Consider the following 72089-nt stretch of genomic DNA (forward strand, 5'->3'; position numbering starts at 1 on the left):
GGTGGGGGAGCCTTCGGGGAGAAATTGGAGAATGATGAAAGGTTTTCCCTGATGGCGTCCCCCACGCAAAGTAATGAAACCCCCTGCAAAAGGGGAGTAAAGGCATTGGCTGCTAAAAGTGCAGAGGCAGTGGAGGCCGCAAAAGTGGAAGCCGCAGAAGTGGAGGCCGCAAAAGTGGAGGCCGCAAAAGTGGAGGCCGCAAAAGTGGAGGCCGCAAAAGTGGAGGCCGCAGAAGTGGGGGCCACAGAAATGGAGGAAAGCGTGGATGTGGAGAGGACGCCAACCCGGGAGGAGACGGGCTCGGAGGACCCCTGGGAAGGCAGTAACGGAGGGGCAAGTGGGGAACTTTCCTGCAGCCAAGTTGTGCAAAACTTTGAATCGGGCAGTGGGCACCCCCCGGGGTTGCTCACGCAAATACGGCTGCAGGAGTCCCCAGTGTCCCTCCAGAACTTTACTTTTGGAGATGAGTTGCCACCGGAGGAGGAGAAAAAAAAAAAAGAAAAAATTATGGAAGTTGAGGCGGAAAAATGCAAAGGGGAAGACAGGTGGAGTATCTTACAAATATTCCTACCTGTCTTCCTTGCGTTCCGGACCGGGTGAGAGCTCGGTTCGGGACGCAAACCCCGCAAATCCCCCAGCTCCGGCCTCTGCAGTGGGGTCGTGGCGGGTAAGTGGGCAGAAAGATATGGTGCTGGTTTTGAGCAATGTGGCCAAGATGGCACCAGACGCCGTCTCCTGTAAAGGAGGTGGTGTCGATGGCCACGTGGCGCTAGGGGGCGTGTCCCCGTGTCCGGCGGATGGGGAACCTCAGAAGCTGGCCTCTGGCGCAAGCCGGAGACCGGGGGACGGGGGGAACCGGAAACCGGATGTGGCGCCGGAAAACCGGAAGTCTGCTGGTCATGTGACTCGGCCGGCGGACGCACCAGAAAGTGTTGCGGAAGCGAGTGGTGGCGGTAGGAGAGGCTCCGGCACTGCTGGCCAACCCCCGACGGGAGGGGGGGTTGGTTTGGTGCCGGGAGCGGCTCTAGCGGTGCCTGCGGCCCCTCCATCTGCATCGCCGCAAGGCGGTGGGAGGGGTTTAGCGGGCACGGGGGGTGACGGCACCCCTCCTCCCGAACATTGTATTGGTGGCGCAGCAGATATGGAGGTCGGTGAAGCGGAGGGTGCTGAGGGATTGCCGCCTGAGATATCCGGCGGCACCCCAGAAGTAGCGGCACCTGATGATGTGGAGACCCCAAAAACAACATATAAAAAGCCAGTGGACAAAAGGAAGAACTCCGTAACCAGCCTGGCCGGTATGAAAGTTGTGGAGAGGAATGTAAGTGGAAATGTAAATATTGATGGTAATGTTAGTAGTGTTGGTAATATTGTTGGTGGTGGTAATGTTGTGGATATTAATGTGGGTTGTAATATTGTGGGGGGAGTGTCAACCAGTGGCGGGCCGGTTGCTCCTTCTGCCAGAGCGCCCGGCAGGTCGTATGCGGGCGTTGTGGTGGGGGGACCGTCGGCCCACCCATCCTCATCTTCTGGGCCCGGGGACGGCAGTTTGCAACAGCGCCTCCTAGAAGCCTTAAGGGAGGGGAAGCAGACGATAACAGTAGGGGGAGTGCAGAAGGACCTATCCTTTTGGATAAATAGGTATGGTCTGGATGCCTTCCGAGAGAGACGGGGAGATCAGTGGTCGCTCCCAACAACCGGGCCGGCCGTGGCCAGGAGGAATGTGGTCCGTCTCCAGTGGCGTGGCAATGATGCGTGCCCTCCTCGTAAGAGGGTGGTGGAGCTGCTGCTGGAGATGGGCTTCAAGGCGAGTGACATCTACGCCTTGATACATCCTCATGGTACGGCTGAGTTTGACATCAGCTTTGTTCAGCCGGGGGGCCTTGAGGTCTTCTGGGGGAACTATGAGCTGGTGAAAAGCGAGCCCGGCTGGCGAGGGTTTGCTGCGCAAGCAATCTCTCGCCAGAATGGTCTCAGGAAAGTGACCGTTCTTACCCGTAACGAGTCGCTTTCCTGTGTGGACATCATGACCTGGTTGGGAAGATACGGTGAGGTAGCAGAGATGCCACGGAAGAACTGCGATGAGTTTGGCATCTGGTCGGGAGCCTGGACGTTTATGGTCAAACTTAAGCGTCTGGGGCAGACGGTGTCCCACATACCATCATCTGCTTTCTTGGGAAGAGATCGAATCCTTGTCTTCTACCAGGGGCAGCCGAAGCTGTGTCACCGGTGTGGCGACCCCTCACACTTGAGCGCAAGCTGCACTGTGCAGAAGTGCGCTCATTGTGGGGGGGTAGGCCATCTGGCCGCATCGTGTGAGCAGATTAGGTGTAACCTGTGTGGTGACCTAGGTCACCCTTTCAGTCGGTGTCCGCGCTCAGTCGTCAATGTCTGTTCCAACCCTACGGAGAATGTAAGGAGGGAGGTCTCCGTGGGCGAGGGGGTGGACAGAGACGATAGAGCCCAAGAGCAAAGGACGAACGCCAGGAGGGGACCCCCTTCTCGTCAGAGAAGGGCGGAAAAACGCAGAAGGGAACGAGAGCTGAGGAGGACCCAGGAAACTGGGGACTCCTCTGGCTCGGACCTGGATGCCCCCCAGGATACTGATGCTCTTGGGGGGGCCGTACTGGACGAGGAGATAAGGAGGATAGAGAGAGAGCAGAGGGCTGAGGACTCCCAGTCCTCCCACTATGAAAGTGTGGAAGAGGAAGGGAGGTCACAGCCTAAAACAAAACAGGGGACACCGGGTAACATCAAAACAGGGCTAAAAACATCTGGCCCTGCCCCGGCCAAGGAAGGCAAAACCTGCACCCCCCTGGTGTGCTCCCCCAACCGATACCGTGTTCTCATGGATATTCCAGACCCCCAGGCCGGGGGGGAGAGCACGGTAGGGAGTCTAGGAGTCGTTGAGCCTCCTCTTCTGCGGGGGCCACTGTCCCCGGGGGAGGGGGTCGGCCCGGACCCAGGAGATGAGAATGGGAGGGGGGTGGTGGAGGTTATGGACTCCTCAACAACAAAAAAAAGAGGTAAAGAGGGTGAGGGGTCCTCCTCAGAGGAGAAAGCAAGGGGTGGGAAGAAGAAAACCGTCTAACTCAATCATTTATGATGGCGGCACCCACTCCGTTGACGCTAGCATCGATTAACGTTGCCAGCATTAAGTCGAATATGGCTAGATTTGCAGCCTTTGATTTTCTCGGCCGGGTTGAAGCTGACATTTTGTTTTTGCAGGAGACCAGACTGTCACTTTTGGCAGAGGTCGTGAAAGCTAGGAGGGAGTGGCGACGTGGGCCCTCCTACTGGTCTCTTGCGGCTGAGCCATATAGCGGGGTGGCGGTACTTTTTACCGCACCGGTCACATGCCGGCGGATGATCGAGTTAGAAATGGGGCGGTGCTTGATCTTAGATGTTCTCATGAGGGGACAAGAACTAAGACTTATCAACATCTACGGTCCCCAGACAAAGTGGGACCGGAAAAGTCTCTTCATGAGGATTAAGCCCTTCCTTTTTACAGGCCGACAAGTCATTTTTGGAGGGGACTTTAACACTGTCGTTAGGCCCCAAGACAGAGGAGGTTCCAGAAAGGTACTGGCCTATGATAGTGTCGAGTTGAATAGAATAGCTAGTGATGCTCGCCTGGAGGACATCCACATTCGGTATACCCCAGGCCACTCGGGGTTCACCTATCATAGTGGTAGTCGTAGGTCCAGGATAGACAGGTTTTTTTTAAAGGAGGACGCCATCTCTTCGGCAGTGTCCGTCGTTGAGGTGGAGTTCTCCGATCACTGTATGATTATTTTTTCTTTGAATGTTGCAGAGTCCCTCCAGATGGGAAGAGGTATATGGAGGCTGAATTCTACTCTCCTGGAAGAAGCAGAGATAAGACAGGCCTTCGAGGATTTTCTTCAGAGCCAGGTACCTTTATTGGATCTAGGTGGTACTAAGTCTGAGTGGTGGGAGGTGTTCAAAGAACGGGTGGCTGAGTTTTTCCGTCAGATCTCGTGCCTCAGGTCTATGAGCAGGTATCGCCTGTATCAAGACATGAGGAGGAAACTCGAACATCTAGTCTCAACCGGAGGTAGCCGTGAGGAAATCTCCGTGGTGAAAGCTCTGCTCAAAAGATGCCAATATGATAGGCACACGTCTTTGGTTCTTGAACGGGATTTCGGGAGGTACCGCTCGCCCGACCCTTACAAGAACTGCAAGATGTCAGTGAGTCGTAAGGTGGTGACAGGACTGGTAGATAGTACAGGCTCCCTGATGAGATCCAAATCAGGGATCCTGGAGGTCATCAGATCCTTTTATTCGCAGCTTTTGGGTGAGCAGGATCTAAACCGAGACGAAATGTCGGCTTTCCTGGCTGAAACCATCCCTGAGCCAGGAGCAGACCCCTCGCTTGGTGTTTTGACAGAGTCGATCAAGGAAGAGGAAGTGATGCTGGCGATTGATGGGTTGGCCATCAAAAAGTCGCCAGGCCCAGATGGCTTAACATCTGAGTTTTATAAGGCTTTTAAGGGAACCTTAGTTCCCCTCTTGACTGCGGTTTTTAATGAGTGCCTCTCCTCGGGCGCTCTGCCAAAGTCAATGGGCAAGTCGGCCTTGATCATTCTGTCAAAGGGTAAGGATTCGACCCGTATTGAGAACTGGCGTCCCATAGCGCTCCTCAATACGGACAGAAAGGTTCTCGCAAAAGTACTGTTTAATCGGCTGGTGAAGTTTGCACCCCGGCTCCTTTCGTCGGCCCAGCATTGCTCTGTTCCAGGCCGCAGCACCTTTAGTGCTGTCCTCAGTGTCAGAGAGGCAGTGGAGCAGGGACATTCTGGCCGATGGGAGGGGTACATGCTGTCCTTGGATCAGGCCAAAGCTTTTGACCGGGTGAATCACAAGTACCTATGGTCAGTCCTTCTGAGGTATGGCCTACCGGGTGAGTTCGTTAATTGGCTCCAGACCCTATACGCTGGGGCTGAGTCTTTTGCACTGGTGAACGGTTGGACTGGAACCCCCTTTGAGGTTGGGTCTGGTGTCCGCCAGGGTTGTCCCTTAAGCCCCTTGCTGTATGTTTTCGCGATCGACCCCTTTCTTAGGCGGCTCGATCGTGGGCCATTGGCGGGGGTGGGGATGGACTTGGAGGAGCCGGAAGCCACTCAGAGGGTGGTTGCGTACGCGGATGACGTCACTATCTTTGTCTCCTCGAGAGGGGAGGCAGAGTGGGTGATGTCAGAAGTTGAGCGCTACTCACGGGCATCTGGGTCCAGGATCAACCGGGACAAGTGTGAAAGTCTCTGGCTGGGGGGAGGGGATCCTAGTTTTGATCTCCCGGACACCCTCCCAGAGCCCAAAGGGTCTGCTAAAATCTTAGGCATTGAATTTGGCCCGGGTGATTACCCCAAGAAAAACTGGGAAGGTAGGCTATCAATAGCTGCCCAGAAGGTTGGCCAATGGAAGGGATGGTCTTTGTCCCTTAGGGAAAGGGTTCACCTGGCCAAGGCTTACCTGATGCCCATGTTGCTCTACCTTGGCAGCGTGTGCATGTTGCCAGAGCCTCTCTGGACTCGGGTCTATAGCCTGTTCTTCCAACTGTTATGGGGAAACAGGCTTAACCTAATCAAGAGGGAGGTTACTTACCTACAGAGGAAACTAGGTGGGTTAGGTATGGTTAACCCAGTGGTGTTTCTAGTAAACACCTTCATTAAAATTAATTTGGCGAACCTCTTTGAAAGAGAAAGGGCTCCTCTGTGGATATCCTCCTGCAGGGGATGGTTTCGGCCTTTCTTCCAGGAATGGGAGACAGGAGGCCAAGCGAAAGACCTGCGTGTACCCCATGGGCACCTCCCGGCTTATGCCGCCCCGGTTCTGAAGGTTGTTCGTCGGTGGGGTCTGGAGGCGAGGGAGATCAAGACCATGTCGAGAAAATTTCTTGACAGAAAGGTCTTGTTGACCTGCTTCCAGAAGCCCCTGGCGCTCAGGGACTGCCCAAGTAGCGACCTCGGGGTGGGATTAAAACTTTTAAACTCTGTGAGGATTCCCCAGAAGTTTTGGGATCTGGCTTGGCGCTGCTTCCATGGGAGGCTGTATGTAAGGGGCAATCTGAAGTTTAGAAACTCCGATGAAAGAGGTTGTCCTCGGGAGGAGTGCGATGACACGCTGGAAAGCATGGACCATTTCTTGCTTCAGTGTCCCTTCAATGCAGAGGTTTACAAACGGGTGGGTGCCTCCATCGGTTGGCCCGGTCTGACCAACCTCTCCTACGCTGGTTGGGCCTATGGGGCATTCGGAGACCTGGGTGGAAGGGATCATTGCACTTCTTTTTTAGTTAGTTTAGTGATCAGGTATTTCACGTGGAACGCACGGTGCTTAGTATCGACTCAGTGTAAAATCCTCCTGGAGGACGAGGTGTGTAGGAATATCATGGGTGACCTGGTGAAGGTCCGGTCTCTGGAGGTTGAGAAACTGGGTGCATCCAAGGCCTCTCGACTTTGGAGGGGCTTCAATTTTAGGGTGCCCTAGGTGGAACCAACCTTCAGGGGGAGGGGAGGGAGTGCCCCTGGGTATTAGACTGGAGGTGGGGGTCTGCACCTGGCCATGACACCGGGAAATAGCGATAGGGACAGAATGAGAGACAGCAGGAGGGACAGATTTAGTTTATAAAGTAATAAGGGATAGAGATATGGCAAGCAGGATAGGTTTAGCGATAGGGACCGGGGTGGTGGTTGGGGGTTGGCTTTGGCCTCTGGGCTGGTGCTCTAGGGGGGCTTTCCTCTCTCTCTCCTCTGGTGATGGGCTGAGTAAGCACAAGTAGGTTTTTGTTTTGAGTTTTTTTGGAGACAGAAAAAGGGCTTACAAGCAGCCAAACTTAGGTTTTCGGGTTTATGTATATAGTATGGTATTTGGTTATAGTTATGTGTCGATATGGTGTATAGGTCTATGCATGGGTTTGTGTGAATGTTTAGGTAAGATGGGCAGTAGATAGGTGGGGTGGGGGGCCTGGGGGTGTGCCCAGCCTGATTCTGGACTACGTGGACGTGAGGAGGACATGAGACGTGGCATCGGGCTGGTTGGGTGATGTGTTGGGTGGTGGGGGCCAGCATCTGAACTATGCGGACATGGAAGGACATGAGGCGTGATGCTGGTTGGGGGAGGTGATGGGTGGTGATGGATAAGGTAGTATGTACAGGGTTAGGTATGAATGTGGATAAGTTAATAAAAAGGAAAAAAAAATAAAAAATTTAAAAAAAAAAAAAAAAAAAAATTTAAAAAAAATTATTTGTTTTTGGGGATTTGTTTTGTTGTTTTTTATATTTTGTTCTTTTCTTTTCATTTACATGGTGCACTGAAGTAAGTGCACCATGAGATGGTAACTTTTATTTTTAGAGTTTATTATTATTATTATTTTGTTTATTTTTATTATGATTATTATTTATTTTGTTTTATATATGTGGTGTTTTTTTAGGGGGCCATTGGTTGGCACATGGTTTTTTAAGAGTATGTTGTATATAGTGTTATAGTTATGTTTTCTTGGGGTTGGGGGGTTTAGGTGTGTGTATGAATGAGTATGGGATTATAGTTATGTATGCATGGGGATTTATGTAAGAAGGGCCAGGCTGGGTAAATTGTACAGAAATGTACATAAGTTTTGTTTTGTTGTGTTTGTTTTGTAAAAACCGTTTATTTTGTAATGTTTTATATTTTTCTATTAAAAGAGTACCAGAGAAACACTACTAAATATGTATTTTCCAGACTCTGCCGTTTTTAGAAATGTCCCACATGTGGCTCTAGTGCGCTCGTAGACTAAAACACAAGCCCTAGAAGCAAAGAAGCACCTAGTGCATTTTGAGGCCTCTTTTTTATTACAATATATTTTAGGCAGCATGCCAGGTTTGAAAAGGTGTTGATGTGCCAAAACAGTAGGAATCCCCCAATAGTGACCCCATTTTGGAAACTACACCCCTCAAGGAATTCATTTATGGTTGTTGTTACCATTTTGACTGCACAGTTTTTTCACAGCACCTATTTGAATTGGGCTGTGAAATTAAAAAAATTTCATTTTTTCCAATAAAATGTCATTTGTGATCAAAATTTCTTATTTTCACAGAGAACAAAATACCCAATTTTGTTGCCCAATTTGTCCTTAGTGCGGCAATACCCCATTTGTGGTGATAAACTGCCGTTTGGGCCCATGGGAGGGCTCAGAAGGAAAGGAGCGCTATGTGTTTGTTGGAGTCCAGGATAGCTAGATTCGTTTTCGGGTGCCATGTCGCATTTGCAGAGCCCCAGAGGTATCAAAGCAATGGAAACCAACCAGAAATTACTCCATTTTGGAAACTACACCCCTCAAGGAATTCATTTATGGGTGTAGTGACCATTTTGACCCCATAGTTTTCTCGCAGAACTTATTTGAATTGGGCTGGGAATTAAAACAAAATTAATTTTTTCCAATAATATGTCGTTTTGGCTGAAAATTTCTTATTTTCACAAGAAACAAAATACCTCATTCTGTTGCGCAATTTGTTCTGACTGCCGCAATACCCCATTTGTTGTGATAAACTGCAGTTTGGGCCCATGGGAGTGCTCAGAAGGAAAGGACCACCATTTGGCCTACTGGGGATTTTCTGGCGCGAAGTCATGTATGCAGAAGCCCCTGAGATACCAGTACAGTTGAAACCCGCAAGAAGTGACCCCGTTTTAAAAACTACACCCTTAAGGCATTCATCTAGAGGTGTAGTGAGCATTTTGACCGGAGACATACACCCCATAAACTAATGTGGGTTCTCCTGGGTACGGCAATACCCTACATGTGGCTGTTATCAGCTGCCTGGGCACACAGCAGGGCCCAGAGGGGAAAGACGAGGGGTGATAAGCTGTGCGGAGTGCATCAGGGTAAATTATAAACCAAGGGATGTATGATAAATTTTAAAATACTCTTTCATACAGAGCTCTGGTTTTTCGGGACACGTGTCACATTGATATACTGTGTCCTTCCTTATCCCCCTCTTATAACAGACTTTGCACCTCTTTTGACTTTTTCCCCTCTTGCCAGTTTGGGGAACTTCTCCTGGAAAGTGTTGCCCTGGTACGATGCGTGTGGCCTCGTTTCCAGAAGCACTGGGTGCCCCCCCCCTTCTTGGTCCCTAAAGATTAGGTTCTTGATAATCACCTCTTGAAATTCCAGGAAAGTTCCCTTCTGGCCTGCACATCGACGTAGCACATACACATTGTACAATCTGTATGATGTGCACGGCCAGCTTCTTATACCACACCGCATGGCGCTGTAGGGCTTCAGGACTTGATCTGACAAGTCCACCCCTCCCATGTACCTATTGTAGTCCAGGATGCAGTCTGGTTTGGGGGTCTCTGTACTGGTACCTCGTACTGGTACATGGGTACTGGTGTGGCATCTCTCTTGTCCTTGTACTTGACACACAATATGTTGCTGCTTGTAATGGCAGGGGGTAGGGAGACGGACAAGTGAGCCCTAATCTACCCGCCACTCTGTCCCTGCCTACTTGCAACGACCCGCCCTAGGCGACGGGGTACAACTGGGCGGCGGTCCCTGCGCTCAGTAAGTGCACGACAAACATACAAGGAACACAAGCAAGGAAAAGGGGCCGTTGCCCACGGCAACACCGTGAGCAACCAGAGTGGTGAACGAGCCGAGTCAAGCCAGGAGTGTGCGAGGTACAAAACGAAAAGCAGAAGAGTAGTCGGTAAGCCAGGGTCTGTATGGAGCAGGATCAAAAATAGCAGGAGCTGTAGCTGGGCCAGGAAACCACAAGGAGGGAAACACAAGCAATAACAAGCACCGAGGGACAGGAAGTGCAGGCTTAAATAGACCGAGGGCGGGAGCTAGCTGAGTCTGGCCAGGTTACGATAGGCTCTCCCACTCCTAAGCCTGCCAGCCTGAATGGTGGAAGCAGGAGTCAGTCTCAGGGATGTATTCTCAGGTGCTGACTGATTAGTTCTGGGAGTTAACCCCGCTGTGCCTGGCAGATCCCTTACACTGCTAGATTGTGCCCTGCTCTCACCCCTTCTTGTTTTGCCCAAGCAGAGTCTTAGGGAGGCCTCTCAGATTTCTTCTAGCAGTGCCGCATGCCTGAGGACTTCTGGAAGAGAGGCAGTTGAAGAGTGGGACTCTGGTATAAAAATTATCCAGGTAGAGGTGGTAACCCTGGTCCAGCAGTGGGTGCACCAAATCCCACACAATTTTTGCATTAACTCCCAGTAAGGGGGGGCATTCTGGGGGCTGAATACTGGTGTCCTTCCCTTCATATATCCTAAATCTGTAGGTATACCCTGATGCACTCTCACACAGCTTATACATCTTCACGCCATACCTTGCCCTCTTACCCGGCAAAGGCTCATGGGCCCCGATGCAAAAGTTCTTATTGGCCCCCCCCCCCCGCAAACTTCTCATGGCCGACGGTCCGCAGCTTTCAGCTGCATCGCTGGGTCTCCTAAGTGACCCAACAATGCAGCACTAGCAGCCGGGGCGTCACTAAGGACTTAAAATGTCAGGGGAAATAGCCCCAATACATATGTGTCCCCCCAAAAATTTTTTATGTGTGTATAGGAGATAACCTATCTATAGCACTACAACCCTATAAACTATGGATAGGATTAGATACATTGGCTCAGCAGACAGTATCACACATGATAGGATTAGATACAGTGGCTGAGCAGACAGTATCACACATCATAGGATTAGATACAGTGGCTGAGCAGACAGTATCACACATGATAGGATTAGATACAGTGGCTGATCAGACAGTACCACACATGATAGGATTAGATACAGTGGCTGAGCAGACAGTATCACACATGATAGGATTAGATACAGTGGCTCAGCAGACAGTATCACACATGATAGGATTAGATACATTGGCTCAGCAGACAGTATCACACATGATAGGATTAGATACAGTGGCTCAGCAGACAGTATCACACATGATAGGATTAGATACAGTGGCTGAGCAGACAGTATCACACATGATAGGATTAGATACAGTGGCTGAGCAGACAGTATCACACATGATAGGATTAGATACAGTGGCTGAGAAGACAGTATCACACATGATAGGATTAGATAAAGTGGCTCAGCAGACAGTATCACACATGATAGGATTAGATACAGTGGCTCAGCAGACAGTATCACACATGATAGGATAAAATACACAGCTCAGCAGACAGTATCACACATGATAGGATTAGATACAGTGGCTGAGCAGACAGTATCACACATGATAGGATTAGATGCAGTGGCTTAGCAGACAGTATCACACATTATAGGATTAGATACAGTGTCTCAGAAGGCAGTATCACACATGATAGGATTAGATACAGTGGTCCAGCAGACAGTATCACACATGATTGGATTAGATACAGGGCTCAGCTCGCTGACATTGCGGCTCCAGAGCTGGACCCAGGAAAGGTAAGAATAATAATTTTGCTTCTTTATGTGTTACTGATTATTTTTGAGTGTTTGTGTTTTTTTACAGGTTCGGTTGTTGGACTACGTCGGATTCGAGGACTTCAATGACGGCGTTTTTTTATTCTCAATAAAATGGTTAATGAGGGTTGTGTTTTTTTATTTCAATAAAATATTTTTTCTATGTGCTTGTATCTTTTTAAACTTTATTATCACCGCCTTAGTAATGGCCGCCGGCTGATTGACAACCTCCATTACTAAGGCGGGGCTTAATGTTAGCCGGTGCAGAGGCCAACACTAACCCCCATTATTACCCCGGTACCCACCGCCACCAGGGGTGCTGGGAAGAGCCGGGTACGAACCAGTACCCGTCCATCTGTAGTGACGGGCAGGCACCGGGGTGGCCGCAGGCTGGTAGTATCAGGCTGGGAAAGGCCAAAAACAGTGGCACCTACCACCCTGGTAATGCTGCCTGCTGCTGCTGTGTTGTATCTGGCTGGTTATGAAAATTGGGGGGGACCCCACATCGTTCTTTCCAATTATTATTTATTTTTTTAAATGACGTGGAGTCCCCCCCATTTTTCATAACCAGCCAGATACAATAAAGCAGCAGCAGCCTAGCATCACCAGGGTGGGAAGGGCCACTGTTTTTGGCCTTTCCCCTCCTGATAATACCAGCCTGCGGTCACCCCAGTGACCGACCATCACTACAGATGGTCAAGTACTGGATGGTACCCGGCTCTTCCCAGCACCCCTGGTGGCGGTGGGTACCGGGGTAATAAAGGGGGTTAGTGTTAGCCGCTGCACCGGCTAACACTAAGCCCCGCCTTAGCAATGGACGCTGTCAATCAGCCGGCGGCCATTACTAAGTCGGTAGTAATATAGTTTAAAAAAACACAAAGACATAGAAAAAATATTTTATTGAAATAAAAAAAAAACACACAACCGTCATTAACCATTTTATTGATAATAAAAAAAAAAGCTGTCATCGAAGTAGTCCTGGAATACGATGTAGTCCAACGACCGAACCTGTAAGAAAACACACAAAAAAACGATTAGTAACACATGTGTTAGGCTTAGATACAGGGCCCATGTGTGATACTGTCTGTGGACCCTGTATCTAAGCCTACCACAAGGTAGGCTTAGATACAGGGTCCAGCAGACAGTAATCTTATACAGTATAAGATTACTGTGTGCTGGGGCCCTGTATCTAAACCTACAGTGTGGTAGGCTTAGATACAGGGTCCCACAGACAGTATCACACATGGGCCATGTATCTAAGCCTACCATGTGATTGGCTTAGATACAGGGCCCAGCAGACAGGATCACGCATGGGCCCTGTATCTAAACCTACAGTGTGGTAGGCTTATATACAGGGCCCATCAGACAGGATCACACATGGGCCATGTATCTAAGCCTACCATGTGATTGGCTTAGATACAGGGCCCAGCAGACAGGATCACGCATGGGCCCTGTATCTAAACCTACAGTGTGGTAGGCTTATATACAGGGCCCAGCAGACAGGATCACACAATCTGTGATCCTGTCTCATGGGCCTCCTAAGCCTGCTACATCGTAGGCTTAAAGGGGTTGTGCAGTCCCTAAACATTGATGGCCTATCCACAGGATAGGCCATTAATAGCTCCCGGGACCCTCCAAACAGCTGTTTTGAAGGGGCCGCAGCACTCGTACGACAGCTGCTTCCCCTTCATTTCACTACTCGCTCACACTGTGAATCGCCGACACGGATTCACAGTGTGACCGGAATGAAGGGGAGCAGCTCTCGTACGAGTGCTGCGGCCCCTTCAAAACAGCTGATTGGCGGGTCCCGGGAGACCCCTATAGCTACGCCAGTAGATAGATAGATAGATAGATAGATGGATGGATGGATATACTTTGTCTGTTATGCTAAACAGTCAGCCCTGAAGTGTGACTGCTCAGCATGACAGACTTACACACAATGAAGGGGTTAATAGCTGCATTACTAGTTGCTACTTACATACATCTGGTGTGGGGTCAGAGAGCAGACATGCACACCATCTTCTTCCTGTAGCCATTCCTTTCCCTCTGCACAGGCCAGGAGGAAAAGGGAAACAGCTAGAAGCGAGCTGATTGGCTGGACAGCACAGTGGGCGGGCAAGAGTCTTCCCCCTCCGTGCAATGACTATTTCACTGCCGAGCTGCCACCAATGCTTTAAAATACATTGCTGGGTCTCTTTTGTACCCCAGCAGGGACCCAGCAATGCAGAGTAATCATTGTAGCACTACTGTGCTACTGTGGTGAGGGGGGCCTGCGGGCCCCCCCTAGCTGGGGGCCCGGTCGCAGTTGCGACCGCTGCGACCCCTATAGCTACGCCACTGCCCGGCAGGCACTCGCGGAATGGAACCCTCCCTTTAAAATGTACCAAGGACTCCTCAATAGAAATACACTTCTCAGGGGTCAATGCTTGTGAAAACCGGGCACTGGAACGGTCTAATAGGGGTCTCCGTTTATACAAACGGTGAAAACTGGGGTCATCTCGGGGTGGGCACGGCTCATTATCAGTATAATGTAAGAAGCGAAGTATTGCCTCATTTATTTATTTTTTTAGGTTACAGTTCAGTTCTGAAGTTGCTTTGAGGGGCCCATATATTAGAAACCCCTATGAAACACCCCATTTTAGAAACTAGACCCCTCAAAGTATTCACAACAGCATATAGAAAGTTTATGAACCCTTTAGGTGTTTCACAGGAATTTAGAGCAAAGTAGAGGTGAAATTTACATTTTTTTTTTTTTGTCAGAAAATCCTCTTTTATACCATTTTTTTTATAACACAAAAGGTTTTATCAGAGAAACGCAAATTAATACTTATTGCCCAGATTCTGCAGTTTTGAGAAATATCCCACATGTGGCCCTCGGGCGGTAATGGACTGAAGCATCGGCCTCCGAAGCAAAGGAGCACCTAGTGGATTTTGAGGCCTCTTATTTATTAGGCACCATGTCCGGTTTGAAGAGGTCTTGTGGTGCCAAAACAGTGGAAACCCCCCAAAAGTGACCCCATTTTGGAAACTAGACACCTTGAGGAATTCATTGTAGTTTTCTTGGGGTGCATGCAGCTTTTTGATCAGTTTTTATTCTATTTTTGAGTGGCCTGGTGACTAAAAAACAGCAATTCTACTATTGTTTTTTTATTCTATTTTTTTTACTGCGTGCACCGTGCGCTATAAATGACATATTCACTTTATTCTGCGGGGTGATACGATTAAGGCGATACCATATGTTTATAGGATTTTTTTAAGTCTTATGGCGTTTACACAATAAAATAAGTTTTGTAAAAAATCATTCACTTTTTGTGTTACCTTATTCTAAGAGCCATAACTTTTTTATTTTTCCATCAATAAAGCCGTGCGAGGACTTATTTTTTGGGTAACGAACTGTAGTTTCCATCAATACCATTTTTAGGTACATGCGACTTTTTGATCTCTTTTTATTCAATTTTTTGCGAGGTGAAGTGACCAAACAATTGTGATTCTGGTACGGTTTATTATTATTTTCTTTTACGGCGTTCACCGTGCGGGATAAATAACAAAATAATTTTGTAGTTCAGGCCGTTACGGATGTGGCGATACCAATTATGTATAGTTTATTTGTTTGTTTATATACTTTTATTAATAATAAAGGACTGATAAGGTAAAAAGGGGGATTTTTACTTTTAATACTTTTAAAACTTTTATTTTCTTATTTTTACACATCTTTTTTGTACTTTTTTTTTACTTTATTACTTTGTCCCACTGGGGGACTTGAGGGCAGGAGGCCCTGATCGCAATTCTAATACACTGCACTACATGCGTAGTGCAGTGTATTAGAACTATCAGCTACTCACTGACAGCAAGCATAGTGGGTCCTGACTTTGTCAGGACCCACTAGGCTTCCGTCGATGGCATAGCCGGACGCCATTGTTTGGTGTCCAGTTGCCATAGTCACCATCGCCGGTTGCTATCGTGCAGCAGGCCGGCGATGGCAGCTTAACCCCTAAAAAGCCGCGATCTCTATTGAACGCGGCTTTTAATGTGTTAATCAGCATGGACACAGCGATCGGTCCCCGCTGTAGGAGCTGTGACAGCTGCTGTATGAGACAGCAGCTATCACAGCTCCTGCATGTGTTGGGAAGACGGCCGAAATGGCCGTTACTCCCGAGACGTACTATTAGGTCATGGAGCGCGAACGATACAGCTGCCATGACCTAATAGTACGTCCAGGAGCAGGAAGGGGTTAATGTTTCAGCATGGTTCATTATTATTTTGAATTTCGCTCATGTCACAGATGATACATTTTTCTGTTACAACTGCTGTCGTGTTGCATATATCTGCATTCTGTTTATGCTTCTACCTTCACTTCGGATACATCTTTATACTTCACGTACCTATATGTATATATGTCTTCAACTTTGAAATGTGTTTCATGGAATGTGCGTAGTTTGGGCACTCCTCATAAACGTGCCTCGGTCTTCTCCCACTCCAGGCGATCTAGTCCCCAAATAATTGGTCTGCAGGAAACCCATATCACAGCTAACAGATTGGACTATGTTCGGAATCCGTGGATACAATGGTCCTGTCACTCCTACCATACTTCATACTCCAGAGGAGTCTCTCTTATACACCGGTCTGTACGTTGGAATCCTATCCAGACTCGCAGAGACCCCTATGGCAGATTTGTCTTTGTATATGCTGAAATGAACACTAAGCCATATGTTATCTTCTGCCTATATAATCTCCCACTAGCTAATCTATATGTCATTCAAGAGGCAATCGCGTTCGCTCACCAATTCCCTACCTCTTGAACCCCACCTCAAGTTGCCTGACCGGTTCTCAGGGGACCGGAGGACTTTTCTCTCCTTTCGGAAGAGTTGTAGGCTCTACTTTCGCTTAAAGCCTCACTCCTCAGGTTCTGAGAGCCAGCGGGTGGGTATAATTATGTCCCGGCTCCAGGAAGGGCCCCAAGAGTGGGCCTTCTCCTTGGCTCCTGACGCCCCTGAACTTTCCTCCGTTGATCGTTTCTTTTCTGCTCTTGGACTCATTTATGACGAGACTGACAGGACTGCCTTTGCCGAGAGTCAGCTGGTGACCTTACGTCAGGGTAAGAGACCTGTTGAGGAGTATTGTTCTGACTTTAGGAAGTGGTGCGTAGCTTCTCGGTGGAATGACCCTGCCTTAAGGTGCCAGTTTAGGTTGGGTCTGTCGAACGCCCTGAAAGACCTGCTAGTTAGCTATCCCTCTTCTGACTCCGTAGACTAGGTTATGGCTTTAGCGGTACGACTTGACCGACGTCTCAGGGAACGAGAACTTGAACGTTTTTGTGTTTTCCCCTCTGACTCCCCCATGATGCCTCCCGAGGTCCCGTTGCTTCGCTCTTCCACGGAAGACTCGGAGGTACCTATGCAACTCGGGGCCTCCGTGTCCCCCCGTCAACGTAGAGAGTTCCGCAGGAAGAATGGTCTCTGCTTCTATTGTGGGGATGACAAGCATCAAGTGAACACCTGTCCTAGGCGTAAGAATAAGCAGCCAGAAAACTTCCACGCCTAAGTGATCATCGGGGAGGTCACTTGGGCGCACAGGTATTTCCCGTAAATATGAAACGTAATAAAATCTTGCTTCCCTTTCAGGTCTCTTTTGGTGGTAGGTCTGCTACCGGCAGTGCCTTCGTGGATTCAGGGTCTTCTACTAATATCATGTCTGTGGAATTTGCTATGTCTCTAGCTATGCCTTTGATTGATTTGCCTAAACCTGTTCCGGTAGTGGGTATCGACTCCACTCCTCTTGCTAATGGTTATTTTACACAGCATACCCCTGTTTTTGAACTCCTTGTTGGCTCCATGCATTTGGAGCAGTGCTCTGTACTGTTAATGCAGGGATTATCGTTTTAGGCCTTCCCTGGTTGCAGTTGCATAATCCCACGTTTGATTGGAATACTGGGGAGCTTACCAAGTGGGGTAATGAATGCTTGACGTCATGTTTTTCTGTGAATTCTATTTCTCCCCCTGAGGAGGTGAACACGCTACCTGAGTTTGTTCAGGACTTCGCTGATGTTTTCTCTAAGGAGGCCTCCGAAGTGTTACCTCCTCATAGAGAATACGATTACGCTATCGAATTGGTACCAGGAGCTAAGCTCCCTAAGGGTAGGATATTTAATCTTTCTTGTCCCGAACGTGAAGCCATGAGAGAGTATATCCAGGAATGCCTGGCCAAGGGTTACATTCGCCCCTCTACTTCTCCGGTAGGTGCTGGCTTCTTCTTCGTAGGGAAGAAGGATGGTGGTCTTAGGCCATGCATTGACTACCGTAACTTGAATAAGGTCACTGTAAGGAACCAGTATCCCCTTCCTTTGATTCCTGATCTCTGTAATCAGGTTCAGGGGGCCCAATGGTTCTCTAAGTTTGATCTACGGGGGGCGTATAACCTTATCCGCATCAAAGAGGGGGATGAGTGGAAGACTGCGTTTAACACGCCCGAAGGTCATTTCGAATACCTCATCATTCCCTTTGGGTTGTGTAATGCTCCTGCGGTCTTCCAGAATTTCATAAATGAGATTTTAAGAGATTACCTGGGGGTATTTCTTGTAGTGTACCTTGATGACATACTGGTGTTTTCCAAGGACTGGTCCTCCCACATTGAGCATGTCAGGAAGGTGCTCCAGGTCCTTCGGGAAAACAAACTGTTTGCGAAAACCGAAAAATGTGTGTTTGGGGTACAGGAGATACCATTTTTGGGTCAAATCCTCACTCCTCATGAATTCCGCATGGACCCCGCCAAGGTCCAGGCTGTGGCGGAATGGGTCCAACCTGCCTCTCTGAAGGCGTTACAGTGTTTCTTGGGGTTCGCTAATTATTACAGGAGATTTATTGCTAACTTCTCGGTCATCGCTAAGCCTCTTACGGACCTCACTCACAAAGGTGCTGATCTCCTCCACTGGCCTCCTGAGGCTGTCCAGGCTTTTGAGGTCCTTAAGAAGTGCTATATCTCGGCCCCGGTGCTGGTTCAGCCCAACCAAATGGAGCCATTTATCGTGGAAGTTGACGCATCCGAGGTGGGAGTGGGGGCTGTCTTGTCCCAGGGTACCAGCTCCCTCACCCATCTCCGTCCCTGTGCCTACTTCTCCAGGAAGTTTTCGCCTACTGAGAGTAACTATGATATTGGCAACCGTGAACTCTTAGCCATTAAATGGGCATTTGAAGAGTGGCGCCACTTCCTGGAGGGGCTAGGCACCAGGTAACGGTCCTTACCGACCACAAGAATCTGGTTTTCCTAGAATCTGCCCGGAGGCTAAACCCGAGACAAGCTCGATGGGCGCTATTTTTTACCAGATTCAACTTTTTGGTTATCTATAGGGCTGGGTCTAAAAATATTAAGGCCGATGCACTGTCGCGTAGCTTCATGGCCAGCCCTCCTTCGGAGGAAGATCCTGCTTGTATTTTGCCTCCTGGTATAATCATTTCTTCTATTGATTCTGATTTAGTCTCTGAAATTGCAGCTGATCAAGGTTCAGCTCCCGGGAACCTTCCTGAGGACAAGCTGTTTGTTCCCCTGCAATACCGGCTAAGGGTACTTAGGGAAAATCATGACTCCGCACTATCTGGTCATCCAGGCGTCCTGGGTACCAAACACCTCATTGCCAGAAACTATTGGTGGCCTGGGTTGCCTAAAGACGTTAAGGCCTACGTCGCCGCTTGTGAGGATTGTGCTAGGTCCAAGACTCCCTGGTCCCGACCAGCAGGCTTACTACGTTCTTTGCCCATTCCCCAGAGACCTTGGATCCATATCTCCATGGATTTTATCACCGATTTGCCTCCATCCCAATGCAAGTCGGTGGTGTGGGTGGTAGTAGACCGCTTCAGTAAGATGTGCCACTTTGTGCCCCTCAAGGAACTACTCAATGCCAAGACGTTAGCTACCTTGTTTGTCAAACACATTCTGCGTCTCCATGGGGTCCCTGTCAATATTGTTTCGGACAGAGGGGTACAATTTGTTTATTGTTTTGGAGAGCCTTCTGTAAAAAGTTGGAGATTGATCTGTCCTTCTCCTCTGCCTTCCATCCTGAAACTAATGGCCAAACTGAGAGGACTAATCAATCTCTAGAACAATATTTAAGGTGTTTTATCTCTGACTGTCAATATGATTGGGTCTCATTCATTCCCCTCGCCGAATTTTCCCTTAATAACCGGGTCAGTAACTCGTCAGGGGTTTCCCCCTTTTTCTGTAATTTTGGGTTTAATCAACGGTTCTCCTCCGTTTCACCTGGTAGTTCCAACAATCCCGAGGTAGAGGTTGTTCATCGGGAACTGTGCACAGTCTGGGCCCAGGTTCAGAAGAACCTAGAGGCGTCACAGAGCGTACAAAAAACTCAGGCTGATAGAAGACGTTCTGCTAACCCCTTGTTTATGGTCGGGGATCTGGTGTGGTTATCGTCTAGGAACTTGCGCCTTAAGGTCCCGTCCTAGAAGTTTGCTCCCCGGTTTATTGGGCCGTATAAGGTCATTGAAGTCCTCAATCCTGTCTCCTTCCGACTGGAGTTGCCCCCATCTTTTCGAATAAACGACGTGTTTCATGCCTCCCTCCTTAAACGCTGCTCCCCATCCTTGGCTCCCTCGAGGAAACCTCCTGTTCCCGTTCTCACCCCTGAGGGGGTGGAATTCAAGGTGGCCAAGATTGTGGACAGCAAGATGGTCCAAGGCTCCCTCCAGTACCTGGTCCATTGGAGAGGATACGGGCCTGAGGAGAGGACTTGGGTACCCGCCCGGGATGTTCACGCTGGGGTATTGGTCAGGAAGTTCCACCTTCGTTTCCCCAATAAACCAGGTCCACTTAGAAAGGGTCCGGTGGCCCCTCATAAAAGGGGGGGTACTGTAAAGGATCTGCCAGGCACAACTTCTGTGTATACGCCCATAGGTAATCAGTCTGCACCTGAGTCTATGTCTCTGAGACTGACTCCATCTTCCACCACTCAGGATGGCAGGCTTAGGAGTGGGAGAGCCTATCGCAGCCTGGCCAGACGGAGCTAGCTCCCGCCCTCTGTCTATTTATACCTGCCTTTCCTGTTCCTCCTTTGCTTGTGATTCTTCTCGTGTGGTTTCCTGGCCCAGCTACAGCTTCTAACTATTTGATCCTGCTCCATACTGACCCTGGCTTACTGACTACTCTCCTGCTCTGCGTTTGGTACCTCGTGCACTCCTGGTTTGACTCGGCTCGTTCACCACTCTTGTTGCTCACGGTGTTGCCGTGGGCAACTGCCCCATTTCCCTTTGCTTTGTGTTCCCTTGTCTGTTTGTCTCGTGCACTTACTGAGCGTAGGGACCGCCGCCCAGTTGTACCCCGTCGCCTAGGGCGGGTCGTTGCAAGTAGGCAGGGACAGAGTGGCGGGTAGATTAAGGCTCACTTGTCCGTTTTCCTACCCCCGTCATTACAGTATCCTTATATGTTACCTCGATAGTACATGATCGCAGAGGAATATTTGACCATAGTCCACTCCTATTACACTTAACTTTTCCTGGTCGTCATGTATTAGCCAATTGGAAATTAAACCCCTTCTGGCTAAACTTTATTGGCCCTTCCGACCGTATACCGGATCAAATTGATCAACTTTTGCATCTTAATGATTCCTCTACTCCATATTGTCACGTACTCCCTTCCTGCAGCTCCCTCGGTCTCCAGGACGTTGAGAGTTACTCCAGGCGTCGCCCAGCCTGGCAGACTGAGGTAGTCTGCAACCAATAGGAGGTCAGGAACGTCAGGCCAATCAAAGCCTGGCTGATGTTCCTGAGCTCCCGCCCTCTCCTTATTTAGCTCAGCCTGGGATAGTTGGGCTTTGCCTGTAATTAGAGTTACCTAGCCTGGTGCTTTCCCTTGTTTCAGACTCCCCTGAGCGTCTTGCATTTTGACTCCTTTGTGACCCCTGACCCCGACTGGACTCTTGACTTTTCTTTGCCTTTTGACTTTTTGTTTTTCCTCACTCTCGCGGTTTGACCCTACCTGCCTGACTCCGCCTTTTGCGCCCGGACTTGTCCGTGGCGCAATTGCCATGCCTCTCCCTCCATGTACTTCCCAGGTGACCCTTTGTTATTTCGTACTGTCTCTGTCTTATCCATTTGTCTGTTTCACTTGTACTAGTATAGGGAACGCCGCCCAGTTGTGCGCCGTCGTTTAGGTCGGGTCGTACAAGTAGGTAGGGACAGAGGTTTGGGAAGAACAGGGACCTCACTGTTTACCATGTATTTGTTCATTACACATATACTCTGCGATGGGACTCATTCAAAGCTTACCTTCGAGGCTGTATTCAATTAACCATATTTTTTATTTAGAAATCATCTGCTCATTTAGACCAGGAGCTGGAAAATCAGGTACTAGCTGCAGAAACCCTGTATATTACAGACCCCACCGATACCCATACAGCTAGTTGGCTGAGCTTAACTCAATTATACAAGAGGCAGCTCCATCTTAAGATTAAATGCAAATTAGTTTTTACCCTATTTTGATATGGGCAATCAGTCCATTCAATTGTTAGCTCATCTGATCAGTCAGGCCAATGGTAGCAACTCTGTTCTGAAAATACAAGACTCTAATGGATCTATATTGACGGAAGCTGAGACTATTACATCCAGATTCAAAGACTATTATACTGAATTATATAGCTCCTCTAATACTTACTCTGTAACTAATGTGTTACATTATTTACAGGACCTCACATTCCTGACTCTTTCAGCTGACCACATTTCCCAGCTAGGTGCCCCATTTACACTGGAAGAGGTGCAAGAAGCTATATAAGATATGGCCTTGAATGAATCCCCTGGCCCTGATGGCCTCCTGATAGAAATCTATAGACGATATATGGACCACATGGCCCCACTCAACCCCACTTCCAGTACTAGATCGATAGACGGCTCATATTCCAGACCTTTCTCCAGAAGAAAAAGATGAGATTTTGCGTTCATACTTGTCAGTATGCCCGGCAATAAATAACAAACTTATACAGCTATACATTATACACCAAGTTTACCTCATCCCAGTACACCTACATGGAATGGGCAGAATTCCCACATCTGCCTGTCATAGATGCTACCAACCAGCAGATTTTTGGCACCTCATTTGGGAATGCCCATATAGTTCGGCTTTTTGGAAGCGGGTGTAGGATGTTATTACACCTATGATACCATCCCCCTTACCTTACACCCATGAAATTGTATTACTTGGTATTATAGATTAAAAACACGGATATGATGTGTCCAGTTTTCTTTAAGAATCTTTATTTCTGGCTAGGAAAACTATAGCTATGCATTGGATGGCAGACACTCCACTGTCCATACCAGCATGGAAATCGCTCGTTACAACGGTTATTACCTATGAACATTTAGTATACCAATACCTTGGGTGCCCTGAGAAATTTCATAAGATTTGGGATCTATGTTCAGCCACCTTTGATGTCCCAGATGAGGAGCCTCTATCTGTATTGAGGCCATAGTCCCTTGGCGTCTTGATGACCTGAAGTGTATTTACTCTATACCACATGAAATGTGACATGAGCGTTGTGTTTTGTTTATTTGTCAGCACGATCAGGATACATAGCGGTGTATGTCAACTACACTCAATTGTATAGCCTTAGGTTGTCTATGTCTACTTCTACAGAGTACTGTTTATCAGGAGATCCGTACATCTGCAGTACAATCATGTATGAGAAATGCATGGCTATGGAGCAAGTGCAATAAAAAACTACTAATCTAATATTATGTGGGCACTGTGACATCTGAAGAAGGAACATGCAAAAATAATTGCAGTAGCGACCTTCATGTGCCACACGTACATGTTCTTATTGCCCTCACAGATCTTCAACTCAGGATGCACAAAAAGTAGATCCTATACTAAAAAAGTTTCCCGGTACTTCTTTAGTAAATCTAAATTTTAAAAGTGTTCTCTCCTATCCTTAATAAGACACTTTGGCTGTGTCACAAAATTACATTAAATATAGCTCCTTGAGTTGTCCGGGTGACAATCAAAATGGCCACCATTACAGGTTCCAAAGGGGTTGTTACCCATTTTTTATGAGAAAATCTGCTACACCTCATTATCTGCGTGACAAACCTTGTAGGAGCTGTAATGGGTCCATTGGTTTTACCAGAATCAAAATAACCGAGAAACATGTGAATAGAATTTTTAAGAACTTGTCAAAAGACGACCCAAGGACTTATATTTACAGCTGAATTTTTTCAAAATATTTTATTTGGTGGATATAATCTCTACAAATGGCTAGGGGATTCATGTTACAGACTGAAAGCGGCTAAAATGGTCAAGCCAGAAAGCCATGCATGGTTCTAAGCCAAATGGGAGAAATAATGATTCACTATTGCCATTCACGCCATTCCAGAAGAATTTATACGTGATGTCAGACGATGCATTAATGCAGGTCAACAGCGCGGCAGAAAGGCCACTGAATTTTGAAGATCTGGTTGGAGGAGGGCTGGACACAGGGACCAGATCTGGTTTTGCGATATCGGATCTAGAATGACTGACCAGCTGAGCAGCCGCAGAATTCACTTCACTGTATAAGGAAGACAAAAAAAACAAGATCAAAGTAGATTAGCAAAGAATAAACTAACATCATACATAACTCATACATATGACATACTAATCTATAAATATATCAGACCAGTAGAAAAAGCGTTATAAAAATAAAAAGTATCTGCCATGTTTCTGAAAGAGGTTCTCCAGCTTCATTTGACATAAGTAACCCCCTGTGAGGTGAGGATGGTATAACTGGGCTACTGTCAAGATGCTTTTTTCCCATGCTGTCAGCTCAGTGTTAAACTAGCAGATAAATCAAGGCTGGTTGCTATGGATACATGACATACAGTGAAGGAAATAAGTATTTGATCCCTTGCTGATTTTGTAAGTTTGCCCACTGTCAAAGACATGAACAGTCTAGAATGTTTAGGCTAGGTTAATTTTACCAGTGAGAGATAGATAATATAAAAAAAAACAACAGAAAATCGCATTGTCAAAATTATATATATTTATTTGCATTGTGCACAGAGAAATAAGTATTTGATCCCTTTGGCAAACAAGACTTAATACTTGGTGGCAAAACCCTTGTTGGCAAGCACAGCAGTCAGACGTTTTTTGTAGTTGATGATGAGGTTTGCACACATGTTAGATGGAATTTTGGCCCACTCCTCTTTGCAGATCATCTGTAAACCATTAAGATTTCGAGGCTGTCGCTTGGCAACTCAGATCTTCAGCTCCCTCCATAAGTTTTCGATGGGATTAAGGTATGGAGACTGGCTAGGCCACTCCATGACCTTAATGTGCTTCTTTTTGAGCCACCCCTTTGTTGCTTTGGCTGTATGTTTCGGGTCATGTCATGCTGGAAGACCCAGCCACGAGCCATTTTTAATGTCCTGGTGGAGGGAAGGAGGTTGTCACTCAGGATTTGACGGTACATGGCTCCATCCATTCTCCCATTGATGCGGTGAAGTAGTCCTGTGCCCTTAGCAGAGAAACACCCCCAAAACATAATGTGTCCACCTCCATGCTTGACAGTGGGGACGTTGTTCTTTGGGTCATAGGCAGCATTTCTCTTCCTCCAAACACGGCGAGTTGAGTTAATGCCAAAGAGCTCAATTTTAGTCTCATCTGACCACAGCACCTTCTCCCAATCACTCTCAGAGTCATCCAGATGTTCATTTGCAAATTTCAGATGGGCCTGTACATGTGCCTTCTTGAGCAGGGGGACCTTGCGGGCACTGCAGGATTTTAATCCATTACGGAGTAATGTGTTACCAATGGTTTTCTTGGTGACTGTGGTCCCAGCTGCCTTGAGATCATTAACAAGTTCCCCCCGTGAAGTTTTCGGCTGAGCTCTCACCTTCCTCAGGATCAAGGATACCCCATGAGGTGAGATTTTGCATGGAGCCCAGATCGATGTCGATTGACAGTCATTTTGTATGTCTTCCATTTTCTTACTATTGCACCAACAGTTGTCTCCTTCTCACCCAGCGTCTTACTTATGGGTTTGTAGCCCATTCCAGCCTTGTGCAGGTCTATGATCTTGTCCCTGACATCCTTAGAAAGCTCTTTGGTCTTGCCCATGTTGTAGAGGTTAGAGTCAGACTGATTAATTGAGTCTGTGGACAGGAGTCTTTTATACAGGTGACCATGTAAGAGCTGTCTTTAATGCAGGCACCAAGTTGATTTGGAGCGTGTAACTGGTCTGGAGGAGGCTGAACTCTTAATGGTTGGTAGGGGATCAAATACTTATTTCTCTGTGCACAATGCAAATAAATATATATAATTTTGACTATGTGATTTTCTGTTTGTTTCTTTTATATAATCTATCTCTCACTGGTAAAATTAACCTAGCCTAAAAATTCTAGACAGTTCATGTCTTTGACAGTGGGCAAACTTACAAAATCAGCAAGGGATCAAATACTTATTTCCTTCACTGTAAGAAATATGGAAACAAATGGGGTTATCAAGCAGTACGTCCCTAGAAACTAATCTTTCTTAGGCCCTGTTCACAGAGTTTCTTGCCGCAGTTTTTTCTGTGGAAACCATGTCGGAAGCCGCAGCATATAGTGGCCGAAATCGCCTCTAATTGATTTGAATGGGAGGCGGAGGCGTTTTTTTCCCGCGAGCGGATAAAACGCTCGAGGGAAAAATAAGCAACATACCCTTTCTTCGGGCGTTTCCTTCACTGACCTCCCACTGACATCAATGGGAGGCAGAGAAATAGTTTTTTGCTGTGTTTTTTGCCCGCGGTACTCAATGTCCAGCGGCCGAAAAACACAGCGGAAAAACGCAAAAAAAACCTCTGTGTGAACAGGGCCTTAGATTACTCAATTCTTCAGTTTAAAGGTAATTTTTTCAAATCTAAATTGGTTCAAAATTGTGTTCTGTGAGATAGATATGAGATAGATAGATAGATAGATAGTTAGATGATAGATAGATAGATAGATAGATAGATAGATAGATAGATAGATAGATAGATAGATAGATAGATAGATAGATAGATAGATAGATATGAGATAGATAGATAGATAGATAGATAGATAGATAGATAGATAGATAGATAGATATGAGATAGATAGATATGAGATAGATAGATAGATAGATAGATATGAGATAGATAGATAGATAGATAGATAGATAGATAGATAGATAGATATGAGATAGATAGATATGAGATAGATAGATATGAGATAGATAGATAGATAGATAGATATGAGATAGATAGATAGATATGAGATAGATAGATAGATAGATAGACTGAAAGCTGCATTCTACACTCTCCACAATATTCGGGTTGGACGCCCCTGTTTACGCAATTATGGCCCAAAAATATATTAGACTGAAATTTGTAATAGATATGTCAAGCGATACCAGCCCAGTGAATTTGCCCAGCTTCTAATCATATTTATCGATATATCGGAGAGAAGGAAGACACAGACACCATGCTGTATACTCAAATATCCTTCTCTGACATTTATTTATCAAACAATTACAATAATATCCTGCGAGGTAAGAGCAGCTTGATTCCAGCCAATCATTTACAATGTAAACAATATGACGTTAATTCGGATTTAATTTAGCCAATAGCATATGACTATATGTTTTGTCCTCAACCAATCATAGGCTTAGAAGACGTTTTAAATGTAAAACCATGATTTCCCAAAGTATACCACGTCACAGATGCTAGGAGTCAGACTACCCCTCATTCTCCAGACTCTCATGGATAAGAGGCTCCTTATCAGAACAAAAATGGGTAAATATTCATCTATATTCTCCATAGCAAGAGAGAGACTAAATATAAAGATCTAGTTCAAGAACAAAAAAGAAAGAATTGTTTCAGACAAAGCTGACATAGATGTATTAGCTTTAAAGCAACATGGCTTATTAATCTCAAAATGGTTCCTTCAGGCCACAAGATGGATTCCAAATATCCAAAATGGACGCCACCATGCAAGATGGTGTCTACGCAAAATGTAATCATTTAAACATATTCTAATCACTTTCACAGCCCCAAACATACCCCCCCTCCCTCCTTGCACATGCAGGGATCTGGCTGCACAGGCATAGCCCATTTCCTAAGTTTCGGGGGATAATTGTGATTTGCTTACATGTTGTACATCATAATATTTCTATCTCTTGTCTTTATTTTTTTCCATCTGCATTAAAATGAACACGTTCCCTAGAGTTGGAGCATATGTGGTGCATACGTGAAGCATAAAGTCAGAAGTTTTGATCAGTGGGGTTCTGAGCACTGAGACCCCCACCAATCACTAAAACAAAGCAGCAGAAGTGCTTGGCTAGCGCTGAGCCGCTTGGTTTCTGATCGGCTTTTCTCGGAAAGCCGATGTAATGGTGTATGGACTAAATAGAAAGTGTATAAGCCCGTGCAGCAACTGCTCGGATTCCGAGAAAAGCCGATCAGAAACTGAGCGGCTGAGCGCTCCCCCGAGCGCTTCTGCCGCTTCGTTTTAGCTCACCCAATCGCTTCTGCCGGGCGCTACTGCCGCTTCGTTCAAAACTTCAGATATGTCACTATGTCATGTCAGAAGTTTGTTGAAAGTTTAGTTACACTTTAATATAAAGATCGCTGGTATAAGATGTGCCAAATTTATTAAAATAGGTGCGCCTGAAAGAAAAATCTGCGCCAGCTACGAGCTGGCGTAGATTTCCGCTATAATTCAGTTTAACGTCAGTTTCTGGTATAAATGATAGTAGATTTGTTGGATCGCACTTTTGCCAAGCCCCGTCCACTTTTCAGAAAAGTATCGTGGGTGATGTAAATGCTTCAAAAGTCGCCATTTTTTGTGCAAATTACGACTTTTTGTGCATTTGCGACTTTTCTACACCAGCTTATGGTTATGGATGGTATTATGGATATGTTTTTCCGGCAGCAAAGATCGAATCAAACATCTAGAAATCACGGATATAGAAATGCTTGCCTGTACTGGTCTTCATGAAGACATTTAAATATCCCCCCCTTTAAGTGACATCACCTTTAGTATTACACCTTCCTCTGCCTTGCGGTGCTGACTTCAGCAATGCTGTTGTCCTCAGATTTTCTGGAGTGGAAAGCAAAGTAACAAAATCCAATGAGTCTAAGTCATAGAGAAAGAGCCATGTGTTTAAGAAAATACTGGAAGTGAGTTCTTACAGTTGCGCCATTTCTTCATTGTCTTTTTTAACATCTGTAGGAGAAAGATATGAAAAAAAATCTGTAAATACCAATAATAATGTCAAAATACTACATACAGTACATTGCTCAATAGAAACATTGCATATAACGCTGATATTGTGAACCTCAAGTTAGTGTATAACATGTAAAGTTTCTGAAAATACACTATCATATCCTTACAGTGAATGTCCACCTTATAACTCTAGAATTTTAGGTCTACCATTCTCTGTTGATTATTTTCATATTATTTCTCTGTAGCAGTGGGAGATTTATTTTCCTGATACAGAGCACCAAAGCCCCTAAATGGATATAATGTTAAATTATAAAATTCTAGTTGCCTGCAGCCACCACTAGGGGGAGCTTAGAAACTTGCTGCATACAATGTTTAAATTGTACTCAATTATAAAACAGTATATACTATGCTCCTAAAGGGGTTGTCCGGTTTCAGCAAATTAATGTTATCTTTTGTTATAAAATTTTCCAATATAATTTCTGCATTAATTCCTCACGGTTTTCAAGATCCCTGCTTGTTGTTATTCAGTAGGAACATTCATTGTTTACTACCAGTGAAGAAAATTCTGTCCACGGTCATGTGATGGACACACAGGTGCATGGCTCGTTACAGTATGTGTATCAAAGCTGTGTCTTCTAACGATTCCAGGGGTGATGCAGCCCCTTCAAAAACAGATGATCAGCAGATGTCCCGGGAGGCAGATCCCGACCCATCAGTTATTGATGGCTTATCCCGAGGATACGCTATTAAATTTTATTGGCTGGAAAACCCTGTTAAGGGTGGACATTCACTTTCGAGTTAACTTATGATGGCAATCATCCTTCATACACCACCCTAATGAACAATCCCTGCAAGTTCCTGAACTTACCAGGCAGCAATCCAAACCCAACATTTTGAATGCCGTTACCAGATTTTTACTAGATTACTTCCATATGTAAAATGATGTTTAGTGGGGAACATAGCACACGTTACTGTTGTTACATTGGTCACTTGGTAGGGTTTGCATATATAAGGTAAATAATAAATTATTACAGCTACAAAAAGGATTTCTTACCTTCTTGACCCTTTTTCTTTTTGCTTATTATTTCATAGACCAATATTACAGTTACTAAGGTTACAACTTCAGCAGCGATCACAAGGAAGACTTTCAGAGGAACCATGTAGCTGAGAACTTTAAGTTGAACTTGTCCTTCGCTTTCTACGTTTGTAAAAACTGCCTTGCACACATAGCTACCGTTGTCACTTTCAGACAGATCTGTAATGCGTAGCTTTGTTTCGTTGCTATTCTTGCTGAGTTCATGGTATTTTTTGGGTTCCAAAGATAAATATAGTAGTACCTACAGTAAAAGAAATGGGTTGTTAGGTACATTGAAAAAGCAACACATGGAAAGCCTAATTATTGTTTTTAATGAGGGTATCATTACTCAAAGGGTTAGACTGGCCCACCAGAGAAGCAGTGGATCCTTTGGTCGGCCCGGGCTCTGACCTAATAACAGGCCTCTGAACGAGACAACCTTATTTGGAACTGACGTTGGAGACAATCTCTTCCACTAGGTTTATTCCTTAAGGGTTAAACTTATAGACCTTATTGATAATATATACTGGGTGTACAATAACAAAAATGTAAATTAAATGAATAGTGGACGTGCACATGTCCAAGGAAACTTTAACCCAGATTACTCTAGGAAAAGTGCCATCTAATTTTTATTTTAGCAACCTGGGATCTACAGTGGTCAGTGGAGTAGGCAAAGATGTACATACCACAAAGGCAGCCTATGCACCTACTGTGGGGCCCTTGGAGCGAGGCGGCCCAATTATGGTTGGTCCCCTCCCTTTTGGTATTAGGTGGTGAGAACCTGTGCAGGTTTGAATTGGAATTAACCTAATGGTCATGGAGGAGGCTTGGAGGGGGGAATAACCACAAGGCCCCTCTATCTTGAGTTTGATATTAGTTATGGGTCCCTGTCACTTCTGTGTACACCACTGGGAGTAGGAGATACAAAAATATTCATTGAATGTACGTAGCAAAGAAGCAATACAAATCTTTGATACCCTTTCAAGATCTTCATAATAAAGCCTAAAAACGCAGCGAGAAATATGTACAGTAGACATTGAGGTTGTCATCAGAAGTATGATTAGTAAATACAAGTCTAATACTCTGGACATTGGTTTGAATTTGGAGTGAATTTTCATTTAAAACGATGAAAATATAGCCAGATTTCAGCTAAAGCTATTTTTTTGGGCCAGTGTTGCATTTTTACAGGCGAAAATGATTTTTGAGGAAATGTTCACCCATGGGTCTCCTTTTTCATAAAAGTCTATGGGAATTATTGAAAGAGATGTGCAGGGCACGTGCAGAAGTGGCAGAAAATTTCTGAAACAAATTTTGCAGCAAATTCACAGCAAATCCGAATCTGTGGCAACATCTGTATATAGTACATGTAGATTTTGTAGCAGTTTTATCAGCGGATTTGCCACAGTGAAAATACTCTGCTGCTCCGCAACAGAATGAGAATGCTGCGGATTAGAAAATATGCAGCATTCCTTGCTGTCATTGTGGATTTTTTCCGCTACATGTGAATAGGGTTTTAAAAAAACCTAAAACTTGTATTGTACTTTACATTGCTCCGGAATTGTGATGCGCAATCCGGACCATGTCTGAACGTGCCATAGGAGGCCAGCAAAACAAAAGTAAGTTTATATTGGTGGGGATCAAAATATTTAATGGTCAACAATTTGTAAAAGTGAGAGAGAAATTAAAGGGATTGTCTAGGATTAGAAAATGGATCTTTTTTTTTTTTTTTTTTTAAAGATACAGCACCACTTTTGAGCTGTGTATGATATTGCAGCTCATCCCAATTCAAGCTAATTTGGTTTAGCTACAATACTAAACAGAACCCATGGAAAAGTATGGTGCTGTTTCTGGAAAAAAAAAAAGCACATCCATTTTCTAATAGTGGAAAACCTCTTTAAGATTTTCATGTTTCCTGAAAAATTGGAATCTTATTATTCTATGACGAACAGTGAAACTACATAAAGAACTGTACAACCAAGTGAAATACAACAGCAATGCATTATAATTTACCTGCTCGTTCTCAATAACTTTATACCATAGCCATTTCAGTGGTTTGTGATTTGAGGTGTCGCATTTTAGTACTATAAAATCTCCAATATAGCTTATTAAAGCCTTGCTCCCACCATGAACCTCAGGCACTAAAAAACAGCCAAAAATGTTATTACATGAAATACTGAAACAATATAACAATACAAACCCATAAATTTCACTTAGCAGAAGTTATCCTTATATCAGTATTGTGATAAACTAGACATGGAATGCACATCCACAATATATACGTTGATCTGAACCGCTAGGCATAATTTATAAATATGAACATGAACAAAAGGTTCTTTGTTAACATTTTGATCAAACTGTATAAGCCCACTTGCCACTTCAATGCGACCTCTTTCAAAGTTGGTCCCTACTCTATCGGTTGCAGCACCGCATGGTGGCCACTGAGGGAGCATCTCAGAGGCCCAAAAGCGCCCATGCTATCAGGCTGTGCCAAGCCTCCTTGGCTCTGGGCCACGTCCCCCCCACAAGTGCATCAGATACCACCCCACAGCATCACAACATGTTAACAGATGGCATAAGCTCACCTTACCATGCGCTCCCAGTGGCCAACTGAGAGCACAAGCAAGAGAAGAAACAATGTCTAGTTTCTCACAATGCTGATAGTATATAGTCTATCCTCCCCAATTTTTTTGTTTTACTTGGCACCAACCCTCCACACATTTGACCCAGCTGATTTTAATTTAGGAATGACCTCATAAGTGTTTCTGCTCTTGCTTGTGCTCTCAGTTGGCCACTGGGAGCGCATGGCATGTGCTTCAGGGCCCCCACCAACCTGGGGTCCTAGGGGGCCTCCATCCCCGACAATTCCTGTCCAGGCCAGCTATCTATCTATCTATCTATCTATCTATCTATCTATCTATCTATCTATCTATCTATCTATCTATCTATCTATCTATCTATCTATCTATCTATCTATCTATCTATCTATCTACAGATGTAGCCTTCTTTATCTTGACTTTTAACGCATTAAATACACAGTGGCAAGATCCTTTATCTTGACCATTTCAATTACTTTTCAATTACTTTTTTTTTAGTCTGATATCACGCTGCAACAAGTTATTATCATTGTCAAGATAAAGATGGCTACATCTGTATCTATCTATGTCACATCTATCTACAAATGTGTCCTTCCTTACCTTTCCTCATATCTCAACATATCCTGAGATGTGTGGTGCAAGATAACCAGATTTGAAATAAAACATGATTTTGCGATACTCTGTCACGAGATGCCTATGCTATTTGTGACTATGCGTGGCCACCAGGTGGTTGTGGTGTGCATTGCAGACTGTCAAGGGTTTTGCTAGCATGTTTGCGATATTGTATTGAATTTGTGTCATGAGAAATTGGAGTCCTTAACCAAATTCAAGCAAAGGTAAAGGTGGACACATGTGTATATAGCATTTTCTAGTTACGCCCCCGGCAATCAGTGTTTATGTATATGAGTAGTGTATACACTACTCACCTCTGGGACTCTAATATCTCTGAGGAAAATGGTGAGCCAAAGAAGTGGAAACACATGTATGTGGCTCTCTTTGAAGTCTAAAGGAGTCTCCATAAGTCTCATAGAGTTCTGTGGAGAGGGCTACCCGCATGCATGGCCACCTTTCCTATATGTGACTTCTATAAGAGGTCAAGCAGTTTCAAATGTGGGATGAGGGCCCTCATATACAATTAACCTTTCAGTATGTTTTTAAATATAAAAGGAAAACCCACGCAAACACGTGGAGAACATGCAAACTCTTGTCCAATCCAGCCACCTTTATGTAACGTCAAATTTGGACATATTGTAACCTACATGAAACATCTGGTTGTGTCTTCTCTTTTCATAAAAAGAAAACAGATGAAAATCCAAAAAGTTAAAAGTAAGACTACATACTTCTGTTCCATTATTTTAAAGAAAAATGTAGAAAAGTAATCGTAAAAATGTGTCCATAGATTTCAATGGGGTATTTGCACCATCAGTGAGAAAATTGCAGCAGATTTTGTGTGGATTTGCCGTTAATATCACTCTTTACACTAAAATCTGCAGCAAAATTCTTCAACTAATCTAAGACGTTTTTTTCTATCAGATGTGAATATGGTCATTGTACTCTACCTTGTTGCAAATTTTCTGTGAAAAATCTGTAGTAAAATCCGCAACAAATCTAACGAACGCGGCCTTACCTAGCTGCAGTGGACAGAATGAAGTAGAATAAATCATAATGTTTTCGTCTTACCTTGTAAATTAAATGTTGCGCTTACTTCTTTGACAGAACTGAAAATACACATGTAATCCCCAGTTTTGTTAATGTCGGTTACTACAAATCTGTGGACAAAAAACATAAGTAAAATTATCAGATTTAACAACATAAAGCAGGGGCACCGCAAGGGGGGTGCTAGATGGGGCATGTGCCAAAGAAGCCACTTTATCTTGGCTAGGCTATTTAGATGTAGTGATAGGACTAAAGTCTTCTCCAGAGGCGCAGCTAAAGGCTCCTGGGCCCTGGTGTAAGTGTTTGGCTTGGGAACCCCTATATCACATTCAGACGTGTCAATTCTGTGCAGATTGTGCACTGAAAATCTAACAAGGTTTAGTACAGAACAATACGTGAATATTTTTCATTTTTCCTCTGCAGAATTAGAGAATTCTGCGGATTTTCAAATCCATGGAATGCTTATTTTGCAGCAGATTTGGCATGTATTTTTACAGCAGATTTTAGCACCCAGCAAGGAAGGGGATTGAGCTGTAGTCAGGAGGACCACAGAACTGGTGTTGCAATGGCAGTCCAAGGCTGGGTTCCCACGTAGCGTAAACACTGCAGAATTTCCACGTCGCAATTCTGTCCAGAAAATTTGCAGCATTTACAGTAGCAGCAAAATTAATGCGTTTTAAACAAATCTCAAGCACACGCTGCAGAAAAATCTACAGTGAAAACGTTCATACTGTAAATTGACCTACGGTGCCGTTTTTTATATCCGTAGCATGTTAATTTTTGCTGCTAAAACGTTGCTCTTTCGTTGCGAGTTTTCCCCATTGAATTCAATGGGGAGGTGTAACCCACAACAAATAGCAGATGTTATGAGATTTGGGGTCGAAACGCTGCGATTCCACTGCAAAAATCGCAAATCTGAAGAAAAAATAAACCTTTTTTTTAATTAAGATTTATAAAAAAGCAAATACTTACCACCCGTGCGTCTGTTCTGTGTGTTTCATCCCATGGAAAAATGATACAGCCAATCACAGGCTTCAGCGCTCACATGGACGCGGGTAAGCATTGGCTTTTTTTTCTTTAACAGCACCATTTTCTACAGTGGAGACTTCGGACCTCAATTTGGTGCTGTTTTCCATCCGGAATTCCCTGCGGGTTTTAGGTCGGATACATTGCGTACTTTTACACAGCGTATCCGACCAGTGGGAACCCGGCCTTCAAGGGCTGTTGAATGGTCTGATTCACAAGGCTGGTAGGTGCCAACTCCCACCCTGCATTTTTCCCCTTACACTGTCCATTCTACAAATGGTTTGTTCCCAAATATATTGTCTTTCATTCGCTTAGGAAGCCCATCCACCCCATGCTGAGAGGTGATATACACATCTAATATACTCACTCATATGCGGTATGCCATTGATTATCTGTATTATTGGATGTGTACAGGTTGCTGTTAATTTCCTTCTTTCCATGTCTCCATGAAACATTGATTTGTAAATCCTTGGAGTCAACAACCAGATTACACTCAAGCTTCAGATGGACCAAGTCGTCAATTACTATTCTCTCTTTATAGTCTTCAGTGGATGATCCTTGAGCTAAAGAAAATGTCAAACACAAAAAGATAAGATAAATGTAAGTCGTTCTGTTGCCCTTTTCTGTTCACATCGTATTTTTTTTTATACGTCATGAGCTTCTCAATAGCTTTTTATAGCCTATTTATTAAACGTATGCCATTATAGCCTATTGGTGATGGATGCTAGGCATCCCTTTAACGCATCTGTCAGCCATAGACTATATTGGCATCCGATTAACATATATGTCATGAAAGCTCTCGAGAAGCACATGACGTATTAAATTTACGGATGCCTATGACTAATGTTATAAAGTGGCATACTGTACATCAACCATCGGCTACCGGATCCTTTTTTACACTGGACTCTGTGGGATACTGAATAGACAATGCCAGATTGTGTCAGGACACACATCCTAACAACAAGGAGAATAGTAATGCCCAGTTGTTAATTTATTCATACTTTTCCAGGAGGAATAACAGAGGAACAACAAAAAGCAAAGTTCTAACAAAAGATGCTCCAGAACTAATATTCCATGTGGAATACAAATATTTACTAAAACAGACATGTCAGGAAAGCAGACAGGTCCACGTTAGTTTGTTAAAATCCTATTCAGCTGTTCCTTAGCTATGTCTGCGTGATAAACAATATGACTGATATTATTAAAGGTTGTCACAAAGATGTCCTAGTCTCCTGACTGGTAACTGTTGTAAATTAAAGCAACCCCACCCCTTCCACTGCCCTCGGATGGACCAGCTCTGATGACGTGTCCATCCCAGGGCAGTGGAGGGGCTGGGGGCTTGTCTTAGACTCACAGACAACGCTGTCCATAAGCAAGTCTGAGATAGCGGTGGCCATCTTGGATATTAGACAACGGTGCTTTCTTCCTTAGGGTATGTTCACACGGCCTATTTTCGGGCCGTAAACGCCCAAAAAACTGCCAAAAAATCGGAAGCCTCCAAACATCTGCCCATTGATTGCAATGGGAAAAACGGCGTTCTGTTCCGATGGGCTATTTTTATACACGGCTGTTTTGAAAAACGGCCCCGTAAAAAAACGGGCGCGAAAAAGAAGTGCAGGTCACTTCTTGGGACGTTTTTGGAGCCGTTTTTCATAGACTATTGAAAACAGCTCCAAAAACGGCCGTAAAAACTGCAGCGAAAAACGCAGCAAAAATCGCAGCAAAAATCGCGAGTGGATTAAAAAACGTCTGAAAATCAGGAGCTGTTTTCCCTTGAAAACAGCTCCGTATTTTCAGACGTTTTTGAGTTTGCGTGTGAACATACCCTTATTTGGAGCTTTTTTTTAGGCTTCTTTTCAGGCGTTTTTCATAGCGTTCAATGGAAAATCAGCACCAAAAAACGCCTAAAGAAGTGACATGCACTTCTTTTTACGGAGCGTCTTTTTACGCTTCGTTTTTTTAAAACAGCAGCGTAAAAAGACGCCCCATATGAACTAAATGCTGTTTTTCCCATTGATTTCAATGGGCAGATGTTTGTAGGCGTTCAGCTTCCGTTTTTTTCAGGCGTTTTTCGAGGCGTAAAAGCCCCAAAATACGCCTGAAAACACTGTGTGTGAACATACCCTAAAGATTCCCAACCATTTAATATTCAGTAACTTTTCTATGACCATCTGATAATTCAGGATATCTGATAATCCAGAATATTTGATAATCCAGAAAATCTGATAATTCAGTACCATTTATCAGGTGTTATTGATACCGAATTCAAGGACTTTTATGATATGCATTTTCAGCCAAAAAACATTTAAAGCAAAATAAAAAAAACAGAACACTTATGCACATAGAGGTTCCAATCTTAGAATATTAGGGAGACATTAAAATGGAATTGAATACTTTGCTCCTTCATATAAATAAATGGGCTGAGCAATTATAGATCAGTATCTTTAGCGATCAGGCCTTACCTGCTATCGATATGCTGTGTTTTGATATGGTGGCATTATAAACGCTGTCTTCGATATGTGGCGGATCCTCTGGTGTCAAATTTGGACCTGGGAGAGAAGACACAGGGCATTAAATCAGCCTAAATCCACATTATGTTTGTGTAATGCCATTGTGTTCACAGTTTGACCTTCAGTCCCAGTCTTACCAATCAATACCGCGTCTTAAAGCTTGATAAATGTGCACAGCCTCCTTGGGCTTATATGGATTAACCCCCCTTCAAGTATTCGGAAAAATAAAAGCATTGTGGGCTGCAGGTGCTGGTGTGATAGGTAGGGTCTATAAATAAGGAAACCTTGTATTCTGCACAGCTCCAGGGATTCACCTTCCTATGCAAAAAGTGGAGCAGTTATATTTATATTCCTAGTTTTGTAGTCTTTACAAGCGTATACAGAGCTCTGATCACAGTCTTTTTATCCCTAAACACAAAGTATATGAGTTTTTATACTATATATACAGCAAATAGAATTTCTTTGTGTGGTGTTTTGTTCCAGCACCTTAAAGAAATACTCTGGGAAAAATGTATGTTATCTCCATTTCCATTGTGGGCGCCAATGCACTTGGACACCCGCCTTTAGAAATCCTGTGATGTTATTACTAGTGCTGGACCTAAAGGCATACCTCCCAAAAGTCCCAGATCCAACGGGACAGTCCCGGATTCCGGGCAGTGTTCCACTGTTCCGGGCTGCCGCTGGCATGTCCCGGTCTTAAAGGAAAGGTGTCGCGAAAAAAAAAAAAATGTATATCAATTTGCTTTTAGTGTTTTATTAAAATAAATTGTATGTATTTGTGTGTTTGTGTTTTACTTTTTTTTTTTTTTGTACCTTTTTCTTCTCTATGGGGGCTGCCATTTTTTTTCATCTCTGTATGTGTTGATTAACGACACATACAGAGATGGAATATGGCACATACATCCCCATAGAGAATGCGAACGGGAGCCGTTCCATTCACTATGGTGTACGCCGTCTGTGTGGGAACGGCGCATGCGCCGCTCCCACACAGTCCAAATGGAAGGTCTTCGGCCGAGCGACATCCGGCGCTATTTTCTTGTGGACCGGAAGCCGCGGCCGGACAGTAAGATGACTACTTCCGGGCATGTGATTTGAAGCAAGCACTAGGAGCTGATGAACCGGAGGCAGCGGCGGCGGCTGGAGCAGGTAAGTTATGTTTGTGTATGTTCGTGTTTTAGTGTGTGATTACTACTGTATGTAAGCCTACCACACTGTGTATTCGCTCAAAAAATGGCGGCACACAGTGTAGGAGGTTTGAACATTCAACCCCCTCCTTTCTCCTGGCACGAGCCAGGATAAAGGAGGGGGGATTGTTTGAGGACGCTAGAGCGAGTGTGTCTTCTCAAATTTTGCAGCATAAAGCAATGTGGTTGCTTTACCACATGCCAATGCTGCAATTTTGGGAATTGCTCCCTCTAGTGACCAGCACAGGGAAATGTTATAAATTAGAATCTAATTTATAATATTTCCTGACTTGTGAAAAAATTTAAAAAAATTAGAACAATGTCTAATCATGTATATACTAACTGTTTTACTAAAAATAAAAAAAATAATTTTCTAGCGACACATTCCCTTTAACTGTATCTGTGTCCTTAGGATGCAAGTAGAGTTGATCTAATGGTCAAGCAGGGAACCATCAGCTCCCTGCTCCACTATTCACTATGTAACGCCAGCTGTGAGAGGCTCCTCGCAGACAGGCACGCAGTGATGGGGTAGCTATGGGGGCAGTATACTGTGTGGGGTTCTGCCATGGAGGCAATATACTGTGTGGGGGCCGCTATGAAAGCATTATACTGTGAGGGGCACTATATGGGCATTATACTTTGTGGGGTTAGCTATGGGGCATTATAATGTGTTGGGGGATAGCTATGGGGGGTATTATACTGTGGGTAAGCACTATAGGGCATTATACTGTGTGCGGGCAGATACGGGGCATTATACTGTGTGGGGGGCACCATGGGGCTTTATACTATGAGGGCATTATAATGTGTGGGGGGCACTAGGGGGCATTATACGGTGTTGGGAGCAGCTATGGAGGCATTATACTGTGTGGGGGCACTATGGCACATTATACTATGGGGGCGCACTATAAAGGCATTATACTGTGTGGGTGGCACTATGGGACGTTATACTGTGTGGGGGCAGCTATGGAGGCATTATAATGTGTTGGGGCAGTTATGGAGGCATTATATTGTATGGGGGGAATATGGAGGCATTATACTGTGGGTAGGCACTATGGAAGCATGATACTGTTTGGGCTGAACTGGCTGTGTATGGATGGGGGATTGGGCGGGGTTAGATGCGTGGCTTCACAGTGTTAGAAGTGTGGCTTCGCGCACCGCATCAGTTGTTACTCTTTACTATACTTCAAAGTTGGGAGGCAAGCCGAAAAGGGTGGAGAATAACAGGGAGTCTAAGATAGACTTCAAAGATACAAAGAGCAAAAATATAAGTCATGCGCCACACCGCAGGCCCTGCACTAGACATAACATTGCAGAATTTTTAAAGGAGGGTTTCCAAGTACATTGGTGCCCACAATGGAGAAGGAAATATGTTTCGTTCCCCCTACTCTCATTATATGGACTGCTCACAAATTTATGGACAACTGGCAACCCTGGCTAATACCTAATACTCCTGGTAGTTTTGGATAGTAAAATGGTTAAATGGAGGTGGGCTAATGCAGGAAAGTGTACCTATAATTTTATTTTATTTCATCTAAATAGGTCAAAAAATCGTAATAGGGTCAAAGCTCTATTTTTCTGATACAGAGATCCAAATCCCTTACAAACAGAGTTATTGATAAAATTATATTTGCCATTTAAAGAGAACCTTTCACCACACCATACATGTGCAGCTGAGTGCACCCTGTTATAGGCTCTGCTGCACAGACCCTGGGACACTTTGAATTACCTGTACCAGATATGGAAATTACCCCTGTACTGTCAGTGGGGCGTTCCTGAACATGGAAAGGGCAGGGGGCATGATAGTCAGTCGGAGGAAAATGGGGCGGGCATTGAGGCGTAAGCACAGCATTTAACGGGGCGGGCATTTAGGAGACTGTGGACCAATAGGATGCCTCCTACCCGGGCATACGTCAGAAGGGTTTGAGGCATCCTATTGGTCCACAGCCTCCTCAATGTCCAGTCCGTTCATTCTTTGCTTCTACTTTAACAAGGGACTGGCGCAGGGCAAATGTGGTGCCTATTTTCAAAAAGGGCTCTAGGTCTTCCCCGGGCAATTATAGACCAGTAAGCTTAACATCCATCGTGGGGAAAATGTTTGAGGGGCTATTGAGGGACTATATACAGGATTATGTGACAATAAATAGCATTATAAGTGACAGCCAGCACGGTTTTACTAAGGACAGAAGTTGTCAAACCAACCTGATTAGTTTTTATGAAGAGGTGAGCAGAAGCCTAGACAGAGGGGCCGCTGTGGATATAGTGTTTTTGGACTTTGCAAAGGCATTTGACACTGTCCCCCATAGACGTCTAATGGGTAAATTAAGGACTATAGGTTTAGAAAGTATAGTTTGTAATTGGATTGAGAATTGGCTCAAGGACCGTATCCAGAGAGTTGTGGTCAATGATTCCTACTCTGAATGGTCCCCGGTTATGAGTGGTGTACCACAGGGTTCCGTGCTGGGACCACTATTATTCAACTTATTTACTAATGATATAGAGGATGGGATTAATAGCACTAGTTCTATTTTTGCAGATGACACCAAGCAATGTAGTATTGTTCAGACTATGGAAGATGTTTGTGAATTGCAAGCGGATTTAAACAAACTAAGTGTTTGGGCGTCCACTTGGCAAATGAAGTTTAATGTAGATAAATGTAAAGTTATGCACCTGGGTACGAACAACCTGCATGCATCATATGTTCTAGGGGGAGCTACACTGGGGGATTCACTTGTTGAGAAGGATCTGGGTGTACTTGTAGATCATAAACGAAATAACAGCATGCAATGTCAATCAGCTGCTTCAAAGGCCAGCAGGATATTGTCGTGTATTAAAAGATTCATGGACTCGCGGGACAGGGATGTAATATTACCACTTTACAAAGCATTAGTGAGGCCTCATCTAGAATATGCAGTTCAGTTCTGGGCTCCAGTTCATAGAAACGATGCCCTGGAGTTAAAAAAAAATACAAAGAAGAGCAACGAAGCTAATAAGGGGCATGGAGAATCTAAGTTATGAGGAAAGATTAAAAGAATTAAACCTATTTAGCCTTGAAAAAAGACGACTAAGGGGGGACATGATTAACTTATATAAATATATTAATGGCACATACAAAAAATATGGTGATATCCTGTTCCTTGTAAAACCCCCTCAAAAAACAAGGGGGAACTCCCTCCGTCTGGAGAAAAAAAGGTTCAACCTGCCGAGGCGACAAACCTTCTTTACTGTGAGAACGGTGAATCTATGGAATAGCCTACCGCAGGAGCCGTCACAGCAGGGACAGTAGATGGCTTTAAAAAAGGGTTAGATAATTTCCTAGAACAAAAAAAATATTAGCTCCTATGTGTAGAAATTGTTTCCTTCCCTTTTCCCATCCCTTGTTTGAACTTGATGGACATGTGTCTTTTTTCAACCGTACAAACTATGTAACTATTTAACACCGGCACCATTTTCATCAGTGCCCGAAAGCTGCCTGCGCCCGCACCTCAGATAAAGCAGGTGGGCGGGATAAACTAAAGGGGACGGGAGAACTAGTAGGGAGGGCCAATAGACACAGAAGGGGCGGAATAATTAGTAAAGAACCGCCCTGTGTCGTTACGTAGGTCAGTGAGGTATCGACACAGGACTGTGTGTATTCTAAGGCCTTATTCACACGAACATGTGCGTTTTGCACGTGCAAAAAATGCAGCGTTTTGCGCGCGTTGCAGTTCTGTGTGTTATCAGTGTTTGCTGCGTGGCTGCGTGATTTTCACGCATATGCCATCATTATGACACGCGGTTTTGATGTTTAGAAAAAGAAATGTAGGAAGTGCTTTTATTTTTTCCTTCATTTCTTTATCTACTGTTGCACAAATCACTCGCGACACTCGGAAGTGCTTCCGTGTGCTGCGAGTGATTTTCACGCAACCCTTTGACTTCAATGGGTGCGTGATGCGCGAAAAACGCCCAAGTATAGGACATGTCGTGAGTTTTACACAGCGGACATACGCTGCGTGAAAATCACGGACTGTCTGAACAGCCCCATTGAGTTACACAGATCCGTGCGACGCGCATGATTTTAACGCACGTATCACAGACGTTAAATACGCTCATGTGAATAAGGCCTTACTCTCGTGTGAATAAGGCCTTAGGGTATGTTCACACGGCGGGGGTCCGTAACGGCTGAAATTACGGGGATGTTTCAGCCTGAAAACATCCCCGTAATTTCAGCCGTACCGGCATGTGCAGGCGCTTGAACGCCGCGTCAATTACGGCCGTAATTAGCGCTGCTATTCATTGGAGTCAATGAATAGCGGCTCCAATTACGGCCAAAGAAGTGACAGGTCACTTCTTCTACGCGGGCGTCAATTTACGCGCCGTCATTTGACAGCGGCGCGTAAATATACGCCTCGTGTGAACAGACAAACGTCTGCCCATTGCTTTCAATGGGCAGATGTTTGTCAGCGCTATTGAGGCGCTATTTTCGGGCGTAATTCGGGGCAAAAACGCCCGATTTACGTCCGTAAATAGGCCGTGTGAACATACCCTTACTCTCGTGCAGATGAAAAGCAGAACTTCCGGCAGGGCAGAGGTAGGGAGATGAGGAAGAAGAGTGTTCAGATTTAATACAGACTCTATATTAGGAACTCTATTAAATAGTTACATTGAGTATTAGTTCAAAAATATTGTGTCCCTGGAAAACCCCTTTAATTTAGACCCCATTAGACCAAACCCTTAAATTAAACAGACCCCATACCAGACCACTGAATTTATTTATAACAAGTTTTAACATATTTATTCAGCTCTCAAAATAAAATCAGACCCTATGTTTACTTGCTGCTATGGCTGGTACAGTGGTAGTTACACCACAGACTGAAGGATGATGTGCAGGGGGGACTTGTGTGCCGCCAAAGCTGTGGGCCCCAGACACAACTGCCATACCTGCAACCTCTATAGCTATGCCTATGCCAGGATAGATGATAGATGATAGATAGATAGATAGATAGATAGATAGATAGATAGATAGATAGATAGATAGATAGATAGATAGATAGATAGATAGATAGATAGATAGATAGATAGATAGATGATAGATAGATAGATAGATAGATAGATAGATAGATAGATAGATAGATAGATAGATAGATAGATAGATAGATAGATAGATATGAGATAGATAGATATGAGATAGATAGATATAGATATGCGATAGATAGATAGATAGATAGATAGATAGATAGATAGATAGATAGATAGATAGATAGATAGATAGATAGATAGATAGATAGATAGATGCATATGAGATAGATAGATATAGATATATAGATACAAGATAGATATGAGATAGATAGATAGATAGATAGATAGATAGATAGATAGATAGATAGATAGATAGATAGATAGATAGATAGATAGATAGATAGATAGATAGATAGATAGATAGATAGATAGATCAGGCAGGCGGGGCATTGATACTTGATACAATAAGTGAGATACAGTACAGATGTGATACACTCAGTACATTATACAGGATATTGCTCTCCGGTTATAAGACGTCTCTGCAGCGGCAGTCACAAGGTCAAGGACATGGATATGACAGATGAGGGCTGTGCTGGCTATTCTACATGGAGGACACTTACCTGCTGTGTTGGAGGTGATTGCTGGGGATGCCACAGAGAGGATGGCGCAGTAGAGGGGCACAAGGAGCGGGTGCAGGGCAGAGAGCTGCATGTCGGGTGAGCCGGGTGTAGACAGCAGGACGTGCACTGAGCCCGCTTCCTCTGCAGAAGTTACATCAGCCCCCAGCCGGCAGTGTCGTGATGAATGATGATGTAGAGACACCTTCCTGAATGTTACCACATCACTGGGCTCTGCTACATTTCATCATCACTGTTCTGTTCTATGTCATCAGCTTTCCCCTAAAGTCAAAATAGAAATCCCTAAATTGTCCTTTTCTGTAAAGTTCTTTAAAATTCTGATCCATTTCTAGTTGCATCTGTCCTTGAGACAGCTGGATAACAATAGCCTCTATCACAGCTTCCACAGGGGTTGTCACCCAGCTTTCCCAGTCTCCTGAAAGGCAACTCTGCCTAGTTATACACTAATACTTTCCATGCTTCTAGACAGAGTTTCTAGATTCAGGATTCTAGAAAAGCTCGGTGACATCTCCTATTACTATGGGAATTCTAATGGCTTCCATATTGATTTTGACCCAGCTTTCCCAGATCCCTGAAATGTAACTCTACCAAATTATGCAGTTGTACTTCCCATACCCCTTGGTTTAGTATTCAGGGCTCTGGAAAAGTTGGGTTCTTATGGGTCGTAATGGTATATTGATTGTTACCAAGAAGATATAGTTAGGAAACCACTGAATGGAAATGTTAACATCTGGGGAGAATAATGTTTTACTGACATAGTGTACGTGTTATGACTTGTAGTATGAGTGGCTGGCAATATTGGAAGAGGTATGACCATCACTGAATATTATGGCATATTGGTAGATCCTGCCTCTGAGACCCCTGCCAATCCTGAGAATGGTCACAGAATTAGATCAGCACTGCGGCCCCATCATAGTTTTTCCCTACACACATCGACTCTCGGATCCCCACAGATGAGAAAATAGGGTGGTAATATGCCATTACTTCCTATGGCTATGTTCACACGGGGTCTTTTGCCGAGTTTTTTGACGCGGAAACCGCGTCGCAAAACTCGGCAGAAACGGCCCGAGAACGCCTCCCATTGATTTCAATGGGAGGCGTCGGCGTCTTTTTCCCGCGAGCAGTAAAACTGCCTCGCGGGAAAAAGAAGCGACATGCCCTATCTTCGGGCGCTTCCGCCTCCGACCTCCCATTGACTTCAATGGGAGGCAGGAGAAAGCGTGTTTTATGCCCGCGGCGCTCAATGGCCGCGGGCGAAAAACGGCGCAATAATTGCTATTCACACGGAGTATTTTGGGGGAGGAATATCTGCCTCAAAATTCCGTTTGGAGCTTTGAGGCAGATATTCCTCCCCCAAAATGAACATAGTGGGAAAACCCGCTGAATATTCCAGGAAGAAGCGCGGCTGTGTTCAGATGTATATCAATTTATAATGTCAGTGCTGAATAATTGAATCATCATTGAATATTTATGGTCCTTACTATCAGTCAGGGGTTATGGTTGCACAAGATTGGTCGCAGTCAGTAAATTTACTGACATAAGAAAATAGATAGCCCTAACAGAAGCTGCAATAACCCAAAACTGTGAGAGTGCGGACCTGACTGCCCCAAAGGTAAAATTTTCCTTCTTAGGCTATGTTCACACGCACAAGTAAAATCGGCTGAAAATGATGGAGGTGTTTTCAAGGGAAAACAGCCTCTAATTTTCAGCAGTTTTTGTAGCCGAAAAAGTTTTTGGAGGCGTTATTTCTAGACATTTTTGGGGCCGTTTTTGTATTGACTCTATGAAAAACAGCTCCAAAAAGTGCTCAAGAAGTGACATGCTCCTTCTTTTTCCAGAGCGTCTTTTTATGCGCCGTTTTTTTAAACAGCGGCGTAAAAAAATGCCTCATCTGAACTAAACGCTGTTTTTCGCATTGACTTCAATGGACAGATATTTGTAGGCGTTTAGCTTGCGTTTTTTCAGGTGTATTTTGAGGCGTTTATGCCCCGAAATACGCCTGAGAACTACGTGTGAACATACCCTTTTTTAGCTAAAGCCGGGAGTGGATCCAAAAGGTATCTTTTTCTGAATTCACTCCTGGCTTTGGCTAAAAAAAAAACTGCAAAAAATGTCATTATGTGTGAATCTTGCCTAAGGCCCCATGCACACGAACGTGTTTTTGCGTCCGCAATTCCCCCGAAAATCCACAGGAGAATTGCGGACCCATTCATTTCTATGGGCCCATACACACTATCCGTGTTTTCACGGGTCCCCGCATGTCCGCAAATCCGTGCCGCACAAACTCAGGACATGTCTTATTACGGCCCGCATATTCGATGCGGACATGCCCATAGAAGTCAATGGGCCCGTGGAAAATGCGGGTACGCCTCCGTGTGTCAACCGCAGTTTGCGGATTTGCGGAAGTGTTGCTAGGCGACGACCGGGAATGAGTTCTGTCGTCATCCTATTTTACCTAGGCTTTTTTTTTTTATCCGCATTTTGCAGATTACATACGGATGAACTGCGGATTACATACGGATGAACTGCGGAGGACATTTCACGGAACACGGTCCTGGAATTTGCGGACCAGAAAAACACTACGGTCGTGTGAATGAGGCCTTACTCTTGTTGGACTAAAATTCCATTGAACAGAGCTCATAAATAGTGAACAAGTTATCGGAAATTGGTACTGACATTTGGGGCTGCTCATGAAAAATGGACTATTGGGATAGGGGAAAAAAAAGGGTGCAAAAATATAGAGGTCTCTTAATTGAAAACAAGACATTCAGTGAGATACTGTAAACACTGAGGGTATGTTCACACTGCCTATTTTTAGCCGTTTTTCGTGCTGTAAAGCCCCGAAAAACGGCGGAAAATACGGGGGCTGAACGCCTCCAAACATCTGCCCATTGATTTCAATGGGAAAAACAGCGTTTCGTTCCCACAGGGTAAAAAAATGGCCTCAAAAAAGAAGTGCAGGTCACTTCTTGGGACGTTTTTGGAGCCGTTTTTCATAGACTATTGAAAACAGCTACAAAAACGGCCGTAAAAAAAGGCGCAAAAATCGCGAGTGGCTTTTTCGCGCGGCCATTTTTAAGGGAAAACAGCTCCATATTTTCAGAAATTTTTTAGTAAGCGTGTGAACATACCCCAAGGGTATGTTTACACACAAACTCAAAAACGTCTGAAAATACGGAGCTGTTTTCCCTTAAAAAACGGCCGCGCAAAAAAACGGCTCGTCGGAACAGAACGCCGTTTTTCCCATTGCAATCAATGGGCAGATGTTTGGCGGCGTTCTGCTTCCGATTTTTCAGCCGTTTACCCTAAGGGTATGTGCACACACACTAATTACGTCCGTAATTGACGGACGTATTTCGGCCGCAAGTCCCGGACCGAACACAGTGCAGGGAGCCGGGCTCCTAGCATCATAGTTATGTACGATGCTAGGAGTCCCTGCCTCTCTGCAGGACAACTGTCCCGTACTGTAATCATGTTTTCAGTACGGGACAGCAGTTCCACGGAGTAGCAGGGACTCCTAGCATCGTACATAAGTATGATGCTAGGAGCCCGGCTCCTTGCACTGTGTTCGGTCCACTACTTGCGGCCGAAATACGTCCGTCAATTACGGACGTAAATAGTGTGTGTGCACATACCCTAACACTCAAACAATGTAACTAATGAAATGAACATGCAAAACATCTCATATCATTACACCACACTAGGGATTTCATAATCAAGTACCAGGAAATTGTCTATGGAATATGTCTTAACAAGGCAAACCACAAAGTTGATTTTATCAAAATCACGTTTCATAGCAGTGACTAATATGATATATAACTTTTTACAGTATATTATTTATTTCTTATTATTTATATTATTATTTGTATTGTTCTTATTCCAGGTAAATTCAAGCAATTTTCCCCCTTTGCAGGCTTCATAGGCTTTATTCACACGACAGGGTCCAAGTTTCCGTTTTTAACGGCCGATTTTGACCCGTTTTGCATCTGTTTTTTTCCCTGTCCGTTTGAAAATCTGATGAATTTCATTTGTAAATGTTTTGCCACGCACTTCCCTTTGTAGACAATGCCACACACTGCCCTCTATAGATACTGCCACGGCCCCCCTGTATGTAGTGCCGCACAGCCCTCCTTGTAGGTAGTGCCACACAGCCCCCTTATAGGTAGTGCCACACAGCCCCCCTGTAGGTAGTGCCATACAATCCCCTGTAGGTAATACCACACAGCCCCCCTGTAGGTAGTGCCACACATCCCCCTGTAGATAGTGCCACACAGCCCCCCTGTAGATAGTTCTACACAACACCCTTTTACATAGCACTCCCCCCATAGATGGCACCCCCCTACTTTCCTGTAGATAGTGCCACTGTAGGGGACCGTTCCTGGAGAATTCTGACTTCAATATCCATATATGGAGAGTGAAGTCAGGGACTTCTGGAGCGGAAACACCGGCCACAGCGCCGAGGATTCCGTTTCAGGAGCAGGGGCCCGCACCAGGAGAGGTCCCTGAAGTGACTGTCCATATATAGACAGTGAAGATAGGGACTTCTCCTGGAGTGGAGCGTTGCCGAAGCTGTGGCCGGGGATTGGGGATTCCGCTCCTACAGGGAGCAAAAAAATACCCTCCTCCTCACATGCACTGTGAGAAGGAGAAGAGAGCGAATGAGCGACAGCCGTGCTTTACACGGCCCCATATACTTCTATGGGAGACATGCGGCCGGAGAACGGCCGAAAATAGGGCATGTTCCATTTTTGGATGGCCCGGTTTACCTGGCCGGCCAAAAATTGGCCGTGTGAATAGCCCCATTTGGGACTGAAAGGCTATATTACCAACCTTACCTGCCCAGGACCTTACACCATTATTTAACTTACAATAAAACTCAGACACCTTCTTTGTGGAAATGTGGAAGTGGCCAAAGCTTTATTGATTATAACACAACTCGGCATGAAGATATCCTTATCTCCTTTCTCCTCTTATCCTGTAATGCCGATGATTGCTGTTATCCATCAGGCACGTAGGGTTCTAAATCCGCCTTCATAGCCGTACTTTTCCGCCGGCTGTGACATCTGCAAAAGAAACCAGAAAAAGCGCCAGAACAAGAAAATAACCGCAGAAACCCGAAAACCAAAAACCAAGGGGAGGGAGGGCGGGTGTTCCGCACGCTGCAGCTGAAGGTAAGAGGGCGTTCTGCCCCAGATCCCACACTTATATTACCTTTACCACGCCCCTCTTACCCCTTGTAAACCAATTCTCGTCCTGGGCATTTTTTGTATATGTTAACTCCTTTACTTAACCTTTGCAGTCCCTGACACTTTCCCTAAACGATTCAGTGTCTACAAGATTGCCTGGATATATTACCAACCTTACCTGCCCAGGACCTTACACCATTATTTAACTTATAATAAAACTCAGACATCTTCTTTGTGGAAATGTGGACGTGGCATGAAGACATCTTTATATCCTTTCTCCTCTTATCCTGTAATGCCGATGATCGCTGTTATCCATCAGGTATGTATGGTTCTAAATCCGCCTTCATAGCCGGACGTTTCCGCCAAGGAGGGGAACTGAGAAACCTACTCAGTCCCCCGACCACCCCCACTAAGCAGGGCCATTCCCCGCTCGGCACCATCCAACAGGTCCAAAAGGAAGATATCGCGCCCGATATCATTCAGATGCACTCCATCCGGCGTAAGCAAATCTGCGTTATCCCCTTCCAAGGACTGATGCTGCAATCCCACTCCACCTATGGAGCGAACATAACGCGACACCCGCACGCTGAGTAACCTGCGCACTCTGTCCAAAGCCGACATGTCCCTGGCACCCCACCAAACTGTACGCGCCACATTTTCGGACCACACACCACGCATAAAGTTGTTGAAAGTGCGCCAGATCAGTGCGAATTAATGACAACAATTCAGCCATTTTTACCTGACCAATGCCATTCCCCCCAGCGTGTACTATAAGGACAACAGGTCCATCCGTGTGCTTGCTAATCGCCACTATTTCTGGCAGGTTCTGCACCCACCGTACTCCCCGGACCCTTTTCCAGTGGACATTAGCCTGGGAAACGCCTAAATTCGGTGTAAAGGATCTGCCAGGCACAGCTTCGGGGTTAACTCCCAGAACTAATCAGTCAGCACCTGAGAATACATCCCTGAGACTGACTCCTGCTTCCACCATTCAGGCTGGCAGGCTTAGGAGTGGGAGAACCTATCGTAACCTGGCCAGACTCAGCTAGCTCCCGCCCTCGGTCTATTTAAGCCTGCACTTCCTGTCCCTCGGTGCTTGTGATTCTTTCCTTGTGGTTTCCTGGCCCAGCTACAGCTCCTGCTATTTTTGATCCTGCTCCATACAGACCCTGGCTTACCGACTACTCTTCTGCTTTTCGTTTTGTACCTCGCACACTCCTGGCTGGACTCGGCTCGTTCACCACTCTGGTTGCTCACGGTGTTGCCGTGGGCAACGACCCCTTTTTCTTGCTTGTGTTCCTTTGTATGTTTGTCGTGTTTGTCGTGCACTTACTGAGCACAGGGACCGCCGCCCAGTTGTACCCCGTCGCCTAGGGCGGGTCGTTGCAAGTAGGCAGGGACAGAGTGGCGGGTAGATTAGGGCTCACTTGTCCGTCTCCCTACCCCCTGCCATTACATAATCACAAGCCCATACCTAGTCTACCCCTGGTCCCTGACACCACTATGGATCCCTGTGAGACCCTGGCTCAGCAAATGCAGGGTCTCTCCCTACAGGTCCAGGCCCTGGCTCAGAGGGTCAACCAGCCTGATGCTACCCTGGTAGTTCCCCTCACCGCACCTCTTGAACCCCACCTCAAGTTGCCCGACCGGTTCTCAGGGGACCGGAGGGCTTTTCTCTCCTTTCGGGAGAGTTGTAGGCTTTACTTTCGTTTAAAGCCTCATTCCTCAGGTTCTGAGAGCCAGCGGGTGGGTATAATTATGTCCCGGCTCCAGGAAGGGCCCCAAGAGTGGGCCTTCTCCTTGGCTCCTGACGCCCCTGAACTTTCCTCCGTTGATTGTTTCTTTTCTGCTCTCGGACTTATTTATGACGAGACTGACAGGACTGCCTTTGCCGAGAGTCAGCTGGTGACCTTACGTCAGGGTAAGAGACCTGTTGAGGAGTATTGCTCTGACTTTCGGAAGTGGTGCGTAGCTTCTCGGTGGAATGACCCTACCTTAAGGTGCCAGTTTAGGTTGGGTCTGTCGAATGCCCTGAAAGACCTGCTAGTTAGCTATCCCTCTTCTGACTCCCTAGACCAGGTTATGGCTTTAGCGGTACGACTTGACCGACGTCTCAGGGAACGACAACGTGAACGTTTATGTGTTTTCTCCTCCGACTCCCCCATGATGCCTCCCGAAGCTCCGTTGCTTCGTTCCTCCCCGAAAGATTCAGAGATACCTATGCAACTCGGGGCCTCCGTGTCCCCCCAACAACGTAGAGAATTCCGCAGGAAGAATTGTCTCTGCTTCTACTGTGGGGACGACAAGCATCAAGTGAACAACTGTCCTAAGCGTAAGATTGCAGCCAGAGAACTTCCGTGTCTAAGTGATCATCGGGGAGGTCACTTGGGCGCACAGGTATTTCCCGTAAATATGAAACGTACTAAGATCTTGCTTCCCTTTCAGGTCTCTTTTGGTGGTAGGTCTGCTACCGGCAGTGCCTTCGTGGATTCAGGGTCCTCTACTAATATCATGTCTGTGGAATTTGCTATGTCCCTTGCTATGCCTCTGATTGATTTGCCTAAACCTGTCCCGGTAGTGGGTATCGACTCCACTCCTCTTGCTAATGGTTATTTTACACAGCATACCCCTGTTTTTGAACTCCTTGTTGGCTCCATGCATTTGGAGCAATGCTCTGTACTGTTGATGCAGGGATTATCGTACGATTTGGTTCTAGGTCTTCCCTGGTTGCAGTTGCATAATCCCACGTTTGACTGGAATACTGGGGAGCTAACCAAATGGGGTAATGAATGTTGTACGTCATGCTTTTCTGTTAATTCTATTTCTCCCCCTAAGGAGGCGAATACGCTACCCGAGTTTGTTCAGGACTTCGCTGATGTTTTCTCTAAGGAGGCCTCCGAAGTGTTACCTCCTCATAGAGAATACGATTGCGCTATCGAATTGGTACCAGGAGCTAAGCTTCCTAAGGGTAGGATATTTAATCTTTCTTGTCCCGAACGTGAAGCTATGAGAGTGTATATCCAGGAATCCCTGGCCAAGGGTTACATTCGTCCCTCTTCTTCTCCGGTAGGTGCTGGCTTCTTCTTCGTGGGGAAGAAGGATGGTGGTCTTAGGCCATGCATTGACTACCGTAGCCTGAATAAGGTCACGGTAAGGAACCAGTATCCCCTTCCTTTGATTCCTGATCTCTTTAATCAGGTTCAGGGGGCCCAATGGTTTTCTAAATTGGATCTACGGGGGGCGTATAACCTTATTCGCATCAAAGAGGGGGATGAGTGGAAGACTGCGTTTAACACGCCCGGAGGCCATTTTGAATACCTCGTCATGCCCTTTGGGTTGTGTAATGCCCCTGCGGTCTTCCAGAATTTCATAAATGAGATTTTGAGAAATTACCTGGGGGTTTTTCTGGTAGTGTACCTTGATGACATACTGGTGTTTTCCAAGGACTGGTCCTCCCACATTGAGCATGTCAGGAAGGTGCTCCAGGTCCTTCGGGAAAACAAACTGTTTGCCAAAACCGAAAAATGTGTGTTTGGGGTACAGGAGATTCCATTTTTGGGTCAAATCCTCACTCCTCATGAATTCCGCATGGACCCCGCCAAGGTTCAGGGTGTGGCGGAATGGGTCAAACCTGCCTCCCTGAAGGCGTTACAGTGTTTTTTGGGGTTCGCTAATTATTACAGGAGATTTATTGCTAACTTCTCGGTCATCGCTAAGCCCCTTACGGACCTCACTCGCAAAGGTGCTGATCTCCTCCACTGGCCTCCTGAGGCTGTCCAGGCTTTTGAGGTCCTTAAGAAGTGCTTTGTCTCGGCCCCGGTGCTGGTTCAGCCCAACCAAATGGAGCCATTTATCGTGGAAGTTGACGCATCTGAGGTGGGAGTGGGGGCTGTCTTGTCCCAGGGTACCAGGTCCCTCACCCATCTCCGCCCCTGTGCCTACTTCTCCAGGAAGTTTTCGCCAACTGAAAGTAACTATGATATTGGCAACCGCGAACTCTTAGCCATTAAATGGGCATTTGAAGAGTGGCGCCACTTCCTGGAGGGGGCTAGGCACCAGGTAACGGTCCTTACTGACCACAAGAATCTGGTTTTCCTAGAATCTGCCCAGAGGCTAAACCCGAGACAAGCTCGATGGGCGTTATTTTTTACCAGATTCAATTTTTTGGTTACCTATAGGGCTGGGTCTAAAAATATTAAGGCTGATGCACTGTCGCGTAGCTTCATGGCCAGCCCTCCTTCGGAGGAAGATCCTGCTTGTATTTTGCCTCCAGGTATAATCATTTCCTCGATCGATTCTGATTTAGTCTCTGATATTGCTGCTGATCAAGGTGCAGCTCCCGGGAACCTTCCTGAGAACAAGCTGTTTGTTCCCCTGCAATTCCGGCTAAGGGTACTTAGGGAAAATCATGACTCCGCACTATCTGGCCATCCAGGCATCCTGGGTACCAAACACCTCATTACCAGAAATTATTGGTGGCCTGGGTTGCCTAAAGACGTTAAGGCCTACGTCGCCGCTTGTGAGGTTTGTGCTAGGTCCAAGACTCCCAGGTCCCGACCAGCGAGCTTACTGCGTTCGTTGCCCATTCCCCAGAGACCTTGGACACATATCTCCATGGATTTTATCACCGATTTGCCTCCATCCCAAGGCAAGTCGGTGGTGTGGGTGGTGGTGGACCGCTTCAGTAAGATGTGCCACTTTGTGCCCCTCAAGAAACTACCCAACGCCAAAACATTGGCTACCTTGTTTGTCAAACACATCCTGCGTCTCCATGGGGTCCCTGTCAATATTGTTTCGGACAGAGGGGTACAATTTGTTTCATTGTTTTGGAGAGCCTTCTGTATGAAGTTGGGGATTGATCTGTCCTTCTCCTCTGCCTTCCATCCTGAAACCAACGGCCAAACGGAGAGGACTAATCAATCTCTAGAACAATACTTAAGGTGTTTTGTCTCTGACTGTCAATTTGATTGGGTCTCTTTCATTCCCCTCGCCGAATTTTCCCTTAATAACCGGGTCAGTAACTCGTCAGGAGTCTCTCCTTTTTTTTGTAATTTTGGGTTTAATCCACGGTTCTCCTCCGTTTCACCTGGTAGTTCCAACAATCCCGAGGTAGAGGTCGTTCATCGGGAACTGTGCACAGTCTGGGCCCAGGTTCAGAAAAACCTAGAGGTGTCCCAGAGCGTACAAAAAACTCAGGCTGATAAAAAACGTTCTGCTAACCCCCTGTTTATGGTCGGGGATCTGGTGTGGTTGTCGTCTAGGAACTTGCGTCTCAAGGTTCCGTCCAAGAAGTTTGCTCCCCGGTTTATTGGGCCGTATAAGGTCATTGAGGTCCTCAATCCTGTCTCCTTCCGGCTGGAGTTACCCCCGTCTTTCCGGATACACGACGTGTTTCATGCCTCCCTCCTCAAACGCTGCTCCCCGTCCTTGGCTCCCTCGAGGAGACCTCCTGTTCCCATCCTCACCCCTGAGGGGGTGGAATTCGAGGTGGCCAGGATTGTGGACAGCAAGATGGTCCAAGGCTCCCTCCAGTACCTGGTCCATTGGAGAGGATACGGGCCCGAGGAGAGGACTTGGGTACCCGCCCGGGATGTTCACGCTGGGGTATTGGTCAGGAGGTTCCACCTGCGTTTCCCCAGTAAGCCAGGTCCACTTAGAAAGAGTCCGGTGGCCCCTCATAAAAGGGGGGGTACTGTAAAGGATCTGCCAGGCACAGCTTCGGGGTTAACTCCCAGAACTAATCAGTCAGCACCTGAGAATACATCCCTGAGACTGACTCCTGCTTCCACCATTCAGGCTGGCAGGCTTAGGAGTGGGAGAACCTATCGTAACCTGGCCAGACTCAGCTAGCTCCCGCCCTCGGTCTATTTAAGCCTGCACTTCCTGTCCCTCGGTGCTTGTGATTCTTTCCTTGTGGTTTCCTGGCCCAGCTACAGCTCCTGCTATTTTTGATCCTGCTCCATACAGACCCTGGCTTACCGACTACTCTTCTGCTTTTCGTTTTGTACCTCGCACACTCCTGGCTTGACTCGGCTCGTTCACCACTCTGGTTGCTCACGGTGTTGCCGTGGGCAACGACCCCTTTTTCTTGCTTGTGTTCCTTTGTATGTTTGTCGTGTTTGTCGTGCACTTACTGAGCACAGGGACCGCCACCCAGTTGTACCCCGTCGCCTAGGGCGGGTCGTTGCAAGTAGGCAGGGACAGAGTGGCGGGTAGATTAGGGCTCACTTGTCCGTCTCCCTACCCCCTGCCATTACATACGGGCCAAGAGGCCTCCGTACAGCACGTAGGAGTGCCGCATGATCCATATCTGGGGGCAGCGAGACCCTGATGAGAAAGAAAATCGAGCAACTTAATAATATGAAAGACGGGAAATAGGTAATGACACAAGCGGCAACAAGAAATAAGTGAAAACAAACTAGGGGGGGGAGAGGGGCTAGACAGGGGAAGGGAATGATGGGTAAGGAAATACAAGAAATATCAAAGAAAAGACACAGCAACTACAAACCAAATCCGGCCTAACATAAGACTTATAACTATTAGAGCTCCATCTACCCAAGCGCATAATAGCGCCTGAGTCCAAGCCAAAAGCGTCCGCTTCAGTGGCAACGCCAATCCAGAAAGAATGAGTACCAAATTCGCTAGGCAGCAGCCCCAGTTGTCTCAAACTAGCCTTAAAGACTGCTTCAAATTGAAAACGAGATAATGGAGAACCATTTTTGTGTACTAAAAACTGTAAACCACTCGAAAGAATAAACATTTTTTAACCAATGCAACAGGGCAATACGAACCCCAACCCTCCCTACAGACAACCAGGAAGCCCTCCCCATTTGGTCAGTCTTAGACCGTCTAACACAAACCCGAAGGGAATCACCCAACACCACGACATCAGGCCCGGAGAGTCCGCCCTGTTTGTTAACACTGGGCGGAACCAATTCACCCACACGCAACGCTGCAAAGAAAGCCAATGAAAAAGCCGCGACAAACAAAGAACATTCATACACATCCCGGCAAACATAACATGAAGTGGACAAAATCCGGCCTAACAGCGCGAACGAGACTGGCCGTCTCGTATCGCGAGAAACCACCTCCTTCTTCCAACACTTAAGCGTCTGTCGTATTACAAACTCTTTAGTTACATCCCTGACTCCCCACAATTTTAACATAAAGGCCACCCCTGCTAAATGTTTACTAGCCGTGGCCGCACTACCACCATCCTGACGCAGCCTGACCAGAAAATCGAGAGTGAAATCAAGGTGACAACGATCAAGTGACGGAAAGTTACCCCCCGCAGATTCCAACCACCGATCCCATGCTCTGCAATGACTGCTCCAAGTCAACGGTACTACAAAATCCCTTCAACAGACTCACAAAATCTCCTCGACCAGGGCCCACAAGTGAAGAGGGGGAAACTCCCCTTCTGCCAAAGCTGCTGGGTGCAATTCCCGGAAAAAGGACATCTGCGAACGAGACAAAGCATCGGCCATCACATTACAAACCCCCGGAACATGTTTCGCACTAAACCATATGTTCAGCTGTAAACACTTCAAAACCAAGTAACGTAACAATGCTAGCACAGACAAGGAACTGGACGACAAGCCATTCACCATATGCACAACAGCCATATTATCAGTCCAAAATATAATCAGCTTATGCACCAACCTATGTCCCCACAAGTCTATAGCAACTATGATTGGAAAAAGTTCCAGCAACGTCAAATTACGTACTAACCCTAAATCATTCCAATGAGAAGGCCAAGGGGACCTACACCAACTCTGGCCCAAGATTGCCCCAAACCCATCGCTCCCAGCTGCATCCGTGAACAGTTGCAAATCCACGCTTGACACTTCGGGTTCCTGACAAACTGCCCGCCCAGTGAAAGAATTCAAAAATTCAAACGGAATAACAAAACCGTACGAAAAACCGCTAGTGAGCACCTCAGCCTCCCGCTTCCTGTGGTAGCGCTCTAACCACAGCTCCATCTCGAGATCGCTCACCGGCGTTCTCTGCTGCGCCGGAAGGAGGTGCCTTGATAGGCTGCTTACCTCTCCGGAAACACCTGAGCACCGAATGAGCGCCCCCACAGACGGAGCATTCATGTCGGAATTTGCACGTGGCAAAGAACCGGCATTGATCCTCGTAGAGCCAACAGGCTCCAGTGGGTCGAGCGGCCGCAGTTCTGGGGACGGAGCCACGGCCGCACTTGGAAAGGGGCGAGCCTGTCTGCTACTTTGCGGTAAAATAAGTTGCAGCCAAACATCAGTTGCCTTTGACACCCAACCAATATCAGGCGTCAAAGCCAAACGGCGATGAAATTCTTTGTCGTAGCACCACCAGGCTGAACCACCGTGCAACCTGTGGGCGCTAAAAATTGTGTCAAAATACACAAACATTTCGGCCCCCTTCTCAGGGTAGCGCTGGCAAATAACATGGGCCAGGGTAGAATAACCCTGTATCCAGTTGCCAAAAGTCTTTGCAACTCTAAACTTCTTGTCTGAACCTCTCTCTAATTGATCGTCACTTGATCAACGGAAACCATTTTTCCACATTTTTTCTTTGGTCTCCGCTGACAAATGAGTCCCGAGAGGAGCGACCCCACAAAACAAAGAATCCCTAAACGTCAAACTCGATAAATTATCCTCTCTCTCAGACAAGGGCTTCACCCCCCCCCCCCTGTTGGAACAGAGGGAACTGACGCTCCCTCATTTGCACTTAAGCCAGCCACCACGGCTTTTAACACAGAAACCAAATCATTTCCAGATAATACAGTTTTGTTAAGCCATGCGTCACCGCATGCTGACTCACCATTCCCAGAGGTCCCGCCGACTCCCGAGGATAATTCGTCCACTTGCAGGGACACCGGAGTCACAGCCTGAACCTCCCCAACCATACCGGCAGGAGGAACAATGACAAATGACGCACCTCCTGACGTCGACCGGGTCTCTGCGTCCACAAAGATTTCCTTGATGAATGCGGCCAATCGGACGAGGAGGATGAAGAAGAGGAGGAGGGTAAATCTCTGGAAGATGACGAAGACCGCCATTCATGCGCCTTTTCTCTACCGGACCTGTGACGTCTGCGATGGCCATGGTGACAATGCTTGCCAGAACAACGTTTCCTCCCTTTTCTGGAACGCTTCCTCACTGGACCTGTGAAAGAAAGATCAAACAAGGCAGAAGAAGGGCAAACAGTACGAACACTTCCCCTAGCACTACCATCCCTACAACCAGTCCTACTCTCCTACCCTACTCTGTGGGAAGGAGCCTGTAGGACCAGCTGGCAAAGGATATAAAGCGCATGCTGCAGCGGAAACCCGAGCGACAGGGCCAGGCTGCACACTACTTCCTTGTCTCAGGACCCTTCCTCCTCTCTCAGGACCCTGCCTCCTCTTATGCGAGCCCCCATCTTGCTTCCTGCCCGACGCTGAACCGGAAATCCCAGCTCCGCTCCAACCACTTCCGGTTGAGCAGAGGCCATAGCAGTGAGCGATGACGTCATCCCCAGCTGCACTTGCTTGCATGAAGCAAGGCCCAGCTCCATGTCTCCTTCCTTGTCTCAGGACCCTTCCTCCTCTTATGCGAGCCCCCATCTTGCTTCCTGCCCGACGCTGAACCGGAAATCCCAGCTCCGCTCCAACCACTTCCGGTTGAGCAGAGGCCATAGCAGTGAGCGATGACGTCATCCCCAGCTCCAGCGCACAAGCCTCGTGGTAGGCAACCATGTGGGACCAATCCCCTGGACCTACTTCACTCACCCCATGTGCAGGTACGCTGCGCACTGCATCCCGATCCGCAGCTTCCGTCTGCGGGGGGTTGTACCGAGCAGATGCCAGTTTAACAGCAGCCCTCCTAGCACTGTGGGGAGGAATGTCCGCGCGACGCAGGGGAGGGGGGGGAAGGCGGTACTACACCCGCAACTAAGCGCCGGATGAACTAGGCTTACTGCACGACCATGGGTATGGACAGGGCTGGGGCTAAAACGGGCAGGTGGGCGGATTACGTGCTGCGGCCTACCACGGTTAGCCGCTGCAGGCTGTTCCACTACCGGATCCACCTCTTTCCGTCTTCCTCTTGCCAACAGGGATTCTAGCCAGGCAGTCCCTTCTGAGGCCACCCGCTGTGCCACCTGGCTCAAAAGATCTTCAGCCCTCTGGAAATAGGACTTCCACTGATGCAAGATCTTCCAGCTCCAACTGAAGGATGTTCCTCACGCTGAAGCTGAAGGTAAGAGGGCGTTCTGCCCCAGATCCCACACTTATATTACCTTTACCACGCCCCTGTTACCCCTTGTAAACCAATCCTCGTCCTGGGCATTTTTTGTATATGTTAACTCCTTTACTTAACCTTTGCAGTCCCTGACACTTTCCCTAAACGATTCAGTGTCTACAAGGTCTAATGTTCCTACTGCGGCCGTGTGACGGCCGTTCAAAAAACGGCCGTTCGACGTCCGGGAATCCCTGTCATGTGAATAGGGCCTCAGGCGTCATCCACATGAGCGTGCATTTGCGGCCGTATACTATCGGCAATTGCGGAGCAGCAATTGTGGATAGTATAAAACACATGTTAACCTATGGGCCAATGCACACAACTGTGGTTCCCATGGTCCGTCTATTGCCCGGAGCCCGGACTGCAAAAAAATAGGACATGTCACTATACGGGCCACATTTGCCGTCTGGGCTCATTGAAATCAATGTGTGCACGGTTCACGATTTGCGGATGGCCCACGGATGACACTACGCGGCCCGTCAGTGCCCGTAATCACGGACCGTGCACAGAGCTTCGGTCGTGTGCATGGGGCTTTATTATCAGTTTTTCATGCGCTCAGCTCCAGAAGGGGGCACTACCTGCTATAATGTTCTACCACAGTCAGACGCATGGCACCCTGTCCCCAAGCCCACAATTCTGTGCCTGCTAAAGCAGGCTCCTGATCATTGTCCTGGATGAGCTCTCCATGTTCTACCAGCCTTAATACTGTGATCAATCATCTTCTGCTCCTATGGGATTGAGGTAGAAAATTACAATTCACATGTAGGCAAGGAATACACGACATGCAGGCCATGTTGATACAGGGAATCTTTCATCCAATCAACTTGCTGGTATACTCAAATACAGAAGAAGAATATCCCCAATAGGGGAGGGGAATATGCAATAATATTAGAAAAAATTTGCAGGGACATATAGTGTATCTCCTTTTCTTTTTTAAGAGGAAGGTATGAGTCTATTATGGTTAAAAAAAATGGTTAAAAGACAACAAAAAAACACATAAAGAGCTTTCACTACCTTAGAGGTTGGTGGAAATGTAGTTTCGAGATTTGGGCAGCTGATACCTGAACAGCCAAATGAGAGCATGGACCAAATTTCAAAAGTAGTAAAAAGACCTTTCCCTAGAGCTGGGCCCAACAGATAGGATATGGCATGAAAAACATTCGGTACAGTGTACATGCAATACAGAAGTAATTTAGGTCCTTCCAATCATGAAGTCTGTCATGGGGCCATGGATAGTGAGACCATCAAGGGGCCTCTAGAGGGTGGTGGGAATCCACATTGTCACCAAGGGATTTGACGTACAGCTAAACTACAAAGTGGAGTCCTAAGGGACCCCAGGTTTTACCCTTTAACCACTATACAGGGATCTGGATTTTCTGAAGGGGGACCACAGGTTAATACCCCCAGCGCAGACTTCCCTGGTAATGGCCAACGTATACAGGCGTAGTACTAAAATCGGGAGGTCGTATGCAGGGTAAGGTATAGCACAGATCAGAGCAGGCGGCAAACAGGCACTCACGGTTGATCGAGCAAAAGGTCATGGCAGACAGCAGAGGTTTATCACAGGTCAAAAACAAGAGGTTAAGGCAGGCGGCAGGCAAGGATAGTCTAAGGTACAGGCAGAGGTCAATCACAGGAAATCCACACAAACGATCAGCAGGATATCACTAGCAAGCTAGAAGGAACCAAATAGCTCAGGCAATGATTTATACCCTGGAAAAGCTGGGTGGATAATTAGGCACGCACTAGCCCTTTAAGTGTAGGAGGGTCAGCACATGTGCACTAATAAGTGCAGGAGGATAGTGGCGGTGATGGAGACTGCGACCAGCTGGTGTAATGGAGGGATGCGGCGTTGGCCAGGAGCCAGAGGACACCGCGGTGCGGTAAGTATACAGCGGCTGCAGGGAGCGGCAACCGTTACAAAGTCTAACCTTGGTTGCCAGGTTGTCAAAAATCTATGTCTGTTTTTGATTTACCAACCTGCCAGTTCTTCCTTTCTACATATTTGGTGTCATATTATCGATATTAGGGGGCACTGTCTCTCTTAATTTCGTTGGACTAAGGAGTTTGATTGCAGAGATCATGAAGGTTGGGAGGTTTTGGTGTTAGGTTTGAAACCGGGTTGTGGGAGCCAGAGTAAGAAGTTCTGGTGTTAGTTCTATGTCGAGCAGATCCTATGTATATAGGTTTCAGTGTCTGCCCAGTATTGTTTAATTAAGGACAGTCCCATCATATGTGCGTAACCGTGTCGGGACAATTGCCACATTTCCAGAAATTACTTGTGGAGGAGAGGACAATCTTGTGTAGGAAGACTGGGGTTCTGTACCATCTGGAAGTGGTTTTATATGGATTTTCTTGCAGACTAATGCATCTCGAGAACCCATGTGAATGAGACAAAAATTATCCAGTTTTAGTGTGTTTAAAGGACAGTTGAAGTTGAGATTCCCAATCTGCTATGTATTTAGGCAGGGAAATTCTATTATCTAGAAGACCAATTTATATAGAATCTTCATGGGTGAAGATGGAAACAGTGTGTCATTTTCTAACCACACGGGGTCAGGACAGGGGTTCTGTTGGGATTTCTTACATTTCTGGCAAGTATTTGCAAAATAAAAATTTTGTACGTTATTTGGTGGGGCTAAATCTTGATCGGCAAAAAAACGTAAAGTTGCAGCGTGGTTGGAGATTTCACCAAATCAGAGACTTCACACTGCATAAATAATTCCATAAGACTGATACATGTAAAAAATAAGGAAGAGTACAGAGTGGGGGGGGGGGGGGGGTGGCAGACCCTCAGCATATCCCTAGTTCGGTCACCAACAGAGTATTCTTTCTAGGTACAGGAGATTTTACCTAGTAAAGATGCTGGACCTGATTACCCAGAAGCTGTTCTTTGTCGACATAAGGATTAACTAGTTGTGACCATCAAATTAATTGATTGTCTTTGTAATATGGCTCGGTTGGTGAGGGCTATTCCATCATTTGACAAAGTCAGACGGGAGGATGCTAGCCTTGGGAGTTTTTCTTTTTAAAGAAAGTGAGTGAGAGACTATTTAATCTGGAGAAATAGTTATTGGGGACACTAATGGGGAGAGCCTGGATTCTATATATATATATATATATATATATATATATATATATATACATATATATATATATAGGAGGATATACAGTACATAGACAACAAATTCTTCCTACTCAGCCAGGAAACATATGGAATCCTGAGTTTGGTGACAAAGGAGCTGATTTTGTTATGAAGTGGAAAGAAATTTAATTTGAATAGACAGGTAAGCTCTTTCCCATTTTGGTGTTTTGACCAATAACAGCTACTACCTATATCAGCTACTCCCTATAAAAGATTTATCCATCCCACCACACAACACCCCTTGAAAAAGCTGACGGCGAAACGCGCGTCAGGGTTCTGTGGTATTGGTTTGGTTATATTTGGGACTCACTATGCAGCACAGTGGTTGGTATCTTAACCTAGCGATATCCATGTTTTAGACATCTTATATTTTTTGAGACAGCACTGATAAACAGTAATATACACTGTTACACTGTATACACTTCTTGTCTCTTTGTGCAATATGTATTGCCATTTCATGTGATACGCTGTTTTATTTGCTGCTATTTTTTGTACTGTACTGGTGTGATAAGCTGCTCTGGATGTTGTAGTCCCCCCACCACCACCATGTTGTTTTAAACTTTTTTGTTATTGTTTTAGTTCGTGCTGGCCATTGTTTTTATTATTTGTGATTAAATAAAATAAAAATATTTTTGCATGGTACCTCATGTTATTACAGTATTTATATGGTAGTATATATATATATATATTTTTTATATATATATATATATATATATATATATATATATATATATATATATATATAGGGATTGTGCTTATATATTGATATGTATAGATCATTATATGGAATATTTGGCCTGGTTTTGGTATAGGTATTCATAATTATAGACTCAGCACACAAGAAGATGGTGCAGTAAAAATAGGCCAAAAAAATATAATGTGCGCCAAAAAATGAGCACAGATGCCAATCAGTAATGGCGGTCACTGATCAGCGCTCAGCGGCCGCAGAACGCACACAGGGAATTGGTGCGGGTAGAAAAATTAAAAGAAAAAAAGGCTGAAAAAACCTGCGTCAACAAATTACCACTGAGGCTGATTATAGACTCAGCAGTCAGTGGCCGCAGGGCACACACAGGTAAATAGTGCAGTAAAAAAAGGCCAAAAAAAATAAAAAACCTGCGCCAAAAATTTAACACAGATTACAATCAGTGATGGTGGTCACTTATCAGTGCTCAGCGGCCGCAGGATGCACACAGTAAATTTGTGTGGATAGAAAAATGTCAAAAAAAATTAAAAACCTGCGCCAAAAATTTAACACAGATTACGATCAGTGATGGTGATCACTTATCAGTGCTCAGCGGCTGCAGGATGCACACAGTAAATTTGTGTGGATAGAAAAAGGCAAAAAAAAAAACCTGCATCAAAAAAATGACCACAGATGCTGGTCAGTGATGGCAGTCACTGATCAGCGCTCAGTGGCCGCAGGGCGCACACAGGGAGTGCAGAAAAGAGAAAAAAAAAGTTCTGTGGCAAAAATTGAGCATCGAGGCCGTTCAGTGATGGCGGTAACTGATCTGCACTCAGTGGCCGTAGAACGTAAAAAGGGGGAGGGGGACGAGTACAGGGACAGGGGCTGGGAAATTTAGGAACTGAACTAGTTGTGCGACTAAGAAAAAAAAAAATCTGCAGCAGCACAGATGATGATGATGATGACCACAGCAGCAGGATGCAGATGACTCAGCAGGATTGCAAGACGGGAAGGCCTCAGACGGTCAAACCAGCTCTTCTCACCGTTCCTAACCAGAATGTGGCGGGTGTTTGAAACACCTACAATGGCTGGGATTGGTCGGTCTATGTAGACCGACCAATTGTAGCCATCGGGAGGGGGGGGGTAGCACCACCGCCATCTTCTCATCAATACATGGCTGCTACACACCCCTGGGCATTGTGTAAAGATGGCCTGCTGTTAGGAACAGCAGTCATCTTTGTAACTGTGTATTTTTACACAGTAAGGCTGGGTTCACACAACCTATTTTCAGACGTAAACGAGGCGTATTATGCCTCGTTTTACGTCTGAAAATAGGGCTACAATACGTCAGCAAACATCTGCCCATTCATTTGAATGGGTTTGCCGACGTACTGTGCAGACAACCTGTCATTTACGCGTCGTCGTTTGACAGCTGTCAAACTACGACTAAAAATACAGCCTCCTCAAAAGAAGTGCAGGACACATTATATGCAGGGCACTTCTTTCAGACGTAATTTGAGCCGTTCTTCATTGAACTCAATGAAGCACAGCTCAAAATTTACGGCTGTCAGAGAAGCCTCGCAAAATGCGAGGAGGAGCTTTTACGTCTGAAATGAGGCAGCTGTTTTCTCCTGAAAACAGTCTGTCTTTTCAGACGTAAAAGCCAGCTACCGTGTGCACATACCCTAACCGCTTCCCTGTTTGACGACATTTTGCAGGAAGCACTAGCTTTCCTTGACGTAAACTTACGACAAAGGGGATGGGTTAAATTTATTTTATTATAAAGTAAGGTTGTTTTGATTTCATTCTACATGCCATTTGACTAATCTGCAGGGGCATCTAAATACCTTTTCCGTGCCCTAATACAGGATCAAGGTAAGGAGGAGGTTTGGTGCTAGAAGTTTATGCTGAATGGTAAAACATACATACCATACTATACATATACTATACATACTATATACCGTACTCACTGGTACATGTACATTGCAACTGCAGCAGATTTGCATGCTAACCCTAATCTTATATTAGGACATATATATGAAAAAGACTTATCATACAATGGACTTTAGGGGTTGCCAGTTTAGACAAAAACATTTTCAGATACAGTGTACCCTATTAGGGAATTATGGGTTAATAGAGGGGTCCTCTGATCGGGATCCTTATTTCTTTGACAGAGTGGAGAGCAGTAACAAAGAGCGTCTCACTCTCTGCAGGACCTGTCCTGCATTACACAGGCAACCCATTGATATAAATTGGCGCTGTGCCATGGTTAATTTGTCCTGTGGGGGTGCTGTAGGGAAATTGGACACTTACCGCCAGGTTTTCCATCAGATTACTGCTGATCACTGGGGGTCCCAGTATAGGGACACTTTGTGGTCAGTTTGTTGTCAAGGGACCCTTCTAACAAGTAGGAATAGTGCGAAGTGGAGAACCCATTTAAGTGACATGTATAAGAGACAGTCACCAATCTCAGCAACATTTTTCTCTGTGGACAGTGGAGTAACAGACAAAGAGTAGGGGGAGAGGACTTATCTTATAGGACACTTCACCCAAGATAAAGGAAAAATTCTAGAAGTGAGACCAAACCTTTCCGGTTGTCTGCCGTCTGTGACCAGTTCCAAACTGCCTACTATTCATGTGTGTTTTCATAGCTGGGCACTGGCGGTCATGTTCCCAGGCAATTTACAGAGTGTAGAAGTGCTGGTGGTGTCATCTTTACTCAACACCAACATACCTACAGACTGGAGAGGGACAAAGACTGATACACAAGAATAAGAGGATCCATCAGTCTCACCCGCTCCCTGCAGCACCTTTTTCTTGGCAAAGGCCGGACATATTAATCCACTGCTTAACAAACAGAACATAAAAATTATTCATTAGGAAGTCAGAAGAAGCAGCTAATAAATAATTACACTGGAGGTTTTTAATGGACTTTCCCTTTAAATCCCGTATTATTACTTGGTCACTTTCAAAGGATACTGCTAATAAAAGTGAGGAACATTAGCACAGATAGCAACGAGTTAGTGAGACGCACACACCGGCCGTCCCTGGATGCTGTGTACAGAAGTGCTGCCAGGAAGATGCTGTAGAGACCTGAAAAGCTAAATGCTGCTGTGAAGATAAAATCACGCACATAAGGATCCTAGAACGAAACATACAGAATATATAACACGTAATACACGTCCCATAATGTATTACATATCATCATCTAACACACATTTCCCAGACATTATTATAAAATAGACTCAGATATATTATTATTATTATTATTATTATTACTATTATTATTATTATTATTATTATTATTATTATTATTATTATTATTATGATCCTGGACATGTTCCATTATCCGGTTATTATATTTTCTATATTCTGATACTGGGACTTGTGTATCATTGTGGCCCAAAGCACTCAGTATAATTCCCACTCCAAATTTTCCTCATTTTGCCTTATGATTTGCAGGGCTGGAGGGATTTTCACAATACATGACTCTCAAATCCGTTCTGAAATGGGTCACCACCTTTTTTTACACCCAAAAAATGCGCCAGATTTAGGGTGTATTCATAGCTCCCAAACATCCCATTTTTGGTGGGATTGTCCTGCGAAATGAACCTCAAAGCCGGCAGAGTTAACAGGGCTTTGCCATCATGGACATTTATGGCATATCCACAGGATATGCAATAAATTTCAGATAGATGCGGGTCCCACCTCTGAGACCCACACCTATCTCTAGAATAGGGCCCCCTAAACCTCGTTCTACCTCTCTGTGCCAGCTGACACATGTGATTCCTGACCATAAAGAAGAAAACAGTGTAGCTCGCTGAGCTATGCTTTTTCCGTAAGTCCCATTGTAGTTTATGGCAGTTACCAGGGCCGGCTTCAGGTTTATGTGGGCCCTTGGGCGACACAGACTTAGTAGGCCCCTTTGCGGGGAACTCACGGCGGCTGTAAAATGGCAGAAAATTTCCCTTTGTGCCCCTACATAGACGTTAGGCCCTGTTTATGCCCCCATATAGAAGTTAGGCCAACAGTTTGTACCACCATAAATTTAGTGCCCTCTGTAGATAGTGCCACACAGCCCCCCTCCCCGATAGTGCCACACAGCCCCCCTCCCAGCTAGTGCCACACAGCCCCACTCCCTGGTAGTGCCACACAGCCCCCCTCCCAGGTAGTGCCACCCAGCTCCCCTCCCTGGAAGTGCCACACAGCCACCCTCCATGATAGTGCCATACATACCCCCTCCCTGTCGGTGACTCCTTTGGGGTTCCCTCTAGGAGTGGAACCCCAAGTCAGAGAATTACCGACACTCTGGCTGGGGATTCCGCTTCAAGAGAAGCCCCTGACGTCACTGTCCATATATGGACAGTGTTGTCAGGGGCAACCCCAGAGACCCGGGCAGAGCACTACTACCACTCTGCCTGGGACTCCTGCTTTGCTCCTGACATCACTGCTCATATATGGATAGTGATGTCCAGAGCAGAGCTGAAGTCCCGGGCAGAGCACTAGTAAAGGCTCTGCTCCGTTACTCCGGCTCTGGGGAAGCCCCTGACATCACTGTCCATATATGGTTGTGATGTCAGGGGCAACCCTAGAGCCAAAGTTCTGGGACACTGCTCTGCTCCTGACAACATCTCCCTAGAGATGGAGTCTCGGAGCATCGCCGCTTCTAGCGCTCTGCCTGGGACTCCTTCTCTCCTCCTGACATCACTGTCCATATATGGACAGTGATGTCAGGGGCTTCCCCAGAGACGGAGTCCTGGAGTACAGCCACTAGCGCTCTGCCTGGGACTCCTTCTTTCCTCCTGACATCACTGTCCATATATGGTGCAGCGTCAGCACCCAGCGGCCGAGTCGGCCCTCCTAAGGGTAGTGGGCCCTGGCACTTGCTCGGGTTCACCGGGTGCTGACTCCGACCCTGGGAGTTACAGAAACAGCGTAGCATGTTCCAGACTTCACACGGATTGGCAAAATCCATGTGAAATCTGCCTACCATTGATTACAATAATAAATCCGTATCTGTGTGATTTAAAGTTTGCATTAATAAGTGGTATATCATTTATTGACACAGATTTAGGCTTGCCTCACAAGGCCGTGTTTGGTCCAAGATATATGGACCGTATGTCGGACCTATTTCCCGGACCGAACACAGTTCAGGGAGCCATATTCCTAGCACTAAAATCATCCATGCGGCTGTGAGTCACTGCCTCCCCGCTGTAATACTGTTCCGTACTGAAAACATGCTTACAAAACGGGACAGTATTTCCGGTACGATCTAGATAGGATTCTTTACTTTGTGAAAGATGACATTTATATCAGAGGAGATCTAAAGAGCCTTTGTATTATTACTGCCATTATTACTGCCTTACCTGAAAAACATGTTTTATTATATTACCCCATAAAATCACAAATATTATAGACTTTATTTACGTGGCCGTATGAACAATCTGTGTGAATCAGGGTTAAACTAACCCCCAGAGTAACGGAGGATCGCCAGTGGGATCATGTTTTCAGAATAATGGTCCCGAAGAAGACAACCCCATTCAGAGAAAATCACTTGCCACTAGGGGTTAATTCTTATAGGTTAATTCACAAATAACCTATTTACCTGTCGATCACGGTCACTGGGGTGCAACCAGTAATGAATCATAGGGGGGCATCTGTGCCACCCCTTCCTCTCCTGGCTTCATCCTCTTGGAAGACCACCAAAGAAAAGCCAGACTCAGAGTAAGGAGAACAACTGTTCAGCGGGCTGAATGTCAGTTTGTCTCAGTTTGGGGTCTGAAATTAATATTGGTGCCTGATTCTTGGGTCTGAATCACTTTTATGGTTGAGTCTGGAGTTTGAATTAATTTGGAAGTTTGAGTCTGAGGTCTGAACTTATTTTGGGGTTAAGTCTGAGATCTGAATTAAGGTTGGAGTCTTAATCTGGAGTCAAAATTAATTTTGGGGTTCTCAGTTTGGTTTCTAAATTAATTTCAGGGTCTATTCTAGGGATTTGATGTAATGCAGTTGATGTTCTGTATGGATGGAGGGTGGGCTCAAGGAACCAAAGTCAGACCCTGTAATAAATCTTTTTATTTTCTACCAAATACCCTTCCTTTCTTTGGGACAGGGTTTCCTGCTTCTATAGGCCAATAAGAAGGAAACCTAAGGGCTTCACACACTTTTGTTTCCCCAGTGTTTAAAAAAAATTAGTATGTGTTTTTCATGCGTTTTTAATGGTGTTTTTTTAAAATGCGTTTTAATGGCGTATCTTCTCTATTGACACTTTGTACATGTATTTTTTTCCCCAACATTTTTTAAGTTCTATAGAGAAGCCAATGTAAAAAACTGTAAAAATCCGAAAACGCAGAACAGGCTGCGTTTTGAAAAAAAAACATCACTGACACTAAGAACGCTACAAAAACACTCAAACCAAAATGCCGTATATGTGTACATTCTTACATTTTACTGAATACTTTAACCCCTTCCCACACCTTGGCGTAAATGCACGTCCAGGTGAGCAGTAACTTCGCACACCTGGGCATGCAGTTACGTCAGCGCTTTAACATTTAACCGCCGCGTGGCGATACACTGCAGCGGCGGTTAACTGTGCAGGGTGTCTGCCCTGCTCTCCCTGTCGCCGATCAGCGGGAATTAACCCCTTACCTGCGGCGGTCGATTGTGATTACCGCATTTAAGAGGTTTAGAGCAGATCAGCTGCCCCCACATGCATTTGCCAATGGCCTCCAGGCTGCCATCTATGGGAGCCTATGAGGACCAGCTGATGGCTGGTCCTCAGAGGCTTCCTGTCAGAGTGACTGTCACGTCACAATGACAGTTAGAATACATTACGTAGGTAGTGTAATGTATTCTAGCAGCGATCAGCGCTGCAAGTCTAAATGTCCCCTAGTGAGACAAGTGAAAAAAGGAAAAAAAAGATAATAAAAATGTTTTATAAAAGTGTAAAAATAAAAGTTAGAAGTTACATAAACAAACACTGCTTTTTATTGTGTGCCCAAACCGAAGTTTATGTACACAGATATGGCATTGCCATACCCGGGAGAACCCAGAAATATTTTATGAGGTATTTGTCTTCAGTGGGCATAACATATAGTGCACTAAAATGGCATATCAGTGGAAAATTTTAATATTCACTCTGCACCATCTGCTGCACATTAACCCCTTCACGCACCACGACTTCGCACACCACGACAATAGCATGTCGTGGTGTGGGGGGTGATGTATGCAGCGGGCTCACGCGCTGAGCCCGCGTCATGTGCTGAGGGTGTCAGCTGTGTATTACAGCTGACACCCGGGACCAACGGACAGGAACGGCGATCGCGCTGTTACAGGAGCCTGTAAAAATGACAATATACTGCAATACATTAGTATTGCAGTGTATTGTACCAGCTATCTACTGATTGATGGTTCACGTCCCCTAGGGGGACTAATAAAATGTGTAAAAACAAAAGCAAATACCATATTTTTTGGACTATAAGATGCAGTTTTTAGCAAGAATAAATCTTGCTAAAACTGTGTGTTATAGTCCGCAGTCAAGGGACCCAGCATCGGCGGGCGCCATGACCGCTTCATTACTTTGCCCCTTCCCAACCCATGACGTGCCGGCACATCATGGAGCAGGATTGGGATGATGTATGAAGCGGGATCACGCGCTGAGCCCGCTCCATACACTGCAGGTGTCCGCTTCTGACACGCTGCTCTAACGGCCAGGAACAGCAATTTCACTGTTCATGGCAGTTTAAAGGGCTTGTGCCATAAAACACATGTATCCCCTATCCACAGGATAGGAGATACAAGTGTGATCCATAAGGAGAACGGGACCGAAAGTTACCAGGAGCGCTGCATGAGAAGCTGTGACTTCTGCGTTCTGTGTCCGGCAGCTTCATAGAGATCAATGGGATTCTTCTGCGCATGCACGAGCGGCTCTCCATTGATCTCTATGGAGCTGCAGAACTGATAAGCCGGACAGAGAACCTGGAAATTCAGGCTTCTCATGTAGCGCTTTGGGGGACTTTCGCTCCCCTGTTCTACTTATTGCTGGGGGTCCCAGCGGTCGGACCAACAGCAATCTCACATGTAGCCCCTATTCTGTGGATAGGGGATACATGTGTTTTATGGCAAACCACTTTAACTAGTTAAATGCCGTGGTCAATAGCGACCGCAGCATTTATAGGGCTTTTCTATGAAAGACATTTATGACATATCCACAGGATATGTCATAAATGTCAGATAGATGCAGGTCCCGCCTCTGGGACCCGCACCTATCTCTAGAACGGGGCCCCCTAAACCCTGTTCTAGCTTTCTGTGCTCTCCCGGCCACTTGATTACATGTGGAGTTACTGAAACAGTGTAACTCACTGAGCTACGCTGGTTCCGTAACTCCCATAGAACTGAACAGTAGAACTGAACAGTAGTTACGGAAACAGCGTAGCTCTCACGCTACGCTGCTTCCGTAACTGCCATTCACTACTATGGGAGTTAGGGAAAGAGCGTAG

The 72089-nt window shown here is 45.7% G+C and overlaps 1 protein-coding gene across 1 annotated transcript; it reads right to left on the reverse strand.

Moving 5' to 3' along the window:
• Nucleotides 1-22660: 22660 nt before the first annotated feature.
• On the reverse strand, nucleotides 22661-44551 carry EMB (embigin). The gene is made up of 9 exons (XM_075854908.1): nucleotides 44290-44551; nucleotides 37443-37529; nucleotides 35348-35543; nucleotides 33979-34067; nucleotides 31715-31842; nucleotides 29684-29966; nucleotides 28596-28629; nucleotides 28438-28503; nucleotides 22661-23978 (listed from the first exon to the last, which is right to left on the reverse strand). The coding sequence occupies exons 1-8, from the start codon at nucleotides 44378-44380 to the stop codon at nucleotides 28446-28448; spliced, it is 966 nt and encodes a 321-aa protein (XP_075711023.1). The 5' UTR covers nucleotides 44381-44551; the 3' UTR covers nucleotides 22661-23978; nucleotides 28438-28445.
• Between the last annotated feature and the right edge of the window lie 27538 nt (nucleotides 44552-72089).

Source organism: Rhinoderma darwinii, chromosome 1 (assembly GCF_050947455.1).
Source record: "Rhinoderma darwinii isolate aRhiDar2 chromosome 1, aRhiDar2.hap1, whole genome shotgun sequence".
NCBI lineage: Eukaryota > Metazoa > Chordata > Amphibia > Anura > Rhinodermatidae > Rhinoderma > Rhinoderma darwinii.

Bases quoted from the DNA above. Each gene is read 5' to 3' on its own strand.
- EMB (XM_075854908.1), bottom strand. From the start codon at position 44,380: ATGCAGCTCTCTGCCCTGCACCCGCTCCTTGTGCCCCTCTACTGCGCC. The intron at 35,544-37,442 runs GTAAGGCCTGAT...CATTTTCTTTAG, and splicing joins ACACAGCATATCGATAGCAG to CTCAAGGATCATCCACTGAA. The intron at 34,068-35,347 runs GTGAGTATATTA...TTTTGTCCACAG, and splicing joins CAATGGCATACCGCATATGA to ATTTGTAGTAACCGACATTA.